The sequence below is a fragment of the Vigna unguiculata genome, chromosome 8 (assembly GCF_004118075.2).
Source record: "Vigna unguiculata cultivar IT97K-499-35 chromosome 8, ASM411807v1, whole genome shotgun sequence".
NCBI classification, from domain to species: Eukaryota; Viridiplantae; Streptophyta; class Magnoliopsida; order Fabales; family Fabaceae; genus Vigna; species Vigna unguiculata.
Window position 1 is genome coordinate 771,904 of NC_040286.1, and position 64,541 is coordinate 836,444.

The 64,541-nt window shown below is 31.0% G+C and overlaps 5 protein-coding genes, 1 non-coding gene and 1 pseudogene across 8 annotated transcripts; 4 read left to right on the plus strand and 3 right to left on the minus strand.

The window, feature by feature from the left end:
• The first annotated feature begins 11,637 nt into the window (after window positions 1–11,637).
• Window positions 11,638–16,478, plus strand: LOC114194614 (auxin response factor 5). Of its 3 annotated transcripts, none has more exons than XM_028084954.1 (15): window positions 11,638–11,823; window positions 12,038–12,370; window positions 12,459–12,571; window positions 12,686–12,784; window positions 12,910–12,966; window positions 13,065–13,217; window positions 13,323–13,407; window positions 13,493–13,583; window positions 13,661–13,825; window positions 13,895–14,017; window positions 14,121–14,196; window positions 14,271–14,406; window positions 14,485–15,731; window positions 15,833–16,023; window positions 16,110–16,478. In XM_028084954.1, exons 2-15 carry the CDS (start codon window positions 12,247–12,249, stop codon window positions 16,225–16,227), a joined length of 2,778 nt encoding a protein of 925 aa, XP_027940755.1. In that variant the 5' UTR covers window positions 11,638–11,823; window positions 12,038–12,246; the 3' UTR covers window positions 16,228–16,478. The 3 variants fall into 3 exon arrangements, with proteins under 3 accessions (XP_027940755.1, XP_027940754.1, XP_027940752.1); XM_028084953.1 differs by having other exon boundaries at window positions 11,640–11,928; XM_028084951.1 differs by having other exon boundaries at window positions 11,640–12,370.
• Window positions 16,479–20,575: 4,097 nt separating this feature from the next.
• On the minus strand, window positions 20,576–22,262 carry LOC114195641. Its single transcript, XM_028086179.1, has one exon. The coding sequence runs from the start codon at window positions 22,078–22,080 to the stop codon at window positions 20,818–20,820; it is 1,263 nt and encodes a 420-aa protein (XP_027941980.1). The 5' UTR covers window positions 22,081–22,262; the 3' UTR covers window positions 20,576–20,817.
• A 2,272-nt stretch (window positions 22,263–24,534) lies between these two features.
• Window positions 24,535–31,513, minus strand: LOC114194750 (probable pre-mRNA-splicing factor ATP-dependent RNA helicase DEAH5). The gene is made up of 4 exons (XM_028085141.1): window positions 31,303–31,513; window positions 27,936–31,152; window positions 27,230–27,626; window positions 24,535–25,126 (listed from the first exon to the last, which is right to left on the minus strand). Exons 2-3 carry the CDS (start codon window positions 31,139–31,141, stop codon window positions 27,233–27,235), a joined length of 3,600 nt encoding a protein of 1,199 aa, XP_027940942.1. The 5' UTR covers window positions 31,142–31,152; window positions 31,303–31,513; the 3' UTR covers window positions 24,535–25,126; window positions 27,230–27,232.
• Window positions 31,514–34,959: 3,446 nt separating this feature from the next.
• Window positions 34,960–41,329, plus strand: LOC114194392 (microtubule-associated protein 70-2-like). The gene is made up of 11 exons (XM_028084578.1): window positions 34,960–35,450; window positions 35,546–35,631; window positions 38,369–38,434; window positions 38,522–38,692; window positions 38,808–38,978; window positions 39,069–39,224; window positions 39,338–39,484; window positions 39,608–39,679; window positions 39,758–40,285; window positions 40,386–40,579; window positions 40,760–41,329. Exons 1-11 carry the CDS (start codon window positions 35,264–35,266, stop codon window positions 40,797–40,799), a joined length of 1,818 nt encoding a protein of 605 aa, XP_027940379.1. The 5' UTR covers window positions 34,960–35,263; the 3' UTR covers window positions 40,800–41,329.
• Window positions 41,330–41,970: 641 nt separating this feature from the next.
• TRNAK-CUU lies at window positions 41,971–42,043 on the minus strand. The gene has a single exon. It is a non-coding gene; the product is annotated as a tRNA-Lys (tRNA).
• Window positions 42,044–45,199: 3,156 nt separating this feature from the next.
• Window positions 45,200–50,441, plus strand: LOC114193529 (annotated as a pseudogene).
• Window positions 50,442–52,939: 2,498 nt separating this feature from the next.
• LOC114195352 (farnesoic acid carboxyl-O-methyltransferase) lies at window positions 52,940–56,543 on the plus strand. Its single transcript, XM_028085783.1, has 3 exons — window positions 52,940–53,089; window positions 54,898–55,563; window positions 56,106–56,543. The coding sequence occupies exons 1-3, from the start codon at window positions 52,946–52,948 to the stop codon at window positions 56,445–56,447; spliced, it is 1,152 nt and encodes a 383-aa protein (XP_027941584.1). The 5' UTR covers window positions 52,940–52,945; the 3' UTR covers window positions 56,448–56,543.
• Window positions 56,544–64,541: the final 7,998 nt, after the last annotated feature.

The window sequence follows — 64,541 nt, forward strand, 5'->3', positions numbered from 1 at the left end:
TACATTTTGAATTGGTTGGTCCTTAAAAGACAAGCAATAATACAATGGTGTTAACATTTTTTATGAACATTTTCATCGCCAAACAATAATCACCATGCATTTACCACGCCAATTATTATCGTTTTTCTTCATAAATACGTAATAGTATCTCCATTGATGAAAAATGCACAGTGGTGATATGATAGGAACTTGAGAAGCATGTCCAATAGGGTAAAAGAAAGAGCATATGCTATTTGTATTTGAATTGATACAAAAAATATAGAGAAAGAGAATGAGTACAAGTCATGTTCCTTTGCCGGATTCTATGGGAGACTTTTGTCATTTATGTGGTTTTGTTGATTAAACAAGAAGCTCTCACATGGCTCAGAATAATTCACCAACTCCAAACACCCCCTTCTTCTTCAAACTCCTCCCAATAACTTAACTTCCATTAATATAATCCAAGTCCATTTAAAACATGAATCAATTTAGCTTTCTCAAAAATGGAGGTGAGAAGTATTACAAGTTTAAGATAAATTAAAAGTCTACCATTAAATAAAAAAAGTTAGATGAACAATTTATAAATAAAAATACCCATAAATTTATTATTCCGTAATTTTGAATTGAAAACCAAACTTATTCATGTCTCATCAAAATGAGTTTTTCGAATGAGATTCATTTCAGAGATATAACATTAAGATGTAAGTTTAATTCACATAAGTTTTGTCGGGCGCAACTAGTTGGGTCCGGCCGGATCCTTGGGCTCGGTTGGATCCTCGAATTCGTTTGAATCGTCGGGCATATTTGAGTCTTTGAGTCTGTTTGGATTATCAGATCCGTTCGGATCGTTGGACCCGTCTAGGTCGTCAAGTATGTCCGAGTCGTCGTACTTGTCGGGGTCGTTGGACAGGTCCGGATCGTTGGGCCTATTGGGGTCATCGTGTTTGTCCGGATCGTTGAGTCCGTCCCACAGATAATAATATATTTTTCATGTTGAATATGAAAGTTCATGGATTAACCCTGATCCACATGACTTTTGTAGGGTTTTTGACCCTGTGAGCTTCTTTGATGGAGGCTTTTCTTCGATGTGGGCTTTTTTGACTCTAACTCACATGGGTCAGGGCAAAGTCCTGTGAGTTTGGGCAAATTGACAACTATATAAGATATTGACACTATTTTTAACCTAAATTCTTAAGATGTATAATTTGAGTCATTTTTTTTATAAAATATTTAACTTTCTCGTATTTATTCAACGTGAAACTTAAACTCATACTTGAATTCTCAACGACACTTCTGATAAAAACTTTGAATTTTTGAATCTTCTTCTTTATCTGGTGTTCGACTTTTTTGTCTCTCCACGACACATTGGTGTCAAATTTTCTGTATGTTAGAAAAGAATAAATGTTGATGATTGCAGTAGACAGTTGAGAAATGCATACACATGGGGTGCAGAAAGAAAAGATAATGAGAAGGGTTAGATGTTGGTGAAATTTGCAGGATCTCAAATCTTTTGATAAAATGATTGGCAAACAAATTGGATTTTATTCAATTCTTGGACCCCTGTGAAGATATTCCCACCGTTGCTGTCTCATACAAAATTTGCAAATCCAACTTCCAAGCTGCAAGAGTCAGAGTAACAAATGATTTTTTCAGAACCCAGATTATTATTTTAATTTCAGTGCAATGTACTTACATTTTTGCAGAATTCAATTGGTTGAATTCGGTCCAAACATAGTCATGTCAATGTGTCATATAACTTTATCTTACTTCTTTTTTGCAAATTTAGCTTAATATTTTATATAAACACACACACATTTATATGCGTGTGTTTGTGTAAGTGGTTTCACTTTTCTGTCATATTTGAACATTATCGTATTCGACTAAATGCATGATCTGTTTCTGTTTAGTTTGTTTCCAGAAAATAATTGTCTTTTTAAAAAACAAAAATTCAGAACTCTTTTAAAAAGTTATAGCCATTGCTATCACCAGTCTCTTCAGTTCAATAGCACGAAGTTTGAACTCCTTTTAACTTCAAATTCCTTTTAGTGTGTGTTAGAAATCCAAGCGTGAGTTTAAAATTTTATATTGACTAGAAATGAAGAAGTAGAGTATAAAAATAAAGACCGATCAACTCATTACCTTAAAGTTTTGGGTTGAGAGTGGTGTCAATGTCTTATGTGATTAGACTCAGATCTCATTGATATTATATCTCTCGAGTAAAACTTCCTCTTTATATACCTAATACTCTCGAAGGGAAGATAAGAAAAACCCTTTCTTTAAAGAGAAATTGTGTCGGAAGAAAACCATGATGAATCATAGAACATTTGATGAAGAGATGAGAAAATAGGTTTGGCATAAGTTTAAGTTTATATGTTAAATCTCTAAATCTAAAAATTTCAATCAATTTATTTATGTCATTTATATTAGAATAAATATTTTAAATTAAATTTAGAATTTTTATTATTTTTTAAATCATATTTAAATACTTTTTAATCCTATATAAAACTGGGCTAAACCAAAATTTCTTAATCCATTTTAAAAATGGGTAAAGTCTAATTAGAACAATTATTTTTACTTGGCCCACTGGTCTAGTCTAGTCGAACTACTTGCTTTTCTTTCCCACTCATTTTATGTATTACACATTTCTAAAATTAGAATTCAAAAGTTGTAAATTAGAAACAAAAAGTTATTAGATTGGTCGAATTTGGATTTAAATGTGAAATACGATTGAATCCAAACTATGTTATAAGCTATGGTCAAACATTTTAACTGATTTCTATGCCCTTTACGACTTTAGAAACTATTTAACCCTATAAATGGTATTTTATAAACATTTTTTTAAGTAGATTGCAACCTTCTTTCAAAACATCAACTTAGCATTTTTTTTAACTTTTATATTTATTATTTTGTCTTAATGATGTTTGTTAAGGAAAAAATAAAAATGTTTAAATATTTTTTTTTATTACAAACTAAACTACTAACAAGGTTTGATGTTTATTTAAGTGTTTTGATTTTACTTTAATACTTTATTTTCAAGATATTATATAATATAGTAAAATATACAATATGAAAAATATAATAATTAATACTCAAAATATATTTGTAATAGTTTATTCACAAAAGATTTCAAAAAATTAATACAAAATTCTTCTTTATTTTACAAATATTATATTATCCCCAGTTTTTACATTAGAAGTTTATTCCCTTGAGGTATTTGAACCCGGAAACCCAACATAAGCAAATGATGGATCCATTGTGTAAACCCCAAGGCCCATTGGAACACGGGCCTCACCCAACAACGCTGTTGATCGTGGGCTTTGTTTCAGTTATTGGGCTGATCTGTTAAATATTGTTGGTGATTTCTTTTTTTTTTTTGTTTTGCCCTTCAAATTCCAACAAACAAGCTGAACAACTTGGACCTCAAATCAAAATGAAAAAAAAAAAAAAAAGTGGACAATGTATTTTACAACTTTCGCGAGAGGGAAAATAAATTGGTCATTTTTTATGCTGATTGATGAAATTTGAGAATTAATAAATGTAATTAAAGAAAACAAAAGTTTTTTATTGATAAATTATCCAAATGAGAAGAAAAAAAAACATTGATGTAATTTGGTATAAAAAGTTCATAGGACCAAATGACAACAATAAATAAGGCATAATATTATACAAGGAAAACAAGTTTATATCTTCTGATTTTCAAAATTAACAACTTAAACTAATAATCTTTTTAGAAAAGTTATTAATGAAGTAAGGGTATTTAGAATGAGTTACTTTATAATAAGCAATGCAAATATGTATTATACACTCATATTAGATAATACTTCAAAGATACATGACTAAAGTTTTACTACAATACGTACAAACTAGTTAATCCACTTGCACAACACTTAAATTCTTTCTTAAATACATGTTTCACCGTAGTTTTAACACGACGGAAACAAATCTAGAAGAAGAAACATCAAAATCACTGAGTGAATTTCACTCGAACAATATTGTTTGTTTAAAATTTTCTTGCAAAACTTTATTTTGATGCGTTACATATTTACACAAACACGTACAAAAACATATATAGGTTTTAGGGTTAAATATGATTTTACTACATGAATTTTAACACAAAATTGAAATTTGTCTCCGTCTAAAAGTTTTGACGATATATATTAGTTTCAAAATTTTAAAAATAAATGATTACATACCAACAAAATTTAAAGTAATTATGTTAAAGGAACTATATTGATTCATTTTTAAAGTTTAAAGATAAAAATATATCAAAATTTCACTACCCATACTGAACACCAACCCAATCTCAAAGAGAATCAGTACACGAAACTACATATCCGTTTATCTATATGTCCTGACGTGAACGACAACTTTCAGTGAGTCTTAATTTGATGATCAAACATTCTTTCATAACACACCATCATAGGTACTCAAGATATTGTGTCTGGAGAGGTGGATAGATAGGACTACGTCTTGCTCGATTAGGACGCTAGTTTTATTGCGAGCAAAAATGGAATAAGGACGAATTGTAATTCAAGGTTCGGAACTAAAAATATACTTAATCATAACTTTTATGGACAATGATATTTTTGACAACTAAATTTTGAAAATTTTCTCTTATAATCTGAGCTAGTACCTTCTGAGTGATTTTGGAATATAAAAAAAATGAAAAAGTAAGATAATAAAAAACCACCTAGAAGATGTCATTCCATATTGTAAGTAAAAGTTGTCAGTAACAATTAAAAAATTATTTTCTAATTTATATTTAGGTATACGTTTTAGTTTATTAATAGCACATATAATCTTGATGGGCTCGATGGATCCTAACATTATTTGCAAGGAACGACAATGATTATGATTACACAAACAAGTTGTTGTGCTGCGTACATGTTCAATTGCCTTTTTGACTCTTGTGACTAAAGCAAAATTTTCGCAATTTCCATTTTCCACTCACTTTGCAGCTTTAGCAAAATCTTTTATTTTTTTTCTTTCTTTTTGGTTTTTTGTTCCACACCGAATAATGAGACAGAAAAGGAGCTAAGGATTAAGATGGAGGATATAAGTCAATGGTGTTGCTGGGTTGCTCCATGCATGCTCCATTGCAACTTTCTTCAACTTTATCCTATAACTTTTCTTAAAAGTTCAAAGTTCAGATTTTTCAATGATCTCATTCACATAAACAATAACAATAATAATAATCACACTAATTAATAGATGGGGCAATGAATTTGCATGCTACTTGCCTTGTCTCCATAAACCCTTAACTACCACCCATCATATATGGACAAAATAATATTTCATCATTGAAGTGCAACTTTACAAACACAATCTAAACGTAAATCATCATTCTAAAACTTATTAAGAATTCAAAAAGTTTTTTGGTTAAGAATTCATTTTTGTTTGAAAAAGTAAGGATAAGAGAAGGAAAAAGTTATAGGTTTGGAAGTAGGGGAAAAGATTATGATAAGATTATAGTAATTAATTAGATTAAATTAAGGATTAAAAATTGATGTTGAGAGAAAATGAAGTGTGATGAAAAGGTTGAGAAGGCAATGTTCCCTTAACTCCCAACAAACTCTCAGACCACGCCACACTTCTTCTGTTTTCTCTGTTTCTTCTGTTTCTGCTTTGCTTAGGTTCCATCACACTCACTTTTTGTTTGGGCTCTGTGCACTCTTTTTCTATTCTCTCTTCTCTCTTCTATTCTATCTTAAGGGTTTGGACCCAAAAACCAAACCCTTCATTCTTCTCACATGCATCTCACTCTTACTCTTCTCTCCACCATTTTTAAATTCCTTCATTCTCGAACTTATTCTTAATTCATATACTCTTTTATCACTATATTTTATCACCTACAATCATATTTTATCGTTATATATGGGATAAGAAAGTGTGAATCTAAATTTTATAGTAAATAGAGATTTTGAGTTAGAAATATATTCATTTTTTATGTAAATTTAACATAGACTATGCTTGTTTCCAGCACAGAGATACACAATCATGGCAAAAATGCCATGATTTTTGCATATAACGTGACAAAAAATCATAAAAAATCGAAAAAGAAAATTTGTGTTAGACTATTTTAGTAAAAAACTCATAAATGTGAAGAAAGTGGATTATTTCAATTTTATATTAATTTTTATTTACAAAAAAAATTTAGATTGTGTTAAAAATAATAATCAATTAAAATTAAATAAACTATTTAATATTTTTTCATTATAGGATTAAATATGTTTTTGTCCCTTAACTTTCAACTCTCAGTGAATTTTGAAATTAGTTCATTTTAAAATTTTGAACAATTTAGTCATTCATTCCTCGAAATACGTGAATTTAGTCATTTTAATCAAAATTTATTAAGTTTATTTGACATTTCAAGCGCGTTTCATAATAATATTTGACTTAACATTAAAGTAAAAATGTGTCAAATAGTGTAAATAACTTAAATACAATTCTAAAATGCGTATGAAACATTAAATAAACCTACAAAAATTTGATTAAAATGACTAAATACACATATTTCGAAAGATCAATAATTAAATTGGTTCAAAGTTTTGAAATGAACTAATTTCAAAATTTAAGGGAACAAAAACGTATTTAACCCTAAATTATACTTAAAACAAAAGTTCATTTTCTTTTAAAATGTATTTTATATTACAACTATTTTATTATTTATCACAAATTTTTATAAATTATTTTCTAATTTTTTACCATCTTTAATCTAAATAACTTTACATTCATTTTTTTTCCTTCGAATCTACTCATTTACTTTACGTCCTCCAAAATTCATTATTCAATCTAATTATTTATTTCTCCTATAAACCCTCTCTCTGAAATCTCATCAATCTAGGTCATACATTTTTTACAATATATTAGAATGCGTTTAAAATTACAATAGGAAAATTAAATTTTAATATTTCAGTGAATTGAAGTTGGTAGGAAAAAGTAACAACCACATCATGATTTTGCAAAGTTCTTCTTGGCTATGAAGTTTGCATTTTCAGTCTTCATTAATTATTTATTTAATTTTATTTTGGCAGGTAATTATTGGTCATGATTGAGACGCATGACATCTTCCCAATCATCATTTTCAACCTCAAACTGGAAAATTTTCGAATATAAATGTTTATGTCTACATAGTATAAGATTTTCTTGGCTATTGAAAACAAGAAAAGAAAAAAAAAAAGTGTATATTGTTAAGTGTCTTTTTCTCCTCTTACTCCACATACTTGAACACCATGCCATTAAAAGTCAATTTAATACCTAAAATTGACATTGCTGGTTGAGTATACGTCATCTTCATTTTTTAACGTTGTTGTTGGTTGTTTTACATTTTAATTCTGTAAAATATTCCTAAGATCTTGATGTTACGTTAAGATAGTCATTTTAGTTTATTGTTAATTTCATTTTTATACTCATCTAAAAATAATTAAAGTGGGTGTAATCATACAAATTGCTAGAATGATAATTTTGTAAAGCCGGTAATCAATCGGTCGATATTTAAAATTTTGGATGTAGAATATATAGAATTGCAGTGGTTCATTACTTATGATGCATCATCGATACTTAAACTTGGGTCATGTATATGTATTTGACACGTACCCATATCTGATATTTTAGGATGTTTTATCGATACTTATCGGTGAAGTGTCTAATTTTCAAAGTCGTAGTACAGTACAAGAAAATCATTGAATAATGATCAATTTTAGTAACAAAAATAATTAGTCACTATATAGTGATTAATTTAAGTATCAATTAAAAACTAAAAATTATTAACATCTAAAATAGTTCCAAAAAAATTTATAATTAGTCACTAAATTGATAATTAAAATAATGTTTCTTATGAATTGATTTCTAAATTGGTCACTAACATTAGTTACTAAAATTTTGACTACCAAAATAATTGGTTTATAAATTGGTCACCAACATTAGTTACCAAGATTTTGACTATCAGAATAATTAGTTTATAAATGGATCTCTAATTAAGAGACTGGTCTCTAACATATTTTTTTATTACTAAAATTGATCATTATTTAAGAGTTTTCCTACCATGGTACTTTTATGATCACAATAATTTAAATTTTTTATGTTGATAACTTTAGTACATATAATTTTAATTTAGATTAACACAATATCAATCATATATTTATTATGGTTTTAAGAATTATTGTACCCATTTTTCAATATTCATATATCTCGTATCTATCACGTATCATGTCTTAATGTCTTATTATTTTTAAAATAAACGTATAGACATATCGAATATGTGTCGTATCTGATAAACATATCTTATCCGTATATCATACTTCATTCCTAATTATTTTTATTATTGACGTTGTTAAAAAATATTGATTATCTTTCGTTTATTATAACAAAAGTTTAATTAGTCAATTTTGTAATTTTTGTCGAGTTCAATGTCTGATTTTTAAAAAGCGTTAGAGAACCAAAGTTCAATGTTAACGCAATCTATGATTAAAAATTGATTAGAAAGTTTTATACTTCAATCACTTTATCAAAACATATAAATACTTAAAACACGAATATGTCTCCAACAATATTAAAAATAAAATACTGAAAACATTAACATTTTATTTTATGACAATCAGTAAGTAAACTTTGTTTTATTCAAATAAAAATAATAAAAAAAAATGTCAACCCAATTCCACATTAAAATAAAGGTAAGTAATTATATTATTTTCTTTAGACGTATTAAAACTTAGAACTTTCCAAACCAAATAACCTATTCTATATAAGTTAATCCAACAAACGAAATAAAACAGTTTTTTCACAACATATTCTACCTTCCTTTACCGAAAATATATTGCAAACAATCCTAGTTTCATAACCTGAAATTAATTTATATTAAAATATATCATACTATTTTTTTCTATAAATTAACTTTTTAACTTTAAAAATCAGTTTCTTTACTTATTTTCACTGTGGAAATTTCCTACAAACATAACCTCACACTGGTTTATCTAAAAATATGTAAGAAATTTTCTCTCATAAGTATTTCGTTAAGTAATAATAAGTTAAATAGCTTCCTAATAAAAATATATATATATATAAATAATCCATTAAAAAAAACAATACTAAGAGGGAGTTTATCTCCATATTAGGTAGGGAATAATATTGTTATGATGGTAGCTAGGTAAGTAGCAATGGAAGAAGATAACAATAGCATTAAAAAAGCAATGATAAACATGGATGCATTTTTAGACATTTTTTTAATGTTGTTTTACGACACAATAGTTAAATTTAGAAAAGAGGAGCAAAAGCTATGTTAGATACGTGGATTGTGAATAGATTAAGTTGTAGTGGTGAGAATTGCCGTAAAAGATGGACATAGTCAAAAATCTTAATTAAACACAAGTTGCATTACAAGATAATCAATGCAATTCTTCACACACAAGTCACTTAAAATAGCCTAGTAAGTATAATGTCATTCTCAACAAACCTACAATAACTACATACTTATTCCATTTTTCTTTACCAGTTTTATATATAATCTACATTTTAATTTCACTTATAATATCTATCTTACTAAAGGGAAAGGAACATATTTTATAAGTGTGCATTCTTTGTTTCTTTTTCTCGTTGTGTGAATTGGATCAAGGAGAATATATTACATGATTGAATATGTTTTTTGTCTCTTAACTTTTATTAAATTTTGGAATTACTTCATTTTGAAACTTTGGACTAATTTATACCTTAATTATTATGTAATTTACATACATAACAGATTATGTATTTTTCTTGTTCTTTACTATCATTTTTTACTCTAATAACAAACTATTAGTATTACAAATAGTGAATAAAATAACTAATAACTAATAAATTTATTTTTTAACTTTCTTACAACTTAGATATCTCCATTTTTTTTTACTTTTTTTCATCAAAATTTTGACACTTTCAAAAATAAAGAAAAGTTTGAAAAAAAAATAATATTGGAGTACACAATTTATTGTTATTTTTGGTTTCAGAATTTCTTTTCTTCAAATTCTAATTTTCTTTTCAAAAGATTTACGTACTGGGTGTTACAAAATAGACATATGTAAGAGTAATATTCTACTATTTATTTTTTGTTTAATGTAGGGTAATATTCAAGAAATTAAAATGATAATTTCTCAAAATCTGGTAGACCAAATTATAATTATTTTTAATTCGAAAGATAAAAAAAAACATGCCAAATTTAAAAACCACAAAAATATTATTTTTTTACAAAAATACATGTTTTTTTTAAAGCACAAGTCCTTTTCTACAGCAAATAAATAGTAATTGTTTTAAAAATAAAAGGAAAAGCAGGTCAAAAAGAGAGTGAACGTAGAATGTCAAATGTGGAAAACGGCGCCGTGAGTAAATAGACAGCACATTGACACGTGTCATTCAAATATTGATTTTGTTTTCACACTCTCACCTCATTAGTTTGTCGTGAATCGCACGCGTATGATCGGTCAAACATCAGGTGCTAACACTACTTTCTTCTCTCTCTGTTTTTTTTTTTCTATTTTCTTTTCGTCAAATTATATTTTTTATTTTATGAATAGAGTAGAATAGACTTCACATCATTTCATTCTTAGAAAACCACACAAATTTTGTTTTTAGGAAATACCTGAGAACTGTAAATTCTGCCAGTTATTGACTATAACATCAATCAATCATCATTTCACTTCATCATTTCTACTAATTCTTTTGTTGTGTGTTTATTTTCAAATAAAAACATTTATGTACTTGGTTAAACATTAAAAAAATACTAAACTAATATGATTATTTGTCATTAACTTTTAATGCATGAAAATTAGAATGAACAGCTACAAAATGTCATAAAAAGAAAGAAAAGAAAAATTGATTTAATGTTCACAGGACAGGTACAGTGCACTCTATGATTTAGGGTACCCAACACTTGGAAGAATTTAAAAGGATTAAAGTACATAAGACATTTAGAATAATAGAATATAGTAAGTTAATGAAATACAGATAAAAGAGAATAAGAGAAAGAAGTTAAAGAAATGAAAAGAAATATTTTTTATTTATTTATAATAATAACAATAATAATGATAAATTAAAAATATACACCCATATAATGAAGGACCCACGAACAGTAAAATTTCCAATAATCATATTTTACCTTTCTTTTCTTCGACATTAATAAAAAAAAAGTTTAACCATTATTATTACCATTATTGTTTTAAAACAAAACATAATATACCAAACTAAACTTCCTTTATTATCAAATAAGTGTGTGGTGCATAATATTAAACCACAGAACAAGAACAACACACAGAGATGTCTCTGTCTCTGTCTCTGTCTCAAAAGAAGAAGGTAACGACGGAAGAAATAAATAAAAGAAGTGTTTTTTTTTTTCTCGTAGATTGGTGGCGAAATAATGTGGTATTATTAATAGAGAGATGGCTGAAAAACTAGGTAGAATCAAATCAAACGTAATCAAATGTTAAAGAATCTGAATAATGTAAAAGGTAGTGATTACATATCCTGTGAGCTAAGGTGAGGTTGATAGTGTGTACTGTTTTGTTTTCGTGTTGTTATAGACTAGCTTCACTTTTTCTGATTTTCATTAAATACAAGTATACTAGTTCTTTGTTTTGGTCTTAATTATTTAAATGATATAAATAGCTTAAAGCTGCAAAGGGTAGGACTTGGTAGCATGCACACTACTTGCTCTTAGAAGCAAAGAGAGAGAAAGAGAGAGAGAAAAAAAGAGTGAGAGAAGAGACAAGGAGGTTTTGGTTTTTGGCATTGGTGCTTGTGCTCGTGCTTGAGAAATGGAAAAGAGAGAAAGAAAGAAGGGAACAGTATCAGCGTCAGTGTGATGAGTGGTTTCACTGAAAGGTTGGTTTCTTTTGAAGATAGAAAGAAGGAAAAAAAAAAAAAAAAAAGGCACGCACAAGTAGTACTCAAATCAAACCCAATAATACAAGCCACACTCATGCTTAGGTCCGCGTGCTTTGATGGCCTTTAATTCGGTGGCTTTGTGTCAAGCCCCACCCTTTGAAAGAAAGATCTGCACTGTGCCTTTTTTCACAGGTTTTGCTCTGCTTTTCAGCTTGCTTGGATTCTTTGTTTTCTCAACACACATCAACGTGGACCCTTCTTCTTCTTCTTCTTCCTAATGGCATGGTGAGTCAAGGTTGGAGAGAAAGGAGAGTTTTTGTTCGGTGGGTATGCAAGTTGTGAATTGAAGACGTAGAAACACAGGTTCCTCTTGTGGTTTGAGTTGAAGACGTAGAGAGTGGTGCAGCATAGGAATACAGCATGATGACTTCCGTAGAAGAAAAGCTTAAAACTGTTGGAGTTGGAGCTGGAGCTGGAATGGTTGTTGGGGGTCAAACTTTGGTGGCTGAGATGAAACTGTTGAAAGAAATGCAGGAACATTCTGGTCTGTTTCATTTTCCTTTTCGGAACATCATTCTTACCTTTTGGTTACATTTTAATGACACACATGTTTGATGCTATAAATTTTTCAGGGGTCAGAAAGACTTTGAATTCCGAGTTATGGCATGCTTGTGCAGGCCCTCTTGTTTCATTACCTCAGGTTGGAAGTCTTGTGTTTTACTTCCCTCAGGGACACAGTGAGCAGGTGAATGAATGAATCTCTTGTTTTCTTTTGTATGTTGAACCGAGATTGTTTCTTCGTTTGTTTTGGTCGGCTGAAGCATGTGTGTCTGTTCTCTTTCTCTGAATATTTGAACAGGTGGCGGCTTCTACCAGAAGAACAGCAACGTCGCAGATTCCAAACTACCCGAATCTTCCATCTCAGTTGCTGTGTCAAGTCCAAAATGTCACACTTCATGTGAGTGTTGTATGCTGGTTCAGTTCACCACTTCTTGCATGAGTCCTCAAAACCTTATTTCACATTCAAATTATCATTACCTCCAAACAAAATTTTCACCTTTTTTTTTCTGTATTTTATGACAGGCAGACAAGGAGACAGATGAAATCTATGCTCAAATGAGTCTGCAGCCACTGAATTCTGTAAGATTCAGTCTTTGAGTTTATTTTAGTGAAGGTTGATTATGGTGTATCGTTCGTTCTTCCCAGTTTGAATTTGGATTTGGATTTCTCTGTGGCAGGAAAAAGAAGCCTTTCCCATATCTGATTTTGGGCTAAAGCCAAGCAAACACCCCACTGAGTTCTTCTGCAAAACTTTGACTGCCAGTGACACCAGCACACATGGCGGCTTTTCGGTTCCACGCAGGGCAGCAGAGAAGCTCTTTCCTCCATTGGTATGGCTGCAGCACCAGCTGATTGCAAATCATGCTTTTCTTGTGCTTGATAAAATTCGGTGCCTGAATTTTCATTTCATTGACTCATCTTATTTTTCACTTCAGGATTACACAATTCAACCCCCAACTCAAGAACTTGTTGTTCGAGATTTGCATGATAATACCTGGACATTTAGACATATCTACAGGGGTGAGTATGCTTTTTGTTATTGAAATTTGTTATGAAACAGGAATGAGCGTTTTTGTTGTTGATTATATTTACAATTTTTTATTAGGTCAACCAAAGAGACACCTTCTCACAACAGGGTGGAGTTTGTTCGTAGGCTCAAAAAGACTCAGAGCTGGTGATTCTGTTCTTTTCATCAGGTAACTGCTGCATTGTTGGCTACAATAAGCATTCCTTCATAACTTTGTTGATACTAAAATGATGTTATTGTTACTAGGGATGAGAAATCGCAACTGCGAGTTGGTGTGAGGCGTGTTAATCGTCAACAAACAACACTGCCATCATCAGTGCTTTCTGCAGATAGCATGCACATTGGTGTGCTTGCTGCTGCAGCTCATGCCGCTGCCAATCGAAGTCCATTCACTATTTTCTACAATCCAAGGTATATATCTCACGTTGTGTACATAGTTTGTGTCCTTTCTGTTGTGTATAATTTAGTTCTACTTTGCAGGGCTTGCCCTTCAGAATTTGTTATTCCGCTGGCTAAATACAGAAAATCTGTATTAGGGACTCAGGTCTCAGTTGGCATGAGATTTGGTATGATGTTTGAGACTGAAGAATCGGGTAAGCGCAGGTAATTTTCTGAAAGCTTGGATCTTGCTATTGCCAAATGTGCCTTCTCAGCTATAAATACCAAACAAGCATGAAAATTTGATACATACTTCACCTTTCTGCAGATATATGGGTACAATAGTTGGCATCAGTGATGTGGATCCTCTGAGATGGCCTGGTTCTAGATGGAGAAATATTCAGGTACAATAATTTTTGCTCATGTTCTATCATTCACGTATTCTTGTATGAAGGCACAATGATTTCTCTGCAAACAGGTGGAGTGGGATGAGCCAGGGTGTGGTGATAAACAGAATAGAGTCAGTGTTTGGGAGATTGAGACTCCTGAAAGCCTTTTTATCTTTCCTTCTTTGACTTCAAGTCTGAAACGGCCATTGCAATCTGGGTTTTACGGCAAGTCTCTTATGCTTCTTTTCCTTCCTTGTAAATGAAAATCTTCTATTTGATGACTAGTTATGTTTATTGTTGCAGAAAATGAGTGGGGGACTTTGTTGAGAAGACCTTTTATGAGAGTTCCAGAAAATGGAACTATGGAGGTAGCAAACTCAATGCCAAATCTCTACTCAGAACACCTGATGAAAATGCTTTTCAAACCCCAGATGATTAACAACAATGGAGCATTGTTATCCGCCATGCAACAAGAATCTGCAGCTGCAAGAGGTCCCTTGCAAGAGATGAAGACCACATTTGCAGCAGATAATAACATGCCGCTTAGAAATCTACACTCTCAATCAATCCCTGACCAACCTAATCCCTTAAACATGCAATCACTGTTGAAAAGTGATCAACCTGAAAAGTTGCACACTCTTCCTTCTGGGATAGTCACTGAGAAGCCAAAATTAGAGCCTGAGGTATTAGCACCTGATCATATGCTTGACTATGCTTCCACTTCCATGGAAGGGTGCAACATTGAAAAAGTGGCTACAAATCCTGTTAACCAGCAAGGCCTAGCAAACCAATTGAGTTTCCATAACCAAAACCAGAATCCTCTCACTCAATCTAGTCCATGGCCTATGCAAGCTCAGATAGAATCATCATCCATGCCCCATCCTCAAATGATTGACATGGCTCAAGCTGAAACTGCTATGGTAAATAGCCTTCTTCCTCAGCTAGACATTGATGAATGGATGGCATATGCAAACAGAACAACAACTGGACCTTTACCTGAGTTGCAAGAACATAATTCACTTCAACCTCAAGTGTTGAATCCCCCTTTACCTAACCATGAAGTGTGGGATCATTATGTCAAGAGTTTGAAGTTTTTGTCTCAAACAGACCAGCAGCTAGCCTCCATCTGTCAGCCAGGGACGTTCAATGGCATCAATGGCATGCCAAGTCCAAACAGTCTGAGGGACCTTTCAGCTGAGAGCAACAACAACCAAAGTGAGATTTGTGTCAACGTTGATGTTAGCAACAGTGTAGGTACAACCGTGGTTGATCCTTCCACTTCAAGCACCATTTTGGATGAGTTCTGCACAATGAAGGAGAGAGAGTTTCAGAATCCAAATGATTGCATGGTGGGAAACTTGAGTTCAAGCCAGGATGTGCAATCTCAAATAACCTCTGCAAGTTTAGCTGAGTCACACGCCTTTTCTCTCAGAGACATCCCTGACAACTCTGGTGGCACTTCTTCAAGCCATGTTGATTTTGATGACAACAGCTTTCTGCAGAATAACTCTTGGCAGCAAGTACCTGCTCCCATCCGAACCTACACAAAGGTTTGCATTCATACTATATTACATACGTTAGTCTTATTTTTGTCAAGATTCATGAAATTTAGTCACCTACTAACAACATCATGGTTTTTTGTTTGTGACAGGTACAAAAGGCTGGTTCTGTCGGAAGATCAATTGATGTCACTACTTTCAAGAACTATGAGGAGTTGATCCGTGCAATTGAATGCATGTTTGGACTTGATGGTCTTCTGAATGACACCAAAGGTTCTGGATGGAAATTGGTGTATGTAGATTATGAGAGTGATGTTCTGCTAGTTGGGGATGATCCTTGGGAGTAAGTTTCTTACCTCTCAACACTTTGAGTTTAACAATTAGTTATCTGGTGTTGGAATCTGATACACTAAAAAACGCTATGTGTAGGGAATTTGTGGGGTGTGTTAGGTGCATCAGAATTTTATCACCAACAGAAGTTCAGCAGATGAGTGAAGAGGGAATGAAGCTTCTAAACAGTGGAGCTTTACAAGGGATGAATGTTTGAATCATTCAAAAAGCAAAGGTTAATGTTGTTGAAGAAGTCATCATCATATAATGTTATGAACTAAAGAACACTCCTTGTTGGAACATTATTTGGTATGAAACAAACCTTGAAGATGGAAGAGTTTTAGTTTATTATTACAGGTCAAAAGTTGTAATATGTTCCAATGAGTCAAGGGTGTTTTGTTTACATACCTAATGTTGTAAGACATTCTTGGAGGCAAGTTCAAATATTATGCTTTACTTTTATTACTATCATCACTGTGCGTTGGAACCTTTTCAAATGATGAAACCATCGTATGCTATGATATCTGCATATATGATTAGAAGAATAAAAACCGAAAAACACTTTTTGTGATAAAGACAAATAAGGGTTCATGAATTAACTAATATATGAAGTAAAAGAAATCTAATTTAGTTGGTTAAGCAATATATAAAAGGAGTTAAATTCTTATAGATAAGAAAAGTTCTAATTGATCAAAGCATATATAAATACTTCTAACTTATATATAGATTACAGCATATTTTTTTTTGTTTAAATTTAAATATATATTTTTAATTTAGTTTCCAATTAAAATCACCACAAAAGTATCAGTTAAATTTAGAAAATAAAAGAAACACGTATTTATGTCTATGATAATTCAAACCTACTAGAGTGGTCACAATGAATTGAATGCGTTCTTTATTTTAATTCAAAACTTATTTCAATTATATCTTATTTTTCGAGGATGAATGTGAGACTGCTGTAGACACGTGTTGGAAAATAATTATTGAAAGGGTAACAATTTCAAGGAACCGAAATTACTTCCAATAATTTTATGTCAACGACAAACAAAGAGTTCACAAATTGATAAAATTAATTTTAGAATTAATTGATTTGGACCAACAATCTGACATAGTTCATCACAGACAGTAGTGTTCACATTTATAGATGTTCTGAGCATTCACATTATATTTATAATAATTATAATTATAGCTAAATATAAAACTTTAACAACTACAAGGTTTCATCATTCAAAAGAAAACTTCAGCTTCAAGTTATATATATTGTATTATACGCATATATAATTCAAAACATTACAAACTTTGACAAATTGTAATCAGATTTATAAGTTTAAACCATAACCTTAAACTGTTCAATATTTATTTTGTTTCTTAAAGTTTATTGACGCGTATAATCAATTCCCAACAGGTGAACAAAGACAGAAATTTTGTAAGCAACTGGTATGCACCGGTGTTTTTTTTTTTTCTTTGAAAAAATAATAAAATTAAAAAATGTATTTATTACTATAAATTTGAAAATATATGTTTAATTTGTACACTTAAATAAACAAATGTGTTATAAAATATAAAACTCAATCATGTAAAGAAATAATTATATTATTCGATGATCATATATATATATTAAAATAATAATAATAATATCATACTAATGATACAGATGTTAATAATAATAATATAAATATACAAATAACAAATAAAAATATTGTATAGGAGAATAAAGAGGTGAACAGGATAAAGTGTTAGTAAAAAAAAAAGGAAGAGTGCAAAATTCCTAATAAATAAAAATAAAATATATGTAAAAAAGAATTGTAGGTATATTATGAAATAAAGTGTAACTAATTAAAATATGATTATATAACAAATAAAAATTAAGTACATGTAAGAGAACAAAATTAAGATGTAAGTGCATATTATGAGATATGAATGATCCGGACAAAATAAGATGTAAAAATAAATAGAATCTTAGTAAATAAATATAAAATATACGTATAAAACAAAACAAAAATATATATGATCTTGTATAAAATAAAAATAAAAATAAAAATAAAAATAATAAAAATTTTTGACTGTACATCAAAATAAGATATAAAAGAAATAATGAAAATGTAAATAATTAAAATATGATATCATAATAAATGAAAATAAAATGTATGTATAAAATAAAATAAAAATATAAACATAATGTAAAATACAATCTCAGACAAAATAAAAAAATATGTTAAAGTTTTTAATAATAATAATAATAATAATAATAATAATAATAAAAATAACTCGCAATAATAATACTAGTACTAATAATAATAATAAAAATATTTTTAACTATACCAAAACTACTACTACCATTATTAACATTGATTAAGATTTGATACTTATATTAATTCAAATAATAATAATAATAGTAATATCAATATTATTACTGATAGTAATTCTACTACTAGCTATGTTCATATAAATTAAAATAATAACATTAACCATAATAGTAATAATAATTAGATAATATTAATATTAATACTAATAATAATGGTTAAAAATGTTAAAAAATAAGTTAGATTAATAATACTAACCATGATACTAATACTAATCATAATTAGATAATAAGAAATATATAAAATTTTCTAAATGTTAAAACTGAGTTAAATTGTTATAGTTAGGAAGAGTTGTAATTTATCAAATTATATATATATATATAAATATTTTTAATTAACAATAAATCATAACCTAGATATTCCCTTGATATAGTTTAAATTTGGTTAGATTACAACATATTTTTTGTTTAAATTTAAATACTATTTTTTTAATTTAGTTTTCAATTAAAATCACTAAAAAAAATATGAGTTAAATTTAGAAAATAAAAGAAACACATATTTATGTCTATGATAATTCCAAACCGAATAGAGTGTGGTCATAATGAATTGAATGTGTAAACTATCAATTTTTTATTTTATTTCAAAACTTATTTCAATTATGTCTTATTTAAATATATTTCGAGGATAAATTTAACTTTGCTGACACTGTATAAACACGTGTTCGAAAATAACTCCCAATAATATTATACCAACGACAAATAAAAATTATTACACCTTTGAGAGTTTACAAAAGATAAAAGTAAATTCACAATTAATTGATTTGGACCAACAATCTGACATAGTTCATCACAAAAGGTCGTGTTCACATTTATAGATGTTCTTGTTTGTAATTATAGTTAAATATAAAACTTTAACAACTACACCGTTTCATCATTCAAACAAAACTTCAACTTCAAGTTATATCTTCTATTATATGCATATATAATTCAAAACATTACAAAATTGCAAGTTGTAATCAGATTTAGAAGTTTAAACCATAACCTTAATCTAATCAATATTTATTTTATTTCTTAAATTCCATTAACACTTGAAGTGCCAAAAACATAAGTTTCAATTCCCAATAGGTGAACAAAGACAGAAATTTTGTAAGCAATTATTCACCATCCAAGCTTCATGGCCTAAGAGCCCAATAGAAAAGCAAATACACTAAAGCAATTTGGGTTTGGGCCTAAAGAGATTTGGGTTTGGACTTAAAAAGGAAGTGTTTTCGTTATGTACCCATTTTGAAATATGAGGTTTTGGAATTTTGGAATGTATTTTCTACATTAAAAAAAAAAGTTCATTTCCCAAGTGAATGGAATCATTACAAAAAATTTTGTAGGGTGTAAAAAGAAAAGCCTCCCATACATTTTTCAAACCCTTCATTTCTCTCTATTATTTTTTTCTTTTCGCACCACATCTCTATGACATTTACACCTTTCTGCTTTTTCTATCTCTCTGTGTTCATGAAACATTAACCAAACTGAAAAATAACAGCTACAGATTCTCTGTCAAATCAGAGGTGAAATTCAATGTGGATTTTATCGACTTTGAATCTCATTTTTTTATTTGATAAGATTTATATGAAATTTCAATTAACAAGAGAGAATGAATTGGATTATTAAGCTTCCTAAGCTTCCTAAGCTTCAGCTTTTCTTGTTAAAGCCATATTGCATAGATGTGATTATACACAAACATCACATTCAATCAGAGTTTATAGCTCTGTCAAGTTAGATCAAACAATGAAATGGTTTATAGATCATCACAACTCTGTCAGCAATATTAATCAGCTTCAGAGAAGGAATGTGTAATTAGCATATTCATGACATGTTGCAGAATCTAATAAATGCACCTTGCATTATGAGAGAAACAGTCATTTGAAATGAAATGACTCATTAGAATCTTTGGATTAGAGCAATTAGAGGGATGAACAAGATGGTTATAGAGCTAAATGACAGATAAAATAACACTTTTGTTTTCTATACCTGAGATCAAACCCAGGTTCATGACTTTATCAATGACAATGAATGATTTCTTTTAAATGTGAAACAATCCATAATGCTGAAGATTGTTTGTCCCAGTCCAGCATATGATGAGTTATCAGGTTCAGAAAATAGAAAAAAAGGCACCAATTAATCCAGAGAAACACATATGTTGGATCCATCACATTCAAGAAACTAAAAGTATAGTCTTCTTCAAATATAAACACTAAAGCTGGGTTTATAAGATCAAAAAATGTAATTCAATTTTCATCTTTCTAATAATTTATCAAAGTACAAGACAGTTGATACAGAATGAGATATAAAACAGAACTTGAAATACAAACTATATGTCACCTCAAAAAAAAGCAAAGCTGGTTTACAATTGGTAAGGAAATAATAATTCTTGTACTTATTCCAATGGAACCAATTCATTCAGAGATATAGCAGAATCTAGATTATTGATCCTTCTTGCAGTTGCAGAATCTAAACTCTAACAGGTTTCTGAAGCACTGCAGATAACACCACTTCAGGTTTGCCAGACCCAACACTATCAATCTTCTCTCCCACAACCCATTTCAATTTCTTATATCCAAACCTTTCAATCAACCGAGTCAAAGATTGCTTCTTTTCTTCATTTGCACAAAACAAGTTATCCAGCCAGAACAAACCACCAGCCCTCAAAACTCTATCAATGTCAAACATCAGAAACTCCAATTTCTCACTCTTCCCTCCAACATCTAACCCACTTGAAGCATGAACCAAATCAAACACATTATCATAGAAAGGAAACCTATGATCCAAGCTCAAGTAAAGAGGAAAAAGCCCTCTTGCAGCAATGAATTCACTGAATGGAGCATCAACATTGAGAGTGTTGGTAACCACAGTAACATTCCTATCAGCCATTCTAGCAGCAAAGGAACCAGACCCTCCACCAATGTCAAACCCTATTCTAACCCCTCCACCTCCCAAGGCCAAAACATCATCAACCACAAAATCGTTCTTACTCTTAGCCTTAACAAACTTAGCATTCTCATTGCCATGGACCAAATCAAAGCAACCAATGCACTCCCTACTCAACTTCTTACTATTCAAACACTCAAAGTTCTTGCAACCAAGACCACTCCAGTTAACAGTCTTATTAGCAACAGGCTTCCAAAGAGAATCTGGAAAAGGGTACAAACCTAACTTGGAAACCGTCTTTGCAAAACACCTCCTCCTAGGCAAAGGCTCACACCCTCTTAAGATCAGCTTCTGTGCCACGCTCCAATCATCAGGGCAAGCTCCGAAAACCTTGTAACTCATGAACTGAGACAGCAAGTCTGAATTTTTCTCACAGGTGTGACCCACAGATGGCACCATCTCAGTGATCCCAGTTCTTGAGTCTTTCCCCAGAGGGAGCTGGTGGCGCTGGAGGAAGAGTTTGAGCTCGGATGCAATGTTGGGCCTTGAAAGATCAATGCTTTCGTACCCCAGAAGCTCTTTTTCCATCTGGGCCAGTTTCTTCTGGGACAAATCGATCTCCCTGAGAATGAGCGAGACCTGCTCCGAAATCAGAGAAATGTTCTTGTGAGCATGATTGTGGAGAAGGTGTTGGGGGTGTTTTGGAGAAGCAGTGAAGGCGTAGAGAGCAAAGAGGTTGGTGGTTATGACCGAGAAAATCATCAGAATGTTAACAGCTGAAGAACACAGTGTTGCTCTTTGGAATCTCGCTGTTCCATCTCCAATTTTCAGAGAAACTGAACCCATCTTAGTCCTTTGGAACACTGAATCAGAGAGTGAAGTGAATTATTAGCAGATTTGTTTGGTTTGGAGTAAGTAAAAAGCTTAGTTTCAAAGATAACCAAATCCGAATGGAAACCTTGTCGGTTGTGTTTGTAATGTTTTTTCCTTTTTTTCATGTTACTTTTTTGTGTGGCTTGTGTCTCATCAGATCTTGCTCATTGTTTACATGGATATTAAATCTAAGCTAATATCATAATTTATTAAACAATCTTTATGCACAAAGATTAAGAGATCTATTGTCAACATGCAATTTTTTATTGGAAAATAAAACAACATCTTCTTTTAACAAAAGAGAAAAAAAAAATGTTAATAACCTCGTTCTGGCTTGTTCTAACAAAGTGATATAATAATACCTTGGGGTTTTAGAGTTCAACTTTTATTTTCACTTTCACTTATGTTTTCCGTTTTCAATAAGATATAAACAAATTTATTTCGAACTATTTTAAATAAATTTAACCAATTTATTATATTTTTAGTATTGTGAATACTAATTTTTCAACCATTATCGTTATCACTCAATAGTTATAAATAATATATTTATTATTGAAAGTAAACATTTTAGTAGAATTATTTATTATTATACTTAATCTGTGTAAAGATACCTTGAACATATGTTATTTTGTGAGAAATTGTTTTTTTCTTTCTAAAAGGAGTGTTGATGGTTAAAATTGTTATTGTAGATCGAGAATAAATAACTTTAATATTCTTTTTGAATGTCAGTTAAAAGAAAGCATGCCATTTATAAGTTGTTTATATTAATTTAATAAATTACTTAGAAAAGTGCTGGGCAAACCCACGAGCACAACTCGTAAAAGATGAATGCAAAGAGTGGAGCTAAAAGTTCAAATAATGTAGTTCATAATTTTAGTTGACCTGTGTTTCATTTGATTAATTTACGAATTTTTGTTAACAAAGACAAAACTATTTAAAAAACTATTTAATTTCAAAAAATCGTAACACTTTTCCCTTATATTATGTAAAATAATTTCTAAATTTATAATTTATTGCATCTTTCTTTCAATTTTATTATTATTTTTAATAATTTATAATTTACTATTTTTTATTATAATATTTAAAAAAATATTACTTTCTATTTTAATTAATACACAAATTATATCGCCTATTCTTAACTTAATAAAATATATATCAAATTATTTACATTATTAATGTGGATGGATTGTAATTTTTATATTAAAACATAATCCGAAAATTATGTCAGAATCCGGTAGAGCCTAAAAAAATTCTTCATTACTCTCTCCTTCTCCCTGAATCTCAAGTATATTTCATAAGATAAAAAAAATAAAAATCTCATAATTTATTAACTTATTTATTTAACTAAAAATAAACTTGTTTGGTGAACAGCAATTACAAATAATATATCTCTTATTAGTATGTTATGGTAGTTTTAATATTTGTAAATTGTAACTCTACATGCTCATTCGTGTATTTAATCTAAAAATCCTTTGAGGAAAAAAAAAACATTACACATGTTACAAAATTAAATTTCTAATTCCACTAGAAAACACTCGAGGATCTTTGTCTAAATTTTCTCCTATCTAAATGCTATCGCTTGTATATTTGTTTCTTCAGTTTAACAATCCGAAATCAAAGAATAAAATACATTAATTAAAAAATGCAACTGTAAATTCATTAAAAGACTATTCAATGATTTTACTCGTATAAAACTTTCAGTTTTAATTGGAGAATAATAAAAAACATACTAAAGAGGAACCGTCGTTTATACTTCCAGCCAACTGGAGTGTAAATAATTAAAGGTTGTTCAATTTGGTTTTTTATACTCATAATTTGAGTACAAATGACAAAATTCAAAAGAGAAATATTCCAAGAACTGTTTATAACCTTCCATAAACAGGAGAAGTGAAGTATTATTAGCTCAGGCTTTGAAAAATCAATTACCTCAAGCATTCACTGAAGGAAACAACACACACTGCAATGAGGAAAGGAGAGGGAAATCAAAACCAAACCACAAAGCATGACAGAAACACTTGAAAGTAGCATAACAAGTAAATGATATCAGCATCCATGACCAAAAAGAGTAGCAATAAGGGTCCAAAACTATAACAAATAAAAGAATCCTTTACCTTCAATTTTGAGAATGGCTTAACTGGTTTATCCAACACGACTGAAGAAGCAGAGTTCAATCACCAAGCTTCCTCATATTGGTTAGTATGTATGCATGAAACCAAAGCCAATCAGTTTGAATATAAAAACCAGATCATTTCTTCTATGCAAAACCGGTTCGGATTTTATGTGAACCAGTTTGAAAAGGTGGTTTTGAAAGTGTCTTAAAAACCTTTTTCTATCCTTAAACATGTTTTAAGATGATTTTCTTTCAAATCAGTTTTTTAAAATGTTTGTTTTAAAAGTAAAAAGTGGGAAAACATGCCTTGAATTGAATTATCCATAAAACCAACATATTCTATTTTTTCAATATACCAATAATTTAGTCACAAGTATCCACCTAAATACTACAATTAGTGGTCTCTTTCCTATCACAGCCTACAAAACAAAAGCTATATTCTTGTCAGTTTTGCTCTATCAAAATAAACATATGAAGCAAGAAATACATCACATGTTCTGAACCTGCCTTCTTTCAAAATGAGCCTCAAGCAACCTTTCAATAAAACTATCAAACTTTTGTAATCAGTAGGTAACTAGTAACTGGTAACTAACCAGCAGTTACCTCCAATTACAAACAACGAGTTTCCCAATAATACATCAAACGAGCAGCCTGTTCTAGTAACAGATCATGCCACTGACAGGTAGGTTGAGAACTTCATGTCTGCAATCAGATGACCTGCTGCCTTTAATGTTAAAACATTTAACAGCATATTCTTGATGTACCAGTGGAAGTGCACCTTTAAAGCCACACTCCATTTAAGAGTATTTGCACCTTTCTCTCAATTCTAGCATACAAATTCTGCAGACAGATTTTCTTCAGGAATATCTTCCCTTCAGATGCACAAGATGGATGATGGTAGAACTTAATCTGCAGACAAGAAAGTGAAATTAAATTAACAAAGGATATGGTGGAGAAAAACTAATGATTGACATGAATGAATAAAGGTTAGTACGGTTATTCATGGATCAAGGTCAGAATAAAAGAATTGCAATAAAACAGAAAGAGTTCAAGAATAATATAAAACATCAATATCTTCTAGGTGATAGACAGAATTAAAATTAATGGAAATAGAACCACTCTAAGTTTTGTATCCAATACCATGCTTTAAAAGGACATGCATCAGTGTGCATATGTAATTTGAATTAAAAAAATATGGCAACTGGGAATTGTGTTTAAGTCACTAGCCTAGAACTCAAATTTAGATATTGAGACCGCAAGAATGTTCTGGTTTATTGATTAACCAATGGGGTAACAGCTCATTTTTCAGAACAAAGCATGGTCGAAGCCAAATTTTGATAAAGATACGGAGTTTTATCTGGCACACCACAAGGGGAATTTTGAAATTACAATCTGCAGAAGAGGGCATCTCAAGTTCAGTAGTGTCATATTTAAACACTGACAGACGCTTCTATAAAATTAATAGGTCATAAACATTAGAATAGAAAAAAATAATGCAGCAAAACCAACAAACATCAGCACTAAATGATGATAACTAATTAATCATCTGGGATTTCAACATCTGATGTTAAACACTGACAGACGCTTCTACAAAACTAATAGATCATAAAAATCAGAATGGAAAAAGTAAAGCAGCAAAACCAACAAACATCAGCACAAAATGATGATAACTAATTGACCAACTTGGATTTCAACATCTGATGCTAGAACAAGCACCAAATCAGAAACTTTTATGCTATCAAGGAATCAAATTTGAGATATGAAGAACTCTCATTACAGAGTATTTGATACTTATATAATTTTTGGAAGCCTCTTAATCTAATTTACATAGGTTGAAAGGTTCAAATACAAGTACAGAACCATGTGTTAATTCCCTTTTTCTGGTAGAGTGTGTTATTTCAGCCAACAATAATTGACTCAATTTTTTGTTTTTGTTTCTGAGATCAATTATTGACCATGTGCATGAGAGACGATGCTTTGTTAAGAGGCAAAAATAATTATATTCTGTTTGATATGCAAGTAATAATGATCATTCAGTGGAGTTAATCTGACGAATCAGTTCAATTCCAATAGAAATAGGCCACAGTTTTCTTCTAACATGTACCTCCATCGTGTCTCAAACTGTAAACACACTTTGATTATTGTTTTTCAATAATAACTTATATTGAAAAGTGATGTTGAACTTATTGTTTGTTGCCATCACTTCCATGTCTAAAGCTTTCCATTAACAATTTTACTAATGATTATTAAATAAGAGATTGTCTCATCCTGAACCTAAAAAGAATCAATATCTCTATTCTTAACTCTTTATTAGCCCGTCATTTTGTAGGTCCCCCAATACATAGCCTTTTATACATTACAAACTCGTAGATTAATTTTGCATCACTAATTTTTATCAAATCACCATCAGCAACTAACAATACTGTGCCTCTAGTTTACAATATAACCACATAAAAGGAACAGGGTTGTAAACAATCATGGATATCAACATTTAGAAAACATATAGACAACTCAAATAGGAGTCCTTCTAAAGGACAAAAGAAAAAAAACAGCTAAAGCTGCCAATAATAAATATGTTCGAAATATAATTCTTTATAATTATTTTCCTTACCCAATGGAACTAAGAAGTTATGATTACTGATATCTTAGAACATTATACAACAAATAGATTTTGTGCCTCTGGCAATTTATTGAGAAGAGAGTATTCTATCAAGTTAAGCTTCAGCAGAACTAACCTAATCAACCAGAGACATAGAAGACTTGGCAGTTCTACATTGTATATTGTTAGTAATATCTTGGAAACGTAAATATATGCAGAAATTAGTGATTAGGACTATACACTCCTACCAAGAACCTAGAATTCTTAAAATTTAAGCCTTCCTAAGAAATAAAAATGAAAACATGTCTAAATTTCCATTTAAATCATAGTGTAAGGAGAAAATAGACATTTAAACTAAATGCAACATATGAAAGTATCCAAGACATTGCATTGAGAAGAAATGGATGAATTACATATCATGCACGACGTTTACTCAAACGCCATGAATTTGGCTCGTGATATCTATCATAAAGTGGTTCAATTCGCTCTTGACGCTTCCGCTTGCTCATCTTTGTAGGATCTGCTACTTTGAAAAATCTTGGAGCCAGTTCAACAAGCCATTTGGGGTCTATGACAGTGACCTCACGCATATACTCCTTAGTTGTCATCACAAGCTCATGGTATATAACCCAGTCTGGCTGCCTCTGGAACAAAGCAGAACTTGGATGGATATACACAGGTTGGTTCTCAACTAGAGTTCTGTATCCTTCCTGGGGATCCTTTCTGGCAGCGTGAAAAAAGAATCCAGCAGTGATAGCCTTCCTTACTTTGGTGAAGTTTTTTCCAGCACTTACAACATCCAATTTGTACCTGAATATCCATACAAGTGATTTAGATTGCAATTTAATATGATTTAAATAATAATGCAAGGAACTCTAGTCAACACAATAACTATCAACACAATAAAATGTTGCTTACAACAAGAACATGAAGCCTGAAGTCAAAATACTTGAGGTATCCCTTAGATAGAGAGAAGAATTTCCAATTTCTCTATACAAAGAATATAATACTAAAACAAAAACATTTATAAAACCATTGGGAACCTGAATAACTCTGCATGGTAAAAACACAAAGCAGCATAGCAAACAAAATATTTAAAAGAATAGATAGATATCATACTTATCCATAATGGTGAGAAGTTGTTTCCTGACATCCTGTGCTCTTCTCAACGATCTAGATTGCACAAAATTCTCAAAACACCAGGGCCCAGAAAAATTCTTCGCTTTCCAAGCCTCATAAACAGCAAGTAGTGTCAGATGATCACCCTCTGGCTGGAAAAACTTTGCCCTCTTCTGATCTGCTTGGGCTTGCTTTTCCCTTGGCCTGTAAAAAATATTACCGGTCTGGATCATGGCAATTATGGTCAAAATCTCATCACTGCATCCAAGGTCAACGCTGGCAAGCAACATCTTGGACAAAGGTGGATCCAAAGGAAATTCTGCCATTTTCCTCCCCAATTTGGTCAAAAGGCCCTCTTCATCTAATGCTCCAAGACTGTAAAGCTGCTCCATGGCAGAAATCAGTGCTTGAGGTGATGGTGGATCCATAAAATCAAAGGACAGTAGATCATTTATCCCCATTGCTTTCATATTAAGTGTAGTCATCCCCAGATTTATCCTTTGAATCTCAGGAATTGTAGTGGGAGACATCTCATTCCTATATGCACTCTCAGTATAAAGGCGATAACACTTCCCAGGTCCAGTACGTCCTGCACGTCCAGCTCTTTGTTTGGCTGATGCTTGTGAAATTGGAGTTATTACCAAAGAATCAAGACCTTGCTTTGGGTTATAAACATTTTGCTTAGCAAATCCAGGATCAATTACATAAAATATCCCATCAATAGTCAAAGAAGCCTCAGCAATGTTAGTAGCCACAACCACTTTCCTTTTCCCTGGAGGAGCAGGTTCAAATATCCTAGACTGCATTTCACTAGGAAGGGCACTATAAACCGGTAAAATGATCAGCTCTGGAACATTCTTACCTAATCCCTTCATTCTCTCATATAGAGATTGGCAAGCAAAATCAATCTCCTCTTGCCCGGTCAAAAAGAGAAGAATGTCTCCCTCAGGCTCTGTCAAGTGTATCTGTAGGACAGTTATTAAAGATGCATCTAAATAATCACTTTCCGGCTGTTTGGTATAAAGTATCTCTACAGGAAAAGTTCTACCGGGAATTGTAAAGATGTTACAGTTAAAGAAATATCCTGAAAATTTCTCAGCGTCCAGAGTAGCAGAAGTGACAATCAATCGCAATTCAGGTCTTCGCCTCACTAGCTGCTTGAGCAGTCCAAAAAGAACATCAGTATGAATAGTTCTTTCATGGGCTTCGTCAAGCATTATAACAGAATACTGTGACAGATTGTCATCGACCAATATTTCCCTAAGAAGCATACCATCTGTCATGTACTTGATAACAGTATCTGGTCCAGTGCAATCCTCAAACCGAATGGCATAACCAACTTCTTCTCCCAATCTACAACCAAACTCTTCTGCTACTCTCTTTGCAACTGACATTGCAGCCACCCTACGAGGTTGAGTACATCCAATTTTTCCTCTTGTGGTATAACCTGCTTCGGCAAGATACTGTGTGACCTGAGTAGTCTTACCTGAACCAGTTTCTCCAATAACAACCAACACCTGATTATCATGCACAGCCTGAATCAATTCTTTTTTTAACTTGTAAATTGGCAAACTCTGCCTCTGCTCTTGAATAGAAAGCTTTGACCTTTGCCCAAAGGTAATTGTTTTTCCATATGCATCCTTCTTCCATTCTGGCATATCATAGGCTGATAAACCAACACCCCTAAGCTCCTGGGCAAGATGCCTTTCACCTGACTCTGGCATAGGGTCTTCCCAAGGCCGATTGAGATCCTTGGGAATTGAATCAAGCATTGTCCGTTGTTGTTGTTCTCGTACTTCCCTACGCTCCTTTATAAGTGCAGACTGGAGTGCAGCAGCTCGACCCAGAGAACCTTCGGGATTCTTAAAAATCTTAACAGGAGACATATCCATTGAGTATCTGCTCTGCCCTTGCAAGAATGCGGGTTCATCCTCATTCAACTCAATCTCAAGCTCCTCCTCAGCTCCTTCCTCTTGGTACAGCAACCCATCTCCCTCTTCGTCATAAGTTGGATACTCTGAAACACTCATCACACCTGAAGCAATCAACTGTTTTGCTTCCCATTTCTCCGGTGAGCTCATTCTCTTCAGAGGTCTCCGTGAAGAACCAACATCATCTTCTTCTACAATCCTGATACCTGAAAGACCTGTCCTGGTAACCGGCCCATCCCTTGAACCCTGCGGATTCATCCTCAAGGCATCGTCCTCGGAGCTCTTCTTCAACGGAAGGAGATCCTTACCTGTGTGCTGATCAACGTCCCTCATGGAAAGAGACAACTTCTGACCGGAAACTGATATCACCTTTACATAAACCTCCTTGTCGCGCTTAATAATGTCTTTGGCATTTGTGATCCTCCGAGTGGCTATCTGTGACGCATGGACCAACCCCTCCTTCCCTCTTATGTCTTCTAACTGGACAAAGCACCCAGTTTCCATTACCCTGGACACCCTCCCTTTGTAAACGGCATATAATTCGGGTTCACCAGAAACATGCAGTGTACCCTTCCTATTACCATCTCTATCTCCATTCTCCCTTCCACGACCATTCTCTTCATAATCATCTCTCCTGCGCCTCTCATGCCTGTCACCATCTCTATCTCTATCCTTATCATTTCTATCTCTTCCTCTTCTGCTGTAATCCCTTCTATCATCTTCATCATCTCTATCTCTACCTCTTCTGCTGTAATCCCTTCTATCATCTTCATCATCTCTGTCTCTTCCTCTTCTGCGATGATCTCTTCTATCATCTTCATCATACCTATCTCTGCGCCTATCTCTTCTATCTCTGTCTCTGTATCCATCATCTTCCTCAATTTGCTTACTCTGCTTCTCCCTTGCCTCAGATTCTATCTCCTTCCGAAGCTCCTTGGCCCGGTCCCTGTCGTCTGCGATGGCCAGAGCCTTGAACTTGGTCTTGCCATTGGCACTCTCTTTCTCCTTTTTCAAATCCTTCGGCTTGGGAGGGAGAATCGCGTGAATAATAGTGAGGAGCGTTCGGACAAAGTAATCCGGCATTTCCGCACCATTCTCCTTCAATTTCGCATCAAATTCCTCAACATTCTCCGACGATCGACCCAACTCAGTGATGAACTCCGCCAGAACTTTGTCGCCGGTGCCCGTATGGGACTCCAACTCGGTGCAAACCTTCGACACAAGAGACAAGTATTCCAACTTCTTCAATCCATCCTCAGGATTATCTACCGCCATCTATCGAAACCCTAATTATAATAAAAAGGAGAAAATATTCGTCAAAATTCGTTGAGTTCAAAACAAAGAAGCGCTGGAAAGAAGGCTCGGTCTCTTTAGCTGAAACAAAATTGATTACGATGTAGAACGTAGGGTTCAGAAGAGCGTGACACTGTACGAACCTGCTGAATGGGAAAACAGGGGTGTGTGAGCTTCGCGTGGAGACGAATGAAGAGCGATTGAAGTGGCTTGTTTCTCCTCCGAGCACGAAAAAACTTGTTCCTCGTCGATTGCTTGATTTCGCAGAAGCCTGGTTACAGGGACGATTGGATTCGAGGTACAAACCAGAACTAACCTAATGCAACCGAAGCATTCATTCGCGGGACCTGAATGAATAAGATGAAAAAAAAACAGTAAATGTCTTTTAAGTAAAAAATTGAAATTATTGCATTTTAAAACTTTTATCTAATTTATTTTTCTAATTTTTTAAAATGTTTGAATTTAGTTTCTCTGACAAATTCTATAATTTATCTTATTTTATTGTTTTGAAAAAACTATACTTATTTTTACCGATGAACAACACGATTTGTTTTTTATTATTATTCAACCATTAGTAAAGTTTTTTCTTCTGTTCAATATAATCTGATCAATTCATTGATCGTTGACAAATATGATTGTCTTAATGATGATTTTACATGTGTTTCATGTGTATCTTACAGGTGAGATGTAACATGAAAACCATTTTGATCCTCTAGCCTAATTCTTCCTTGAGGGCTTCAATTCTTATATAGTTATAATTTTGGTAATTCAAAAATTTGGAGACGAATTTGTACTAATAAGTCAATACTCAAACTTATTCAATTCTAACACTTTTTCTCTATCAAAACATTGGATTCCTAAATTTTCACATGATCTGTGTGGATGTCTTTTCAAAACGTGTTGAATAATTTTTATAGATTTTATTATTTCATTATTTCGAACTAAAAACGAATTAATGAATTTTTTTTTTTGGTTATTGAACTTTCTACTAAAATTCTTAGTAACATTTATAATTATCTACTTTACATATATCTCATTGTATTTCAAAAGCCCGATGCATCGATTTTGATAAACCTCCATTAATAACTTATTTTACATTGACACCCTTAACCCGTTATAATATTCATCTATCAAACCACGAGGTAAATAAGTCGCTACTTCTCCCATACAAGAAAAACTATGCATCATTATGATACTTGTGGCAAGTTCAAACTCTGAAAAATACAGAAAAAAAGATGTTTGTGCTCCAATATTTATAATAATCCTATCATAAATTGAAGCTCTAAAACAAATTTAATAAACTTTTGTTAAAATGATTAAACTCACACATTTTTTAAAAGTTTGAGAATTCAGTTGAAATTTTGAAATGAGACTACTTTTATTTTTTATTAAAATTAAAGACCAAAATTACATTTAATAAAAAAATTGTAGGTTATTTATGAATAAAATAATGAAAAATATGTATATATTTTTAAATATCTGACGGTTATATTAGCAAAAAGATACATAGTTTTGTAAATTTTTCACGTGATTGATATTGATATTGCAAAAATATGATATATTTATAATTGTTTACACTAATGAAAAAAAAAAATATCAATGGACTCACAGTGACACATTCAGGACATACACACCTTCGATCGAAAATCCAACCTACTTTGTTGTCAAAATCGTATTCTCGTAGATAAAGAAACCCTATTCCAACTTGTTTTTTAATTTCCTTATTTTTCTTACTAGCCTAAATTTCCTCATCATAAATTACTTATGTGTCGGCATAATTTGCCACTAAACCATGCTTAACTAGTCAACCGTTAACGATTTTAATGACATAAACCGAAAATTGACTGATGCACATTAACAAATTTGAGAACAACTCAAAATTAAAACCTAGAATCAAATTGATACTTTCCCATTGAAATAGAGATCACGTGATTAATTAAGTGAACTTCTTAATAAACACTTTGTACAGGGATAAGGCAAAACACAAATGAGAACGACATTAAAATATGAATCAATAAAATTGTGTCATTAATTTAATAAAATAAAATTAAGTTTAAAAATTATTTTTCTACATATAACACTTTACAAATAAACTATTAAATATAGAATATGTGATAATAATTTCCTTTTTTTCATTGTCTAACAATTTTGTTTTAAAAAATATTTATCATTTATTTATTATATATATTATTATTATTTTGGATCGATTTTCTCTTTTAAAAAACTAAAAAATTGGCGTGTACTCTAAATTTGAACAACTAAGTAAGAAAAATAATCAGTGTTTTAGTGATTTTGTATAAATATAAATTTTGTTTGGGGTTAAACTACTAAGTACAAATTTTGTATTAATAGTTATTGTATCTGATTGAGACCGAATGACAACAAGACATATTTTGATTCTTACATGTAACTAGGATTGCGTGTTTTAAAAAAAGTCTAATAATTATAGGATTATGTTTTCTTATATTAATTTTACATTTTTTAAATCATTAGGATAGAATATAATGATTTTATTGTTATGTGTAAGTTAGATATACACAATCGAAAAACTAATTAAAATATATAACAAGAACACTTGATAATACCTAATAATCTAATATATAAAATGTTTTAGTACATTTTTAAAATAGTTAATCAATTTATTTATTTTTATTACATTAATATGTCTTTTATTTTCTTACAGTATCTCTGAATATTATATATCATATATAAAATTAATTTAGAATTTACATTAATAACTATAAAAAAGTTACATCACGTAAAGAATAAAGACTCGTGCATATACATTATCATAGATTAGTTTTAACCAAATGAAAGCTAATTTTTAATTAGTTTATAATTACTTATATTGAATGTTGAATATATATATATATATATATATATATATATATATATATATATATATATATATATATATATTTCATTTTTTACATTCATTTAAAATTATAATTACGGGATAATACAGGTTTAGGTCATATTAAGTTAATTTAAGTTTGAGGTAAAGTCAAATAAACTAAGTCAACATAATTTAGTCTTGGTTTGAATTAAATAGAATCCTCGATGTATTTTTAATATATTTAATAGTCAAATATATTAGATCGGATTTTTGCCGGATTTAATCTAATTAATAGAATAGATTGAATATAAATTTAATCCATTTTAAATTAGATTAAAAAGAAGTTAGTTGATATAGTTAATATGGATTATATATCTAACCCATTTTATTAAATTTAGGCTGAATTTTGAAAAATTTATTCCATGTCTAACCTTATCAGTTACCCATATAACTGTGTGACAACTTCATTTAATTCATTAATTATTCATTTATTTATATGATAATATTAATTTCATTTAATTCATTAATTATTCATTTATTTATATGATAATATTATTGTAATATAACTGTTAGATGGTGGTTCCAGCTCTGATAGTATAATTGTCCTTCAATTTATGCAACTACTTAGATAAAAAACATTCTAAATCCCACAAGTAAATGTTGTTTATCCGCACACGATAAACCAACTAAGTTCTCATCCCACTAACCTACGCCGCTGCGCGCACTACCGCCCAAAAAATCAAGCCCCACATCGCTCGCACGGGTGCGCACCACGCTTCAAGCTCACGTTAAGCATGGAAGAGTTAAAATGGCAGTGAAGTTTCACTCTCACTATTTAACTAAAAAATCAGCTAACAAAGCCAAAAACCCTTTTTATCTGCAAAAAGCGCAAACCTCACATTCACTAACTCACTAACTCACTGTTTGTTTATTCATTTGTTAAGTCTCTCTCTAAAACGCGAAAAGCAGATTTAAATCGCAGATATAGAGAGAGAAACAAACAAGACAAAATAAACACAAGGAGAAAGAAAGAAAGGAAGAACCAAAAGTATCTATTTCTCTCTCTCTCTTCATCTTCTTTTCCCTCGTACTCTCTATTTCTCTCTCTAAAACCACCGTTTTCGAGGTCGCGATTTTCTGGCTCTATATATATGGTGTGTAATCCGTGTTTCGTTGTGCTTGCGTGCGATTTGGAATCTGGTGGTGGGAGCAGTTGAATGTGAGTGAGAGAGAGGAGTTCGATTTTCGGATTCGCGGTTAGATCGGGGATGGCGGAGGTTTCCGGCGACGGCGCGGCGCTGTCGGTGTCGGGATCATTCAAGGAGGGGAGAGGCTCGGCGCGGCGCCGCGGAGGAGTGAGGCCGCCGAGCATGGACGCGGACGAGTTCATGAACCTGCTGCACGGTTCGGATCCGGTGAAGGTGGAGCTCAATCGCCTTGAGAATGAAGTTCGAGGTGCGGAAATGCAGCTCGATCTGAAGAGTTCTTCGCCGTGATTTTTTGTGGTTTTTGAATTTTGAGTTTTGGTTTTTATGTGTTTGGGTTTGCAGATAAGGACAGGGAGTTATCGGAAGCGCAGGCGGAGATCAAAGCCTTGAGGCTTTCTGAACGTCTCAGAGAAAAGGCCGTTGAAGAGGTTACCGCTAATTTTTTTAGTTGTTGTTCATTTTTGCTGTTCTTTGTTGTGTTGATTGGTTTTTGTTTTTATTTATTTATTTGAAGATTGTAATAAATTATCCATCTTTGTTACATGCTAGTAGGCTAGTTACTAATTTCCAATTGATTGCTGGCTGGTTGTGGTGTTGGTGTTAAGTACGAAGGTCTAGTGTTATTTATTTCCTAGTGTGCGTGAACATATTGTTGGTTTTTTTGGAAATGTTTCAGTGTGGTTACTAAGTTTGGGTGTTGGAGTTATTGCTGTAAAAAAATGGGTTCAATTCTTTCCGTTTATTTGTCCCGATTGCATTGGAGGATGCTCTTCACGTTCAACCAACCTCTTTTGGTTTGCATTGATGCTACCTTTCCTATTTTGGCTATGTGTAGCAATTTCTCTAGCATTCTGTTTCTTTTAGTAGTTTTCAAAGAAAGTGTCTTGCACCCCTCGTTCTGTTGTCATTGTGCTGAACTCTCTCTTTTGTTGGTCACATTTGAAAAATCTATTACCCAATACCACTAATGTTTCAGGATAAATTATACACGTTCACCTCTCCTAATGGATGCAGGAATTACACTTCTCTTTGTATTTTTTGGGTTACATTTTCTTCTCTGTAGATATTTTTAGTCCATTAAAATATGTAGAAGCTTCATAGGGATGATTTTGTTCCTTTGAGTGTCTCTTACCATCATTGGCATCTTTTGAATCCCTATTAATAGTATCAACTCTGGGAAGGTATAAAGACGAAATGAAGATTTTTGGTAAAGTTTCAAAGCTGGAAGTAGTAATATTTAAACCATCATTTCTTCTTCTAAAGTCTTAAACTCAATAATAGAATGTTCTAAATTAGTGTTAGTCTTACTGAAAGTTGTAGAGAGAGGAAAAATGGCTTAGGAAGGCTTGTTTATAGTTATTCATGTCACTAAGAAGTTCATTTATATTAAGATGCACTAAAGTGTTGCACAATTTATATCTTGGGTAAGGGGAGTGTACTTCTTAAAATTAGGAGAGGAAAATATAATTCAAGCATCCCTTAAGGAAGGAGGTAAGTTTATTCTGTCTTTTTTCTCTCTCTTTAGTTTAAGTCATTACTAAATAATGGATACTTGTTTTACAAAATGGCAGGAGAGAATGTTCTTCGTGTCAAACAATCCCCTATTGGCATTTGCATTGATACAACTAGTACTACCCTTTAACATATTTTTTAGGTTAAATTTGGTATTCACTCCAGTCCATAGTCATTGTGTTAGGCGGGGAAGTAATGAGAGGGAATGGAAAGTCTATTAGATAAAGAAATTTAAAAATATAAGTAGTTAAGAAGTTAGTTGGGGTTAGACTTTTTTAGAAAGTCTATATATTGTCTTATTTTGTGGGGTGTGGGTTAAGGAGAGTTTTCAGTTGTTGGGACAAGGAATGCCCTGTGTGAAAGGAAGATATTTACTTTATAAGCTGATGTTTGTGTTCAGAGTTGATGACTGCTGAAATAATACAGAAAGAAGTTGGTTGTGTCTACGTTTTTTTTCTCTATCTTGTTTCTATTCTTTGAGGAGCCGTGTAACACATTGTAATAAACACTGTTGACTTGATTATTACAGAAATGTATTGCTCAAAGCCTATTAATGTTTTTAAAATAAGTACCATACAATAATGAACATTACAACGCTTGGCAATGCCTGATCAATTAACCATCCCGTGTTTGCCCATTGAAGTATCTTCTCTCGTAACTCAAATCAATGTGGTTTGCTAAACTGTCTAGGCTTTTACTTTCCATTTTCCAGATTGAATACCTGATTCATTTAATGGGGTTTGGTTCGCAAAGAGTTCCCTAAGACACATGTGGAGGATAAAAAACAAAAGTAGTTGATGAAAAGCAACACATTTACATTGTTAACTTCAAAAGCTGTGCTTTTCATTTAATACTTTCCATTTTCTTTAGTACCCCCAGGACACTCAGTAAAATAACCTTTATTTTATTACGTCTCCATATCTTTTGCTTAAGATTTTTTTGTTTTATTTAATTTGTCATTTGAAAAAACTATCAAAGTATTAAATATTTTTTTTTCTATTTTTTCCCTTTGTATTAATGAGTGAGATAAAATTTCAATAGATTGATGATAGTATTTAGAGTATTTTAACAAAGGATAACTCTTGCTATTTTTTCTTAATATTGAAAGTATATATTATTAACTATTGTGCACTATCTTAAATGTAATCTAAAAATGAATATCAAAGCAAACATTTCAATTTTTTTCTACCTTGGTTAATGGATGCTATATTATTTTTAATTTTCTGTTCACTTCTGGATAATATTGATTTTGCATTTAATGTGTTTGTTCTATACTGTAAATGAAGTCACGAGATTTAATAGTTTCATTGTCTGATTTTATTAATTTATATGTTTTTTATTTTTGGAAGCGAAGGGACCTAGTCGAGCTATTGTCAAGTTAAGCTGAGTTATTAGTATGTTATTATGTCCTGTTATACTTTGTTTGCATAATCATATTTCTTCTATAAAATACAACTTAAGTCGATTCCAGTTGGTATTTTTGGGTGTTATACATGTTTTTTCTCTTTCTTTTGCAGTTTAAGCATTCTTTACATCATTTTTCACGAGGCTTCTTAAGCACATTGCAGCTTTAATCTCTGCCATGCTTTGTCTTGTTCATGCTTTATCTCAACTTGAAATGTAACTTTTCTCTTCCTTTTGCTTGTATTTTAGCTGACGGAAGAACTATCAAAGGTTGAAGGGAAGCTAAAACTAACAGAATCTCTTTTAGAAAGCAAGGTATTTTATGAAGCCTCTATCAACCTTAGTAAACAGTCATTTTCCTGGGTTAGGTGGTATGTTTCCTGAATATAATATTTCTGGCAGAATCTTGAAATAAAAAAGATCAATGATGAAAAGAAAGCATCCATGGCAGCTCAATTTGCAGCTGAAGCCACTCTTCGAAGGGTCCATGCTGCCCAGAAAGATGATGACATGCCTCCAATAGAAGCAATTCTTGCTCCTTTGGAGGCTGAACTGAAGCTTGCTCGGCAAGAGGTATTACCTTGTTAAAGTTCATATTGTAACCCGTCAGAGAAAGAGCTGATGGTAGTACTGACATTGGCTTATAGTGACTGATTGTTTTATATGTACTTCCATTTATTCCTTGCAGATTGCTAAACTACAAGATGATAACAAAGCTTTAGATCGCCTTACCAAATCTAAAGAAGCTGCACTAATTGAAGCTGAGAGGACTGTCCAGTTTGCCTTGGCTAAAGCCTCAATGGTGGATGATCTGCAGAATAAAAATCAAGAGCTAATTAAACAGATTGAGATTTGTCAGGTATTCAATCTTGAATGATTATTCTCTCTCTTGCTGCATCAGAATCATACAATGTAATTTTTACCTTCTGGCTGTCATCAACTTTCCCAGGAAGAAAATAAAATTTTGGACAAAATGCATAGGCAGAAGGTGGCAGAGGTTGAAAAGCTCACCCAAACTGTTAGAGAACTAGAAGAGGCTGTCCTTGCCGGTGGTGCAGCTGCAAATGCAGTGAGAGATTATCAGCGGAAAGTTCAAGAAATGAATGTAATGTGTTAAAATCTTCAGCAAGTTCAGACTCCCAGTTGTTTTATTCTTGATTATATTGCCTGTAGTTAGGATAGTATTTATTTTTGTTTGGTTTATTTGACACTCTTTAGGAAGAAAGAAAAACACTGGACAGGGAGTTGGCCCGTGCCAAGGTAACAGCAAACAGAGTAGCGGTAGTGGTTGCAAATGAATGGAAAGATGCTAATGATAAAGTGATGCCTGTCAAACAATGGCTTGAAGAGCGACGATTCTTGCAGGTACTTTTCTTTGTTCTACTCTGCCAATTCATCTAAATTTAGTGGTTGAACTTTTGACTTTATTTACTCTATATTTCTTTGTTATAAAATTCTCACATTTGGTTTTGATTTGCATTTGTATAGGGAGAAATGCAGCAACTTCGTGACAAGCTTGCTATAGTTGAGCGTGCTGCAAAATCTGAAGCACAGTTGAAAGTAATAATCTGGTTATTATGTATTAAACTAGGTGATTAGTTCTTCCATTATTCATGGTAAACTTTTAAAAATTTTCAGGAAAAATATCATTTACGGCTTAAAGTGCTAGAGGAGAGTTTGAGAGGAAATTCTAACAGCAGTATTCGTGGCACCCCAGAGGGAAGAAGTGTGAGCAATGGTCGTCGTCAATCCCTAGGAGGAGCTGATAACTTCTCAAAACTATCCTCTAATGGGTTTTTATCTAAAAGATCACCATCCTCTCATATGAGGTCATCCCTATCCTCTAGCACAGTATTGAAGCATGCTAAAGGAACTTCTAAATCTTTTGATGGTGGTACAAGATCACTGGAAAGGAGTAAAATGCTGCTGAATGGAACACCTCCAATTTACTCATTCAATCAATCTCTTGAAGAAACCAAAGAGAGAGAGCCAAGTGATAATTGGAAAGGAAATTCAGATGATAAGCAAAATGACTTCCCAACGGTAGATTCAGTGGATAGTGTTCCTAGTGTTTTATATGACCTGCTGCAAAAGGAAGTCATAGCCTTGAGGAAAGCTGGTCATGAGAAAGATCAAAGCCTAAAAGATAAAGACGATGCTATTGAGGTAAGTGTTTGGTCCATTTTTGTGTTTGGATGTAATCCTTGACCTTCTTATTTGTAAATGACAGTTCTTGCTAATTGTTTCCAATGCCATCATCTACCAGATGTTAGGAAGGAAGGTAGATACATTGACCAAAGCAATGGAAGTTGAGGCAAAGAAGATGAGAAGGGAAGTGGCTGCTATGGAGAAGGAGGTAGCTGCTATGCGCGTAGAGAAAGAACAAGAGAACAGGGCAAAGCGTTTCAGCAATGTAAAGGGTTCTGTAAACAGTGCTCATCAACAGCTAATTTCTGGAAGGTAATTGCTATTTTGGGGATTCCTTTTACCGGGTCATATGCTCTGAATGCACTTTGGTTTCTGGCTGTTCTTTACTGGTTCTGACAAAATATTGGTTACTGGGTTTGGGATACCATTATATTTTCTTCCGATTTCTCCCTATTAATTTGGAATAACTAATGGGGTCTTTAATTTTCACAGGAATGTGACAAGGGGTGGATTAACACGCAGCACCCAATGACAATTAGTGTATTACAGTGGCGCTCGGGAGTAATATTTGATAGGCATCATTATTCTTCTGGCCTTCTCTGTTTTTTCCCTTGTGTTTTTGTCCAATTGATTGTAAGATTGTAACTGGCATGCAGAGGACCAGTGTTACTGATATTAGGCATGGATTGGGGACAAGAAAAACAATTGCAGGATTCGGTATGCTTCTGACCTAGTGTTGTTTACTCTGCTTAGAGAGAGAGAGAGAGAGCGGCTAAGAAGGCAGGCAATGGAAGGCAATTAACTTGGACTAACCTTTCACTCTTTCAGCATTTCTGAGTGGTGTGGTGTATAGGTAGCTCTTTTCTCCCCCCTTTACTCCTTTTTGCAGTTTATATCTGTAATACGCAGATAGTGTGATTGTCTTGGTTCAGGTTTGTTAATATATATACTAGCGGTTGATCCGTGTGATGCACGGAGTATATGTTTGCTTCTGAAATTATATATCTAATCTTGTTACAAAAATACCTTCAAAATAATTCTTATATACATATTCATTTATAATTATAATTTTTTTGGATAATCTGTCCAAACTCAATTTTTCATACAAAAGACTGAGTTTGGTCATTATTTTTAATGAAATTGAGTGAGACCTTGAATATGATGTAAATTCTATTTATTTAATGTTAACACCAGCTCGCACAAGCCACTTTCTGTGACAAAATAAATTTCCTGCATGTTAGTTGGACACATTTCAACCTAGTTGGCCATCTAAACTTTTATTGGCTTTCTGCACCTTATCATTATACTATTACCACATATTAAAAGAAAAAGACTAGAATATCCACATTCACTGCATCGTAGTTGCCGGCTGCCACTGCCATCATGGCTCCTGCTGAAGAGGAAGAAGAGAAGGATAACGTTACAGAGGAAGAAGAAAAGAGAGAAAATGCATTGCAGAAAAAACTTGTTCCAGAAAATTCTTTTTGGAATACATAAAATGTGTTTTGAACATCTTGTTTCGGAAAATTCGCTCTGAAATGCATTTCCATTCGTCTTAAAATTCCCATTTTGAAAATCTTCAGAAATTTCATTTTGGAAAGCTTGGTTTTATATATAACAAGAATAACCAGACAATAAAATATTGAGACTGAAATGTTGTAGAGATTAAACAATAAAAAAACTAATATGAAAAAAATAAAAGACGCCCACCGTGGGGCTCGAACCCACGACCACAAGGTTAAGAGCCTTGCGCTCTACCAACTGAGCTAGACGGGCATTTGCTTTATGGATGTGTAATTCGTATATTTATTATTTGAAATTATAAACAATACTATAGCTTAACATTAGAATCTGAGCTCACTTCTCTTATGTCCCATGCAGTTGCTGTGAGACAAGAAATTTCAGATGAAACAGATCGTAGAACTGGGAAAACAAAGGCAATTTCAAACGTTCCAATTCAACTCAGTCAGCATATATTCTGCACATGGTATTTATTTCCATCACCTTATTTAACTGATTTAATAACTTTGTAACGTTGTCATTTGTTTCTTTTTACCATCACCCCTTGTCATTCAAAGCATTATTTGGTAATTAATTAAAGCAAATATGGTTTAAAGGTAAGGCTAAATTTTGTATAGTTCAACTATATTATAAAGGGAGGTTAGGTTTTTATCATCTAATTCAGTGTGGATTGCTAGATTATTACATGAATTCCATGCAGAACATCGTAGAATGGCACAATCTTCAGGTCTGTCTCTTATATTTTAAAGAATTTTTAACGCTGACACGGTTTCCTATGATCATATCTTCCTTTATCGTTCCTTTTTTCAGGTGAAAGGACATTTGGGGTGTTGAAAAAAACTTGATCTTATGGATAAAGGAGCTAATGCAGTTGAGGTATAATTCAGTAACGAGTTAAATATGTTTTTCTTTTTTAATTTAATTTTGTTAGATTTATTTAATGTTTTGTATGTCTTTTATAATTGTATTTGAGTTGTTTATATTGTTTGACACATTTTTTTCTCGAATATTAAGTTAAATATTATTATGAAATGTGTTTAAAATATCAAATAAACTTAACAAAATTTAATTAAAATAACTAAATTTATGTATTTTAAAATATGAAGGATTAAATTGGTCTAAAATTTCGAAATGAACTAATTTTAAAATTCAATTAAAGTCAAAAGACCACGTCCATATTTAACCCTCATGTAATAGCTGCATGGTGATTATGTTCTGTTTTTGATGGAAAGTTGTGTTTATGTGACTGATCAATCATCTCGATGGTTAGAATAATGACATTTGACTTTCATGTAATTTACTTTCTGTTGATTAATTTTATTTGTTAATTGGATTATGTATCCTTTATTGTTTTCTTAATTATTGATGTTTAAAAATATAAGATTTTATAGTTAATATAAAAATATAAGACTTTATTGATGTTTTCTATTTTTTTCACTTCTAATCAATCACCTATGTGAGGGATGTAACTGAATTATTTTTTTGTGAACCTTACCCTAGTCTTCTCAAAGAATAATTGATGCAGAAAAAGTTAACAACTGCTTGTGGGAGAAGGAGTCGTGCTTGATTGATCAATGAAAAAAAAACCCTCAATAAAGTGAAGATGTACGGATTAGTACTTATATGTGTATTTTATTATCGGATTATTCAATTTATTATTTAATTATTGTTTACTATTGTTCTCCTTTTCTTTCCTTTCGATCCACTTATATATATATATATATATATATATATATATATATATATATATAAATAAAACACAATTTTTCAAAATTACTGTTCAATTTTTCATAGTTTATGTAATTAGGGTTCAAAAACTTAATCATAAATTAACATGCTTTGACAATTGTAAGTATGTATGATAAAAACAAATCATAAATAAGTAATTAAACTTATTAATTAAAAGAGCACTTTTTAAAATTTAATAGAGTGCATAACTATTTGAAAAAGAGAGAACCATAATTCTTTATATAACTTCTTCTTATTATATTAAATATTTCATTATATATTTATTTTTAATCATAAATTTAATTAATCATATCATTTTAATATTTTTATCGATAATATATTAATCTTAACAAATTTAATTTATATATATATATATATATATATATATATATATATATAACCCAAAGGTTAACCATTTCATAAACTTTATGTTTTCTGATTTAGATGGGAAATATATTTTATTCTTTTCATGAATAGGAAACTATATCTTTTTAATATTTTTTTGCTTTTGAATAAAAATCATGAAAAATAAATTTTGTTAAAATGAATTTGACTCTTGAATTAGACGAATAAAATTTCACGTAATTTATTATTGTATAACTAAAAAATTTAACTATAAATTTTAATTATACAATAACATTATTATTATACATCACTAATAAATCATTATATCAATTTTATAATTTAAAACAAATAAATTCATATTTAAATATTATATTATAGTTATTATTATTATTATTATTATTATTATTATAACATCTCCATTTTTTCTTAAAATCTATAATTAAAATAAATTATATAATTTAAAATAAAACTTCATTTTTTATATTGAAAATCTTAATAAAAAATTATTGTTTTACAAGTAGACTTTATTGGAAAGAGAACACTTAAGATTAATATCTTTAGATATTAACCTTAAGTGTTCTAAGATCATGTATATTCTCCAACACCTATACGATTAGTTACTCCTCTATAAAATACGATCATTATCACAATCACCCACAGACAAAATAAAAGTGAATTAATATACAAACAATTAACTGGCAATCACAATTCATAACTAAACAATATAAAAATCATGTCATATCCTCAACCAACATTATAACTCAACCCATGATTATATTCTAACTCAAAACATATTATGAAAGCAACAATACAACCATTGGTGACCTCACAATAATTCAACACACAAATGATCTCAACCTAAGATATCAAAATATCAATATATACAAAGTTACATGATAAACTACTTTCACAACTTCACAGAATTTTCATCCTTTTCCTTATCTGAAAACTAAGTAAATATCAAGTTCTCTCACCACAAGAGTTGTACATTTCTTACATAATTAGTAAATCATAACATTTTTAAATAAAAAAACAATAAACCACCTTAAATATATATTTTCTATAAAATTGTCATACGACACAATTAAATGAATATACCATTTTTATTTTTATGTCTGTTTGTATCCTTTAGCTCATTGTGCTACACTTTACTTGCACACATGGAAAGAGATCGGTATCCGGTGCGGTAAGCTACACCGAAATCCTTTCAAGTTAACCGTTGAGATCTTTGTGTTTTTTGAACTACCTAAATTCCACACTGTTACAATCCAAGCATTTGTAATCATTCCAAAAGTGTATTTGAAGAAAATCTATATAAATTCCTTTACTCAGTCCACTCTTCAAGGAGTGTCCATTGCAGTGCCTGTGTTGTTGTTGGTGGCTTGACTTTGACGTCTCTTTTCTCACTCTAAGTTTGTCTCTAATTGCTGATACCTTCGGTCTTCATTAGTGGGTCAGTTTCAGAATCTTCATTCTTTTGCTCCTTCTCGTGGGAGGGTTCTTGATCATGCTTACTTATACTTTATCTTGTCTTTGATAGTAAGTTATGTTCTCATGGTTTCATGAAGAAGTGTGAGGATATGCATTGCACACTGAGAATGTCTTGATGGTGTTGAGTGTGGAAGAACTTTTTGTTTTTCTTTAACAAGATGTTGCATTTTTGTTGTTGTTTATTTCTTTCTTTGTTTTCGCTTTTTGGGTCTTCTTCCAAGACATGTTTGATAGTAAGGTTTTATTTATCTGTTTTTTTTGTCTTTTAGTTTAAGAAAAATGGAGAACAACATATTTGTTGGATTTTATACCAAAATATTATAGCGGTTCTGATGGTGTTCCAAGTGGTGGAGATAGTTTTTCTGAAACAACCTAATGGGTTTTATGTTTAAGCCACTTTCATGGGTTTTTCTTTCTTTGTTAGTTTCTAAGGTGATATATTTTTCTGAATGAATTTTCGGTGTATTTTGGTTGGAAGGAAGATCGGGTTCTGAAGAGGAAAAGGAAACGTTAAGAGAAAAAAAAAATTTATAGTTTTGTCATAAGTAATGCCGTGAGAAAGTAAGAAAAATGTAAAGAAAATTGCGTGAAAGGTTTCGTTATATCAATTTCCTGAAACGTTTTACCGAACATGGTTGTTCTATATGAACTCTTTGCATATTTAAGAATTAAAGCAAAAGAGTTCTGTTCCTTTTTAGGAAACTCAGTGACTTCAAGAATGCAATATGGTATCTATATGGACATCATTTTTCATTGTATGACATCATACATATGTTTTCCTGACTATGGTTTGTCTGTAAGGGCTTTTTGCATATTGAAGTTACTTTCTTAACATTCTGGGTTAAATTCTGGTTAAGGAGGATACATTTTGAACTTCCACTTTCCTTCTGAGAGTACGCAGGATTTCAATCTTAATCATTAGTTTTGAACTCTTTCTTCAGATTTATGTGCAATGAATATTTGAATAATCACATACAATAAAGAACTGTCTGAAAATTTCTTACATATAACTTATGTTTAGTCATTTAGAGATACTTCAATCATAGGGAAGCATTAAGTTGTTGCAGATGTAGAGGTCATAAATTTAACAAATTTTGTGTATATGTGCATTAAACATATAGTGTCATGTATATGTACTTCAATAACATCCGGAATCTTTCACTGCTTTATCCTTGTTAATACAAATATGTGACATTGCTCTTTCATACTCTAAATTTTTCCTTTCTTCTGTCCAGGTAAGGCAAAGGAGTTTGCATCTAGGATGGGTAAAACAATTGAGTTGTATGGATTTCCTATTTCTGTTACAGCGCATGATGTGAGGATATTTGTGGAGGCTTTAACTGGTGAAGGAACTATCCAAACTATGAAAGTAAGACATGGCAAAGGTGCGGCTCCAAGAGCATTCGCTATTATTCAATTCACCACAGAAGACCTTGCTGAATCTATGATATCGAGGGCTAATTACGTTTCAAGAGCATTGCTGTATGGAAGCGCTTATTTAAAAGCTCGGGTAATGGAAAGGGATATTGATCCAAACCTAGGTGTGAATGCTAGTTTGGAAGGTGTGAAAGTTTATTTTGGCTGCCAGATCTCTAAAGGAGGGTTTGCTGTTTTGGAGAGAATGCAAGATGTCAGTTTAAGTTTTGGGAGTGGAAAGAGCAAAGTGGAGTTGAAAATTTGGCATGACTCTGTGCAATACAAACTTCATCTTTCATACGAGAACATTTGGAAGGTTGAGCTGCTTCGACCACGGGATAAAATTGCACCTTATCTCCTTATTCAGGTAGTCAAATTTGCTTTTTTATTAGCTTAAGACAAATTTGATTTCTTAGTGAACTTATTGATGGGTATGTTCATTTTGCTTCAATTGCTAGTTACTTGGTGCTCCCCGGATATTTGAGAAAGATGTCCCTGAAGAATTTTGCAATATATATGAGAATCCTTTGTACAACTACTACAAAGATGTCCCTGAAGAGCAATGGACAAGAACAACAGATTTCACTACGGGTAGTTGTATTGGGCAGTCCTCTGCCATATGTGTGGAGCTTCCTAGTGCCCAGAATTTACCAAATTTCAAAGATATATTTGCTTATTACGAGCAGAGTGAGAGGCAATACACATTACAGGCAGGGGTTCCCTTTTCTCAAAATCGGGGTCTTGTCCCCATTGTTGCTCCTCAAGGTGTTGAAATACCATTTGACATATTGTTTAAGGTCAATTCATTGGTTCAGCACGTATGTCTTGCTGGAACTGCACTCAATGGTGACTTCTATCGCTTGCTTGATCCACGCAGAATGCCGCTTGACTTTGTTGAAAATTCCTTGGAAAAATTGTACTACTCTAAGGAATTTTGTTATGATCCCGCAAAGTGGTTGGCTGATCAGTACAAAAGGTACCTTCAATCAAATTCAAAGAATCGTCCTCCTCGGTCGCCTGCAATATCTTTGGATACAGGGTTGGTGTATGTTCGCAGGGTTCAGATCACACCTTGCAAAGTTTACTTTTGTGGTCCAGAGATTAACGTATCAAATCGTGTTCTCCGTCATTTCCATGAGCATTTGGATAACTTCATACGTGTTTCATTTGTTGATGAGGAGTTGGATAAACTGTTTTCAATTGATTTATCATCCCGTGCACAGAACAAGAAAACTAACCTGTACAAAAGAATTCTTGACATCCTTAAAAATGGCATTGTTATTGGCGATAAGAGGTTTGAATTTTTGGCATTCTCATCAAGTCAGTTGCGGGAAAACTCTCTCTGGATGTTTGCTCCTACGGGGAGATACACTGCCGCATCCATAAGGAGTTGGATGGGAGATTTTAGCAAGATTAGGAATATTGCAAAATATGCTGCTAGGCTGGGACAATCTTTTGGTTCATCTACCGAAACTCTAAGCGTCCCTTGGTATGAAATTGAAATTATTCCGGATGTGAAGAGGATTTCTGATGGAAAGGAATATGTCTTCTCTGATGGTATTGGGAAAATATCTCTTGAATTTGCCAAGAGTGTGGCTAAAAAATGTGGCTATGATTGCACTCCATCTGCTTTTCAGATTCGTTACGGTGGTTACAAAGGAGTTGTAGCTGTTGATCCAACATCAGGTTTTATGTTATCACTGAGGAATAGCATGCGGAAGTATGATTCAGATAACACCAAGTTAGATGTTTTGGGTCGTAGTAAGTTTCAGCCTTGTTATCTGAATCGGCAGTTAATTACTCTGTTATCCACTCTTGGCATCAGGGATGATGTTTTTGAGAAAAAACAAAGAGAAGCTGTGGATCAACTGAACACTATACTAACAGATTCATTGAAGGCACAGGAAGTTCTGGACTTGATGTCTTCTGGGGAGATCACCAATGTTCTGAAGGAGATGCTCATTTGTGGCTACAAGCCTAATAAGGAACCCTTCCTTTCAATGATGCTGCAAATGTTTAGAGCATCAAAACTGTTGGAATTGCGACTCAAATTCCTAAAGGAAGAGCAATGATGGGATGTTTAGATGAAACTTGTACCCTGGAATATGGTCAAGTATTTGTGCAGTTTTCTAGCAATAGGCTGCAGAATCTATCTGATGATTCTTATTCCTATGATTTGCCAAAAAGTTATATGGTTAATGGTAAGGTGGTAGTGGCCAAAAACCCTTGCTTGCATCCTGGTGATGTGCGTGTTTGTCAAGCTGTGGATGTGCCAGCCTTGTACCACATGGTGGACTGTGTAGTTTTCCCTCAAAAAGGACCAAGGTAATAAATATGCTTAAATATTTCTATTTCTATTAGTTTTTCAACACTCTGATAACTGATTTTTTCATATTAGACCTCACCCAAATGAATGTTCGGGAAGTGATCTGGATGGAGATATCTACTTTGTTTGTTGGGACCCTGAATTGATTCCTTCCAGTCAAATCCAACCAATGGATTATACTCCTTCCCCAACTACAGAGCTGCTTAGAGGTGTGACAATTGAGGTATCATTCTCAAAGCTTCACATCCATAGCCAATTTTTTATTATGTATTGTGTTAGGTTCCTTTCTTCTTGTATTTGTTTTGTCTTGCAGCATAAAATTGTGGATAGAATAGAAGTTTGTGACTGTTTTTGTTGTGCAGGATGTTCAAGAGTACTTCACCAATTACATTGTGAATGACAGTTTGGGAATAATTGCCAATGCACACACTGTCTTTGCTGACAGAAAACCAGAAAAGGCCATGTCTAAAGAATGTCTTGAGCTTGCAAAGTTGTTTTCAACAGCAGTTGACTTTCCAAAAACTGGTGTTCCTGCTGTTATTCCTCGTGAATTGTATGTCAAAGAATATCCTGACTTCATGGAGAAGTTTGACAAAGTCACCTACAAATCGCCGAATGTAATAGGAAAGCTCTACAGGGAAGTTAAAGAAACAATTTCATCAAGTGATGGTGGTGGTGGTGGTGGTGACTCTATTTCATCCTTCACTCTGGAGGTGGCGAGAAGGTCTTATGACACTGACATGGAAGTTGATGGCTTTATGGATTATGTTGATGATGCTTTCTATCACAAAACCAATTATGACTACAAGTTGGGGAATCTTATGGACTACTATGGGATCAAAACTGAAGCTGAAATCCTGAGCGGTAATATCATGAAACTGTCAAAATCCTTCAACAAAAGGAGGGATGCAGAAGCAATCACCATGGCTGTGAGGTCCCTAAGGAAAGAGGCTCGGTCCTGGTTCAATGAGGATTCTGGAAGTGGTGATGATGATGATGCATATGCAAAAGCTTCTGCTTGGTACCATGTTACTTATCATCCAAGTTACTGGGGTTCCTACAACGAAGGGATGAAAAGGGATCATTTTCTGAGTTTCCCATGGTGTGTTTACCCTCAACTTCTCCAAATCAAGAAGGAAAAAGTCTCCAACAGAAGCTACTCTTCTGCATACAGATTGAGTGGGTTGCATCTGAATTGATAACTCCATATTTCTGGGTACTGATTACAACTATGAACGTAGGTTTTATGGAATATATGTAGATATTGCTTGAGTATGAACGATTAATCTTACACTTATGTTAGTTGTGGAAAGAGTTATGAGAAGGGTTACTTACTAAGGTGAAAAAGAAAAGAAAAACTCTTGACGAAAACTTTTTGCGTAATATCAGCTTCATTCACTTTGTTTTTGGAGCATACTTAAGTAATTCATTTTAACATATCCACAAATATAATTTTAATATTTTAATTTTTATATATAACAATTTTTTTTTTATATTTTGACTTTACAGCCTGAAGTCAAATAATATAAAATAAATAATTAGTTCAATACAATAAATATTAATATATTTTACTTTTAGAATAATTAAAAAAATTACAACTTTAATATAAAATTGATTTTCTTTTTAATTTTATTTGAACTTTGTTTAGTTGAACCATTCTTTATATATTTATGTATTATTTTTGTTAATGTCGATAGATGTTATTTTAATATTTTAATTTTTATATATAACAACTCTTATTCTTTTTCAATTATACTATCTATAGTTAAATTTTTTTATTTTTAATACAATAAAAAAAAATTATTTAATACAAAAACTTTAAGTTTGTTAATTAATGAAGCTAGAACTGTTATATTGTAGTTCTTTTATTATATTAAAAATAAAGCATGTCATATTCATTATATTGAATAAATATTTAATCTTATATATAAAGCCTAAAAAAGTTAAATAAAGACCCAGGGATAAAAATTATTTAAAGATACATAACATACAAATAATTTTATCAAATAATTATAAAAAATGTTAAATATGTTTTTGTCCTTTAACTTTCAGTGAATTTCGAAATTAGTCTATTTCGAAACTTTAAATTAACTTAGTCTTTCATCTCTTGAAATACGTAGATTTAGTCATTTTAATCAAATTTTGTTAAGTTTATTTAACATTTCAAGTGCATTTCATAATAGTATTTGACTTAACATTAAAGTAAAAATATGTTAAACCGTATAAACAACTCAAAATACAATCTGAAATACGAAAGAAACATCAAGTAAACTTAACAAAATTTGATTAAAAGGACTAAATTCACGTATTTCGAGAAATGAAGAACTAAATTGGTCCAAAATTTTAAAATAAACTAATTCCAAAATTTACTAAAAGTCAAGAAACTCCTATAAAAAATATTTTTTTTACCTTTTGTAAAAAGAAAAAAAAAGGGGTTACCCAACACCCACACTATATATTATTCCTTGGCTATGTGTAGGACAGGATGACCTATATTATGACCTAAAAGTTCTGCCTTGCATATGCTTTTTAACGTGAACAGTACAAAACCCGCTATTTATAGAATTACAATAATGTGGATTCCTTTCTTTGGTAACGTGAAATTTGTAATTAGTGCTTCATACTTTATTTATTCTCATTAATTAAAGGCAAGACTTCCTTTTTAGTTAATATATATATTACCCATCATCACCAATCAACATTTATATGTATATTTTTAATCAATTATAAAGAAAAAAAATGTGTGATTGGTGAATGGGTTAGGTTTTTTACTATTCAAAAGTTACGAGTATCGAAGCGTGATGTTTAATGAACATATTAAAATGCTTCCTTAAACTCAGCATTTCACTGTTCTTTTGAGCTGCTTCCTTAAACTAAGCATCTTTCCATTTTGTTTCTTTATCATCAAATGCACTCCTGCTTCCAGGGCAGCATCTCTACGTTTATTTATGATTTATTATATTTTTATTAGTAATAAAAGAACATATTAACAAGTAATATCTACAAAAATGTTAAATATGTTTTTAATTTCTAAAATTATATGTGAAATGAAAATTTGTATTTGTATAAATGACTATAACCATAACCCATATGAAAAAAAATATATATATAACCCAACAGTGGTATCAGAATCGATGGTTCAGAATGACTGACTGCATGACCATAACACAAAAAGGGGTCACTGAAGTGACTGACCGCATAACCACAATAAAAAAGGGATCACTCATACACCTGAAAGGAAATATAAATATACAATATGAAAAAAAGAAAAAAACAAGGAACTCACCATTGAGGGAAGATAGTTGAGAATAGTCCAAGTATGAGTCAAAAGTCCCACCTTGGATATAATAGACAAAGTTAAACTTATAAAAGTAGATTATAATATAACTATATAGAACCACAACCTCTCAATGACTATATCCATAACCCATATGAAAATATATATACATGAACCCAACAATATTTAGTTAAACTTATAAAAGTAGATTGTAAGATAAAATTCATATATCCTACTTATATTATTATTATTATTTGAGTTTATTTTTAGTTGACAATACATCTCCAAGAATAAATATTTTTTTTTTCTGAATTAGCATTTTCAATAACAATTGATATGAAGTTTCAATATTGTTGAATAGTGATGTGTTATATTATTCGAAGGCAAGGTCATGAATCATGATGGCACAAATGGTCCCAAAGGGTTGATATGTTATATTATACCTCTCTATACTTTAATTTATCTTCGAAAACGAATCTGAACTTCCTCAGAAAACCATGAAAGGATAAAAAGGTAAATAAACTTCATCACATTACATTAATGCATGCTTAGTTCTATATAAACTCTTCCATAGATGAATGCAATGGCAGAGTTCTTCACAATGGATCATCAATCACACCAAATTTTTGGAGATGACAAAGTGAAAATGGTGATCAACACATTACCACCAAATGGGGGAAGTGGCACATTCAGCTACTCCAAAAATTCCTACTTTCAGGTACACACATCAAAAGTTACAAAGTTTTTGGGAGATTCTAAATTTTTGAAATTGGAAGAACTATGGAATATTCTAAGTACAGATCTCACATTGTTTTCAAGGTTCATATGCGTGTGTGTGTTCATATTGAAGAGTAATTATATATGAATACCAATTAATGCATTTAAACTTTGAAGTTATTGTTACCCTTTAGTTTTGAATTTGAAACTTGGAAGGCAAATACCACAAAGAAGAACTTTTTAAAAGCTTTTGGAGTATATTTTCCTTTTATTTTACACTTGATTTTGTGAGGAAGCTTTGAAAAAAGAGTGTTGTGTGAGATATTTTGTGTAAAATATATTTTTCCATTTGAACTATATAAGGTTTATGAGAAAGTAATTTGTCTACTATGTTGTTTTCCTTTTGGGATTCAGATTAATATAGGTGGTGGAATTTAACATTAATTCTGTGTAAGAAGACGTATGGATACTTTAATTTGTTTTACATATTTGTGTTTGACACATATCCGTTTGATATTTTAAAATATTTTATTAATAAAGTATCTAATATATAAATCAGTAGTGTTTTTATGATGTCAATATTTATAAATTTTTATGTTGAAAATATTTTATATATTTGATTTTAATTTGGATTCCCTCAAGAATAATCATATATTCCTCATATTTTTAAAAGAAATTTTTCAATATGCATATATCACATGTCGTGTCTTATTATTTTTAGTCTTATTATTTTTAGAGTTAGTGTATTAACATATCATATAGTGTCGTAATACACGTATCATATATGTGCATCATAGATGAAGACTAATTATTACTATTTTATGTATTTTTCATGTCACTGTTAAGATTTTCTTTATCAAGTTGAGCTTAATTAATGAGCATGGTAATTAATTATTAGTTAATTGCAGTTGGCATCCCTAATTGTCCTTTTTATAAAAGAAACACCAATTATTTTTTGTTTTTGTTCTAACCTTTGAATCTACTTTTTAGGGTTTATACTTTCCATCCTCACTGATTAGTTTATCTTAATTCTAAAAAGTAAATATGCATTTCAGTTCGATTGACAAATGAACAGAAACAATGATATTAATGTTTTTAATTAATTCTTTCAAGGAAAAACACAAACAAAATTAGTTTTGAATTCCTATTTTTAATTTACACTTCTCAAAATTTAATTCATTGCTATTGTCAATTTTCTCACCATTCAATTGGAACAGATCCCAGATTTCCCAACGCATAAAATGGCCATAATTAAATTGTCAAATGGTTGTTTCTAAATTGATAAAAGCATTTTAATTGCTAACTAATTATCGGAACTTGAAGCAGATAAAATATTTTATTACCAACATGTTTCCAGCAACTTTTATAAAAGTTTTGGACCAAAGGGACACAACTTGGTAATCGCATATTCTCTTTATTAAATACTTAATTAAAATTTCCATCTCATTTCTTCCATATACACAAATCACACGTATAACTAGAGATTGACAAATAAACTCGTATACGTGTATATTGTTTGAACGCATCTCTATTTTGACGGAGAATCCCTATATTGATTGGGTATGAGTTTGAATATGGAAAATCCCGACTTTTTCAATTGAGTATAGAAATGTGTATAGAAATATACATATTTCCATCGTATCTCCATCTCCATTTAAATTATTAAAATATTCAGAATAATATATATATATATATAGGTTAATTCACTACACAATTATGTAAATCATTCTACATATGAAAATTTATTACAAGCAACTGATATAGCAAATGTTGAAAAATTATGTAATTCTAAACACAATTTTCTTGTAGAAACGAAGTTCAAGTGTTGAAGAGAGTAAGATTGAAGAAGAAATCCAGAAGAAGCTGGATGTGAAAAAGCTAGCTTCTGCTTCAAACATGATTATTCGTGTGGCGGATTTTGGGTGTGCGACTGGTCCAAACACCTTCGTGAATGCACACAAGGTGCTTGAAGCAATGAAACACAAGCACAAAAGCCAGTGTCCAAACACCGAAACAAACCCAGAATTTCATGTCTTCTTCAACGATCTACCATCCAACGATTTCAACACCCTTTTCACCTCTTTGCCTCAAGATAGAAACTTTTTTGCATGTGGGGTTCCTGGTTCTTTCTACAATCGCTTGTTCCCTCAATCATCCATTCATTTTGCATATTCAACTTACGCCCTGCACTTTCTTTCAAAGTCACCTGAAGTCGTGCAAGAGTTGAACGACCCTGCATGGAACAAAGGTAGAATTCACTACACAAGTGCTTCCGAGGAAGTGGTTGATGCATATGCAACTCAATTTGCTAGGGATGCAGGGAACTTCTTGGATGCTAGGGCTGTGGAACTTGTGCCAGGTGGCATGTTGGTCATAGTCATGCAAGGTGTTCCCAATGGCATGCCTTATTCTCACATCATCAATGGTATGTTGTTTGATTGTATGGGATCTATCCTCATGGAGCTTTCCAAGGAGGTATGTTATAATCACATCATAAATTCTTAAACCATGCTCTTTCATTTCTTGCTTCCATGTGCTGCATGCATGTCGGTATATAATAATATAATAACATAAAATTATTCTGGTATACTCAATAAGTCTCACATTACTTAAAAGTTGAGGTCAAACGCAGTTTAAATCTCTATCCACCCTTTGGAGGTGTTTTTTAAGGACAAAATTGTAGAGTAGCTTCACGCTACAAAGCAAACAATACCTAGAAAATATGGTTGTTGTTCCTAGCTGTTAGGAATCTAAATGTAAGTCTAAGTCTTACATTGACTAGAAATGAGAAAGTAGAACATTATATAAGGATAATGATCCATAAACCCATTGTCTTAAGATTTTGGGTTGAGAGTGGTGTCAATGTCTTATGTGGTTGAACTCAGGTCTCATTAATATTGTATCTCCTAATGAAACCCCCTCTATAGACCTGACACTAGCAATGCTGACAGACCGACTTGGATCGGGTCGGGAAAAAAACTAATTAACCCTAATGTTACTCTTTTTTTTTTTCATAGGGGCTATTTGATGAGTCTGAAGTTGATTCCTTCAATTTTCCTTACTATGCACCAAGTCCAGAGGAGATGAGAAAGGTTATAGAAAAGAATGGAAGGTTTAGCATTGAAAGAATGGAGCTAACAGATCCAGCACCATGGTTAAAGAGCATGGAGCAGGTAATACCTGAATGGATACTTCATGTTAGGGCTGCAATGGAACCAATTTTCATCACACAATTTGGGAATCAAGCCACACATCAAATGTTTCAACGCCTAACCAAACAACTGTTAGATAAACGTCATCTGCTCCAAACAAAATACAGGGACAAAATTCAACTTTTTCTTGTTTTAAAGAAAAATTGAACTATCTTTTAGGTTGTGCATGCTTCATTCAATCTTGCTTTTATCGAATTCGAATTATCTACTCATTTTTCTGTGTTATTTTTCAGTTGTATTTTCAAAATATATAATATTCAAGTTTTTAAATTAATTATCAATCATAGATATAGTAATCTCAGATATAATATTTTACAAAGCACTTTCATAATACATTAATTTTAGTCTATTATTTTTCATGTAACGTGGTATATATATAATTCCGACTCTGTTAATGGAATGTGAGACACGAAATTATCTTGCTATAGTTATTCAAAGTTCAAGTTGTTGACAGTTAAAAGTACCAACATGCATGCAATATTATTATTAATTTATTATTACGTATATAAAAGACTTCAATAAGAGAATCAGCACGTGGAATTCAAAAAGAAAGTGTTTTATGCTTTTGCAGTGACAAATTAAAAAGCCCTAAGACCACATTTTTATATCTCCAATTGATTTCGATGAACTCACCCTCGGTTTTGGTTTATTGTTTGTTAAATATATAAATTAAATTATATAAAAGAACAAAATTAAATTAAATATCTAAAATCGTAACTCCTGCTATAATCTTATATATACAATTATAAAAGTTAAATATATTTTCGTTCCCAAATTAAATTATTTACTTATTTTGTTTCTACATTTGATTATTTTATGAAGCTAATGTAAAATTTTTTTTAATAAATAATAAATATATATATTGTTATATATAAAAAAAAAGTCGTCTTGACAAAATAAAACACCTAAAATGAGATGATACGAACCGACTTGAACTAGTTTTTAGGATTAAAAACTTTCTTGATGAATGAAGTTAAAAATTCAAGATGTGCATGCATATGGAACTAAGGTTTTAAATTGTAAGGTATGATATTCTTAATACAGAATCATATGATGGTACATATTCTAAATTATCAACACATATGGGTACGAAAGATTCTTATCTTAATATAAAGATTTTGTTGTTTGTGGTGAATTCACATTGAAGCACATGCAAATCCCACTTTTCATTTCTCTATATATAATGTCATTCCGTACATAGTATAACATGCTATACCCTATTCTCCTACATTTGGATTCTAGGGTGGGGCTTGTTACTTTCAAGCGAGAGGGAATTAAATTGAAAAAAAAAATTATAAAACTAAAGTTAGTTCAATGCATTGCTTTTATATAAATATTGGCAAAAATACTAAATTGATATTACATTTTATAGAAATAATTTAGGGAAAACGGTGGTTAGATCAATTTAGTATTAACAAATATCGAAATAATTTTACTATTACATTTTTGTTAATAGATATGTGACATTCGAAAATTAATATTTTAACCATTAGTATATTTTAGTTTTTCTGATTTATGTGGACTCTTTCCCCCAACTACCCTAACTATCAAGAGAGATCTTGATGGAATTGCTATATATGAAATTGAGTACATTTTTTTGCAAAAAAGTAATATACTTGTTTTTTAAGAAAAGATGTGAAGTGTGCTCAATATCATTTGATTGAATAATTGACCTAGATATTTGTTGTTTGAATAAACCCTTCACTTTCTTTAGTATTTTTTCATGAAAAGCAAACATGAGATAATAAATTCAGTCTATCATGTGCAACATGTTAAAATACTACAAAAATGACTTGTAGAACATGAGGAAGTTATATATTGGACAAGCGTCACTAGTAAATACCTAAAAATTTGGTTTTGGAACAATTTTTTGTTTGGTGGAGCTATGATGCCAACCTAGTACATCAATATGTGCAAAATGTTTTGTTAAAGGGTTAGAGCACCCCTCAAGCGCTCTCTTTAATTTAATTTTATTCTTTGTTGATAAAAAAAAACTAAAAGTTTATTTCTTATATTTCAATTGGTATTTGTGTCTAGTTATACGTTTGAGGTTCTTAACCATTTAGTTACTCATCTTTCCACTCTTGTTGGGAGCTTTCTTTTCTTTGGTTGCATGATCTAACTTTTCTTTAGACTCTAGTCTAGAGTTTTTTTTCTTGTATATTGATGTAATGTTTATGAAACTCTTGAAGGATAGTGCAATAGAAGTGCGTGCAAGAATTACTACACATGTTTTATGAGACACTAACAACCATGTCAAAAGGTTTTGGTAAATCAATCAAAGGAACCAATCCTAGCACATTAGTGTACAAGGGTGTGTGTTAGTCCTTCTTCTGTTAGTCCTTCTTCTACTCCTGATTGCACACAATTTGATTTTACTTTTCATTTCAAGAGAAGAGTTTTCAAAAACATGCAAACATCAACAAAAACTTTTATTTGGTGTTGGGATAAAGACAAGGAAGGGAATTGGTATATCTAGATAGCATAAAGGAACAAAGAAAGCAACATCAACTTCACAATCTTAGCATTCTACTTTATTTTATCTTAATTTAAATCGTTTTAAAAATTAAAAGACTAAATTGAATCCAAATATAATTAGGAGACCAAACTCAACTGAACTAACTAAATAGATAATTCACATCTATTTATTATGTTATGGGAAGAAATAAAATAATAAAATGTAGGATTACACAACTCTCTTATTATATTTTTTTATTCTTAAAAAATATCCTTGAAAACATATAAAAACCAAAAGGGTACATGCGTAAATATCATTTATTGAATACGTCACTAAACGCGTATAATAAATAGTTCATTAAATGCATACAATATTTTAAACATTATTTTCTAGTTGACGACTTTTACACTTATTAAGAATAATAGAACAAATACTAATATTACTGTTTTAATATAATAAATAAGTATATTTCCGTAATTACGTTTAATTATATTTATCAACAAATATAAAAAAATAAAAAATTATAGTAACGTTAAATAGAATTGAGATACTTCAAATTTATTTACGTTCACATTCATAACAATATCAGTGATTATTTATTTTCTTTGATACGTGGTTTATTGAGTTACAACAACAACATAAAGATAATAATAAAATGAAGGAAATAATAGTAAAAGTGTTCACAAACAGTTATTTATTGATTAAAAAATATCCATTACAGCAATCATGGAAATCTTTTCTTCTTCTCAGATTCTTGCAAACCAGAATTCACCACAGAAGCCTTGAGATCTCGAGTATCTGCAAATAAAATTAATTAAAAAGAATATTTATTAAAATTTCAGAGAATATCTATAAAATGATTTTGTAAAGGAATAAATAAATACCAGTTTTGTTGATATGAATGGAGTTGTTGCTTAAGACACAAATTGAATTGCAATTTGAGCCTTTATAATGTTTTCTGCAACATTTTTTGCAGCAACCTTTGACACATAACAAATAGAAAGTAGGAAGTCCTATTAAAGGAAAACATTCAAATACACATTTCGCAGTGCAATTATTGGCTTCATTTGACACATTTTTTGACTCAAATGAACCATTGCAATCACTTCCTATCAAAACCAACATAAACATCATCATCATCATTGAAACTCCCTTTGTTTTCATCTTTATTTTTCTATCAATCTTTTTCTAAACCTTCACAAACTATAATGTTTCAAGAAAAAAGACATATATATCAATTTATAGACACAGAATAAAGTTGAAAGGGATTTAACAGAAATACTATAATATATTCATAAATTATTAAACATGCATAAAAAACACAAACAAAAGTTAAGGAACTTGTACAATTTCGATTGTGTGGAGTACTATCCAAATCCAAATATTAATAAATTGTCTATAGACCACCCAAACACATGTAATATTTATTTTAAATTTATTGGAGAGTTTTAAAGATACAATAAAATTAGTTATTGGATCCAAGACTCTTATTAATATATTCTTATGATTTAAATTATATTTTATCTTATAATTATTATATTTTTTGTTAACTATTATAATGTTGGACTTAGGAATACATGATGTAAAATTTTAGAGTCTATAAATAAGAAGACAATTTCAAGACTTAAGTACTTGATTTTCTGATTTAAAGTATTAATAGTTTTGAATCAGTCATTTTTTTTTTCAACTCTCTCAACTTCAATTTAGAATATTCAACTCTTGACTAGAAGAGTACTATATGAGAGTTTTCTCTGCACTAATATCACCTCCACCTGTATTTTCAGAAGAAAAAAATCACACTTATTTTGTTCTCAAATATACACAAGTTTTGTATGGTTTTACTTCATTTGAATATAGTTTAACTAAGTTAACCGGGAAGTTGTCAATATATATATATATATATATATATATATATATATATATATATATATATATATATATATATATATATATATATATATATATATATATATATATATATATAATAGGGAGAGAATTTGAATATCAAATTTATTATTTTTTTCAATTATATTTGTAACATCTTATTTTTAATTACACAATACTAAAATGAGAGATTCCATAATTAATGTTCAAAAGCATATAACTTAATATATTAGTACAATTATTTCAAAAGATGAAATTAAAATAATATATATGATATACATGCCAAACTAATGCATGTGTATTCCTAGGATATATTTTTTATATTCTCGTTAAGTTGGTTCTTATTAACACAAAATCACATATTTACGCCACAACTTTCACACCAGGTAATGCAAAAATTTACATAAAAACATGCAGTGATATTTTTGTAACTAATTAGAAATTTAACGTTAGATTCAATCCCAATAGAAGTTAATTTTAATATTTACGTCGGTTTAGGATGTAATCGACATAAATTTTCTTTTATATTTACATTCATAAGTTCTCTCTTCATTCCTACTAAAAAAGAAAATGTCCACACACTCTTTTGACTTATGATTTCATCTTTGGGGATGAAATGATGGTGGTTTAGTGGTACTTTTTGAACAAGTCTTTGTTTTTAGTGGTAGGCATCTGATGGGGAGCACTCAGGAGAAGATTTTTGAGTTGTACAGGTTTAAGGGTACTTAAGGGAATGATGAACTTTTACTTTAATGCACTTGAACACGTACCACTCAATCTTCTTTTAAAGTGGTCAAATCCTTGTCCTAAGTTTGGCTTATTTGTTTGTCAACTCTTATTCAACTTTATCAAAATATTTCCTTTGATAATAATACAAAAAATTGTAAAGTTCAAAAAGTGTTCATTTCATCATTGTTTTTCTATTGGATGTAGAATATTTTACATCAAAAAGTGTTCATGTCAATCTCTCTTTTCTCACATTACCGCTCCCTAGAACTCTAAACAACAAAAGATCATCTAAACAACCAATTATAGTTTTAAGCATAACATCATGATCATAGAGCAACAGAGGTTTACTAAGAGTCACCTTAAGTCACATGCATCACCCTAGACTCACATGCAACCCAAAGGCTAAACTGTCTAAAATAAGAACAAAATGAAAGTTTACTCTATTCAACTCTTTGTTCAAATGGTTTCGAAAAGCTCCTGATCAAAAATGATATATGATATTTTGTTTTCAAACAAATAAAGATTGGAGTCAAAATTAAAAAAAAAAGATGAAGAGAAGTTTTATACAAAAATAAAATTTCTTTGGAAACTTTACATAGCTTGACATTTTATTATTAAAATATTATAATATTATCCTTTTATAAAAATAATTTACATGTTTTTATTATGTTTTACGGAAAGATAAAATATAAAATATGAAATTATACAACTATTTTATTATAATAAATATATTTTTTATTTTTAAAGAATATCCTTAAAAACATATAAAGAAACCAAAAGGGTACATGCGTAAATATCGTATATTAAATACGTCACTAAACGCGTACAATAAATAATTCATTAAATGCATATAATATTTTTAACATTATTTTTTATGGACGATTTTTACACATTAAAAATAATAGAACAAATACCAATATTACTGTTGGAATATAATAAATAAGTATATTTGCGTAATTACATTCAGTTATATATATCAAAAAATATAAAAAAAATTTATAGTAACGTTAAATATAGAATGAGATACTTCAAATTTATTTATCCGCGATTGTTTATCTTCGTTGATATGTGTTTATTGAGTTGCACCAACAATATAAAAACAATAATAAAATGAAGGAAATAATAGTAAAAGTGTTCACAAACAGTTATTTATTGATTAAAAATTTTCCATTACAGCAATCATGGAAATCTTTTCTTCTTCTCAGATTCTTGCAAACCAGAATTCACCACAGAAGCCTTAAGATCTCGAGTATCTGCAAATAGAATTAATTAAAAAGAATATTTATTAAAATTTCAGAGAATATCTATAAAATGATTTTGTAAAGGAATAAATAAATACCAGTATTGATATCAATGGAGTTGCTTAAGATACAAATTGAATTGCAATTTGAGGCTTTATAATGTTTTTTGCAGCATTTTTTGCAGCAATCTTGAACACATAACAAATATAAAGTAGGAAGTGGCACTAAAGGAAAACAGTCAAATACACAATTCCCTTTGCAATTAACATCATTAGATACATTTTTTGACTCAACTTCATTGTAATCACTTCCTATCAAACCCAACATAATCATCATCATTATTGAAACTCCCTTAGTTTTCATCTTTATTTTTCTATCCAAACCTTCACAAACTGTATTGTTTCAAGAAAAAAGCATATCAATTTATAGGCGCAGAATAAAATTGAAAGAGATGTAACAGAAATACTGTACACTATAAGAAAATTGACTATTATTTACAAAAAATTATCTATTATCTACGAAAATTGATTGTGAATAAAGTAAAAATTCATGGGTGATTATCTACAAAAATTTGATAGATAAACATAACTGACTTTGACAAAAAAATTCGTAGGTAAAAGAAAAATAAATTATATAATAGATTTATAAATTACTAAACATTCATAAAAAAACACAAAAATAATAACAACATTGTAGAATATAAATTACTAAAGCAACAAAGTTTCAATTTTAATTGTAAAACAACACCTTCCGTAATTATGGTACTTGTTTGAGGCTCAAATCTAAATATTGATAAATTGTCTCTGGACCACCCAAACGCATGTGATGTCTATTTTGAATTTATTAGAAATTTTTAAAGATTCAACAAAATTGTTGGTTCAAGACTCTTAGAAAGTTTGTGTTTTATTAACATATTATTATGATATAAAAGAATATATATCTTATAATTATTATTTTTTTGACACTTATTATAATATTCTTGGGTTTAGAGATATATGATGTAAAATTTTAGAGACTATAAATAAGATGACAACTACAAGTTTTCAAGACTTAGATTTTTTTTTTTTTTTTTGTTTTAAAGTATTATTAATTTTGAATTAGATTATTCAATTTTTTATCGTTGAAATTTAAGTGAATTTAAGTTTTATATTGAATAAAAAATGAGAATTAAGCATTATTTAAAGACAAAGACCTATAAATTTTAACACTTTGGATTGTGAATAATATCAATTTTTTATGTTTAAGTTAGATTCATATTTCATTGGTATCATTTCTCTCTAAAAATATCATCTCCATCTATATTTTCAGGAAAAAATCGATTTATTTTGTCCTCCAATATACATAACTTTTTTAAGAATCAAGACATGATGTAAATATTTTTCTACAAAAACAGTAATAGAATTTCATATTTATCAATTTATCTTTCTATATTTCATAATAAATATTTGTAAATCATTTAAAAAATTAAAATCTAATGTTATGATAGAAAAAACTAATAAATATATTATTAAAATTCTAAAAATAGAGATATTTTTTTCCGATAATTAAAACAGATAAAAAGGATTAAAGAAGTACTATTTATCGTCCTTCAAATCTTTTTAAAGCGTCAAATTTTTTATTCGTCGATTGTAAAAGTTTAATAGCACATCGACTACTCTTTTATCAATTACACTCTCATATATATTCAAATTTTTAAATAATTTACGCTTCATAAGTATTTTATTTCAATCGATAATTTCTTATATATTCAAAAAAAATATTTAAAGATTAATAAAAATAAATGGAGGAGTAATAAAAACAAAGTGAATTTAAGGCATGTATTTAATATATTGTACCCTCTCTTTTTTCTTTTGTTATAGTTGTCTAACGTTTTTTGTCTACACTAATAAAAATTAATAAAAATAGTTATCAAAACACAAAGAATAGTAT

Coding starts and splice junctions, on each gene's coding strand:
- LOC114195352 (XM_028085783.1), top strand. CDS start 52,946: ATGAATGCAATGGCAGAGTTCTTCACAATGGATCATCAATCACACCAA. Junction 53,090..54,897: donor CCAAAAATTCCTACTTTCAG/GTACACACATCA, acceptor ATTTTCTTGTAG/AAACGAAGTTCAAGTGTTGA. Junction 55,564..56,105: donor TCATGGAGCTTTCCAAGGAG/GTATGTTATAAT, acceptor TTTTTTTCATAG/GGGCTATTTGATGAGTCTGA.
- LOC114194392 (XM_028084578.1), top strand. CDS start 35,264: ATGGCGGAGGTTTCCGGCGACGGCGCGGCGCTGTCGGTGTCGGGATCA. Junction 35,451..35,545: donor CCTTGAGAATGAAGTTCGAG/GTGCGGAAATGC, acceptor TTGGGTTTGCAG/ATAAGGACAGGGAGTTATCG. Junction 40,580..40,759: donor CAACAGCTAATTTCTGGAAG/GTAATTGCTATT, acceptor TAATTTTCACAG/GAATGTGACAAGGGGTGGAT.
- LOC114194614 (XM_028084954.1), top strand. CDS start 12,247: ATGATGACTTCCGTAGAAGAAAAGCTTAAAACTGTTGGAGTTGGAGCT. Junction 13,408..13,492: donor ATTTAGACATATCTACAGGG/GTGAGTATGCTT, acceptor ATTTTTTATTAG/GTCAACCAAAGAGACACCTT. Junction 15,732..15,832: donor CCATCCGAACCTACACAAAG/GTTTGCATTCAT, acceptor TGTTTGTGACAG/GTACAAAAGGCTGGTTCTGT.
- LOC114194750 (XM_028085141.1), bottom strand. CDS start 31,141: ATGGCGGTAGATAATCCTGAGGATGGATTGAAGAAGTTGGAATACTTG. Junction 27,627..27,935: donor CTTCTCACCATTATGGATAA/GTATGATATCTA, acceptor ATGGATATTCAG/GTACAAATTGGATGTTGTAA.
- LOC114195641 (XM_028086179.1), bottom strand. CDS start 22,080: ATGGGTTCAGTTTCTCTGAAAATTGGAGATGGAACAGCGAGATTCCAA.